Raw genomic sequence first — 72,089 nt, forward strand, 5'->3', positions numbered from 1 at the left:
TTGCACAACTCTGCTTTACTAAAATCCAATTTATGTATGCTCGAGTCAAAAGCTGGGAGCTGTAGTCACAATCGTGCATACAGGTGGGCCAAGCCATAGGGTTGTCATCTCACTGGACTAAAGCAGCAGTGGGGTTTGACAGCCCCCTGTGTGTCTGAGCAGCCTTTTTGAAGGACTGTACTGCTCATCTCCTGCCTTCTGAGCTCATATTGGTCTAATCACAGTTGGACACACTGCACCTTGACCCTGACATAGTGATGTGATTTTGGTTCTCTTTGAGCATGAAGGACAAGCACCAACCAATCTACCCCAACCCAAATCTCACTTTGGAGTTATTATTTTATACATGTGTATATACACACACATGTTTGTGTGTATTTGGGAGGTACATGGCTTACAACTAATATCTTATAGCAGGCCGCGCATGTGGTTTAGTGGCAAGTGTTCTGAATTTAGAGACAGAGGAACTGAATTAAAATCCTGACTCTAATACTTGTCTGTGTGACCTTGAGAATGTCATTCAACCTCTGTGGAACTTAGTTTTCTCATTTTAAAAATGAAGTGAGTTGGATAAGATGACCTCTAAATCCCCTTCTAGCTATAAATCTATGATACTTATTATAATGATGACATTATAATCATGTCATAAGGGAAGCAATTTGAGTTTCATTTATTAAGCAACTACCATGTGCCAGATACGAAACTGCTATTAATTCAATGTCAAAAATGAAATAATTTCTGTCCTCAAAGAGCTTACATTCTCCTGGGAGGGCTGGAGTAGTTGGAAAAGCAGTATGGTGTATTTGAAAGAGACTAACTCTGAGGATCTAAGTTCAAATTCTGAAAGGTCACCTGAATGACTCTGTACTGATCAATTCCTCTCTCTGGGCTTCAGTTTCCTTATTTGTAAAACATTGGGGTTGAAGCTTATGATTTCTAAGGTTCTGTCCAACCATATAATCATATAATCCCATTAGGTCTTTGGAGTACAATGAATAGCCCCAGACTTCATATGTAGTAGGCATTTAAAATGTTTAATTAATTAAATTGAATTCAGTAATAAATCCCCTTGGATGCAACCCAAGACGATCCAGCTTGATACTTAGTTTTCTCTTTCACTGAGTGTTATAGTGAAGCTCGAAGGTATTTATTTGTTTTGTCCTATGAATAATCAATGGGTTTTTCTTCATCACCAGCATTATAATGTACAGTGTTGTTAATTTTTCTGATGTTTTTTGGTGGTTACTATCATCACAAACATGCACACTTATAGAGGGGATAAATATGTCCACTAATATGTGCATTTCATTTCAAATTCCAAGTCCATATCTGATATCACAAATCTTTGTGGTGGTAGCTTGCAGATGAAGACACAGATTCTGGAAGCTAAACGATTTAGGGAATAAGAATAACTCATTACCAAATCCCTCCAAATCATTTTCAGCATTTCAGACCCCTTGTGAACATCTGGCTTTGTACTAACTCATCATATTCTTGATGAGAAGTCGAGGATTTTTACAGACATGAAGCAACAGACCTGGCTCCTTGGTGGGACTGACCAGAGAGCTAACTTCACTCTTTCAGTCCTAGGCACAATGGGTTTTTTAGGATGGTATACTGTATCTTATAAACCTAATCAAGACTCTTCTATGGGCAAACATTCCAGTTTCGAGTCTCACAAAAAAGAATTTCACTTTTTGTCAACAGTGTTGCATAACTTCGCCTCCCAAGTGTTGGCCCCAATGAAATTCCTGTCAGCAAAACCAGACTTGGCTTTCTTCTGCTCAGTTCTAGGCACCCAGAGAACTTTTGGGGCATCTCTAGCTACGTATACTCCCCAAACCCCACTTTCCACCTCTTCCTCATGTATTTCCTTCCCTCATTAGATTGTGAGTTCATTGAAGGGAAGGACTGTCTTGCTTTTATTCATATCTCTAGTACTTAGCACAGTGCCTGACATATAGTAAGCCCTTAATAAATTCTCTCTCTCTCTCTCTCTCTCTCTCTCTCTCTCTCTCTCTCTCTGCCTCTGTCTCTTTATCTTTCTCTCTCTGTCTCTGCTGTCTGTCCATCTTGGCTCTCAATCTCTGAAAAAAATGCATTTTTCAGGTTCAGTCTGATTTCTAGGAAACCGATGGATCCTTGAAAATGAAATAAGAGAAAGAGGTGCCTGAGCATGCTCAGTTAGCTCCTTAACATTCCACGATGTTTGCTTCCTGCCAGGTAAGTATGAAGGGCATTCCTCTAAGTCCTCAAGCCTCAATTTTCTCTTTCTTTCTTTTTTTCTTAAATTCTTTCTTTCTTTCTTTCTTTCTTTCTTTCTTTCTTTCTTTCTTTCTTTCTTTCCTTCTTCCTTCCTTCCTTCCTTCCTTCCTTCCTTCCTTCCTTCCTTCCTTCCTTCCTTTCTTTCTTTCTTTCCTTCTTTCTTTCTTTCCTTCTTTCTTTTATGTCACTACCATCCCTGAAAGGGAGGCTGGGTAAAATACCGTATTGGCAACCTCAGGAACAAGAATTACAATGAATGGCACTTGAGGGCCCATGTGGCACTTTAGACAGTGGGCCAGCCTTGAAATTACAAAGACCTTCGTTTAAGTCCTCTTTCAAATACATACTAGTTGAATGACTACCAGTAAATCACTTAACCTGTCTGTGTACCAGCCAGCTCTCTAAGACTGTAATTTGCAGATAAATCACCTACCTACAAATGAAATGAGAGTTTCAGCCACCTCCCTCCAAAATGCATTTGATTGATTTTTCTCCAGCATCCAGGATTTAGTGTATGATAATAAGTTGCATAGTTGAATAAGTTAAGAAGGTTTGACATAGTACTTTTGTAGCTGGGTACCTTTTAACAAACAATAAAATTAAAGACTGAGACAATAATTTGAAATGATTCACCTCATTACCACTACATTTGAACTTTGTAAGCAGCGAGCCCTTTTAGATTTGAGTATAACATTTTGCACTTTGAAGCAGCTGAATAGATCACTGGGCCGGGAGTCAGTAAGATCTGCGTTTCAATCCAGCTTACTCAGACACTTACTAGCCGTGTGACCTTGGGCAAGTCACTTAACTTCTATTTGTCTCAGTTTCCCTTGGCTGTAAAATGGGAATCGTAACAGCACCTACCTCCCAGGGTTTTTGGAAGAATCAAATGAGGGCTTAATATGGTTCCAGGCACAAAGTAGGCACCGTATAAATGCTTATTCCCCTCACCATCTTGTAAAGCATGTGAGGTTGGGCTCATTGGTATATTAAATGGCCATGATAGCAGCTACAGTGGGCCTAGATACCATTAACTTGCTCCCAGAACATAGGTTGCGACTATGACTTTTTTCTACATTCATTTGCATTAACTAAAAGAAGAGTTAAAAAATGGAACAAAATTGGGGGACCCTGGATCCTACACCTATTTTCTGATATTTGGGCAAACGGACCCAGATCAGTTGTGGCTTAACTTATGGAGATGAAGATTTAGGAAAAATGCTGAATAGTCAGTCATGATAAATAAGGGTAAGGTCTTTTAACAATGTGACCCAAACCCATACAGTGAATATTTGCCCAAAGGAAAAAATAAGTTTAAGGGCATTATTTTGCCCAAATGACCCAGCTCTCTGATCCTCTGCATAACTGAGTAAACTTCTGCCAGACTTAGCCAATAGTTTCTATACTTTTTTTTAAAGAACACAGCAGTACCCCAGCCAAGTCATTGTTCTGTTCTATCTGACCCTACTTGACCCCATTTGGGATTTTCTTGGCAAAGATACTGGAGTAGTTTGCCATTTCCTTCTCCAGCTCATTTTATAAATGAGGAAACTGAGGCAAACAAGGGTAAATGATTTTCCCTGGGTCACACAGCTAATAAGTATCTAAGGCTGAATTTGAACTCGAGTCTTCTTGACACCAGGCCCAGCACTCTATCCACTGTGCCACCTAGCTGCCCTCCCAGCCAAGTATTACAGCTAAATAAAAACTATGGCTGTCCAATGAATGATATGCCCAGGTATTACAATAGAGAGAGCATTTTGTCCTCTGAACTCTGCCTCTCCCCCCTCTGTCCCCATCACCCAAATGTCAACTCTGGTGAGAACTAAGCCCTGGTTTAGTAAGAGAAGCAGTAGCAGGATCTCAGAGTATTGTGCCATTGACGGCATGACTTGTCTTGGCCATACATTCTCCATACATGTGGGCATTCTACCCACTGGAATATTCCATGCACATGCCTATTCTGTGTTGCTGCTAATGTTACGCTTTGTTGGTTTGTTGTTGTTGTTGTTGTTATTGTTTTTTGTTCAGAGTTTTTTATTTTTGGTGTCAGGGTGAGCCTCAGGTGTATTGAAGGAGTATTTACTGTCCTGCCTCAGGAAAAGCCTTCATTTCTTTTTTTAATTAATTAATTTTTTTACTTTATTTTTTAGTTTCTTTTCTTTTAATTTAATTTATTGCATATTTTAAGTTTTCAGAATTGATTTTCACAGGAGTTTGACTTACAAATTTTTCCCCATTTCTACCCTCCCCTCACTCCAAGATGACATATATTCTGGTTGCCCCATTCCCCTGTCAGCCCTCCCTTCTGTCCTTCTGTCACCCCACTGTCCCCGATCCCCATTCCCTTTACTTTCTTGTAGGACAAGATAAATTTCTATGCCCCACTGCCTGTATATCTTATGTCCTAGTTGCATGCAAAAACTTTGTTTCTTGAACATCTGTTTTTAAGACTTTGAATTCCAAATTCTCTCCCCTCTTCCTTCCCCATCCACCCTCCCTACAAAGGCAAGCAATTCAATGTAGGCCACATGTGTATCATTATGGAAAACCCTTCCAAAATACTCATATTCTGAAAGACTAACTATATTTTGCTCATCCTCTCCTACCCCATTTATTCAATATGCTCCCTTGACCCTGTCCCTTTTCCAAAGTGTTTCATTTTGATTACTCCTCCTCCTATCTGCCCTCCCTTCTATCATCCCCCCACCCTTTTTATCTCCTTCCTCCTTCTTTCCTGTGAGGTAAGATGACCAATTGAGTGTGTATGTTATTCCCTCCTCAGGTCAAATCCGATGAGAGCAAGATTCACTCATTCCCCCTCACCTGTCCCCTCTTCCTTCCTACAGAACTGGTTTTTTCTTGCCACTTTTATGTGAGATAATTTACTCCATTCTATCTCTCCCTTTCTGCCTCTCTAAATATATTCCTCTCTCATCCTTTAATTTGATTTTTTTAGATATCTTCATATTCAACTCATCCTGTGCCCTCTCTCTCTCTTTCTCTCTCTCTCTGAATACATACATATATATGTATATATATATATATATATATATATATATATATATACACACACACATACACACACACACACACACACACACACACACACATATATATATATATATATATATATATATATATATATATACGTATGTATGTATGTATGTATATTCCCTTCAGCTACCCTAATACTGAGGTCTCATGAATTACACACATCATCTTTCCATGTAGGAATGTAAACAAAACGGTTCAATTTTAGTAAGTCCCTTATGATTTCTCTTTCTTGTTTACCTTTTCATGCTTCTCTTGATTCTTGTGTTTGAAAGTCAAATTTCCTCTTCAGTTATGATCTTTTCACTGAGAAAGCTTGAAATTCCTCAATTTTGTTAAAAGTCCATATTTTGTCTTGGAGCATGATACTCAGTTTTGCTGGGTAGGTGATTCTTGGTTTCAATCCTAGCTCCATTGACCTATGGAATATCATATTCCAAGCCCTGCAATGCCTTAATGTAAAAGCTGCTAGATTTTGTGTTATCCTGATTGTGTTTCCACAATACTCCAAATGTTTATTTCTGGCTGCTTGCAGTATTTTCTCCTTGAACTGGGAGCTCTGGAATTTGCCAACAATATTCCTAGGAGTTTTCTTTTTGGGATCTTTTTTCAAGAGGCAATCAGTGGATTCTTACAATTTCCATTTTATCCTCTGGCTCTAGAATATCAGGGCAGTTCTCCTTGATAATTTCTTGAAACATGATATCTAAGTTCTTTTTTTTGATCATGGCTTTCAGGTAGTCCAATAATTTTGAAATTATCTCTCCTGGATCTATTTTCCAGGTCAGTGGTTTTTCCAATGAGATATTTCACATTGTCTTCCATTTTTTTTCATTCCTTTGGTTCTGTTTTATAATATCTTGATTTCTCATAAAGTCATTAGCTTCCACTTGCTCCAATCTAATTTTTAAGGTAGTATTTTTTTCAGTGGTCTTTTGGATATCCTTTTCCATTTGGCCAATTCTGCCCTTCAAGGCATTCTTCTCCTCATTGGCTTTTTGGAGCTCTTTTACCATTTGAGTTAGTCTATTCTTAAGGTGTTATTTTCTTCAGTATTTTTTTGGGTCTCCTTTAGCCAGTCATTGACTTGTTTTTCATGGTTTTCTCACATGACTCTCATTTCCCACCAGGCAGGCCTGGGGCCAGAAGCAACTGCAGCTGTAGCTCTGTAAGCAGCCTCAGAGCTGCATCACCTTCGCTGCCCCCTGGGTGGCTGACCAAACCGCCAACTCCTTTCACTCTGTCCCAGCAGCTTTTCCCACTAACCTTCTCTGTTGTCTTTCGTGTTTGCAGGTTGAGAAGTCTGGTAACTGTCACAGCTCACTGATTCAGGGTGCTAGGGCCTGTTTCGCCTGGCTCCAGGTCTGGTTGGTCCAGGCATGGCTCATGCTGGGCTCTGTTCCTCTCCGAACTGCGATAGACCTTACCGCATGACTATCCAGGCTGTTGTGGGCTGGAGCCCTGCTTCTCTCTCCTATTTTGTGGGTTCTGCAGTTCTAGAATTTGTTCAGAGTCATTTTTATAGTTGTTTGGAAGGATCTGGTGGGGGACTCACGTAAGTCCCTGCTTTCCAGCTGCCATCTTGGCTCTGCCCCCCAAAAGCCTTTGTTTCAAACTAGTTGTGTCAATGGCTGACTAGAAAAGTAAGCTCACTGGTGGAGTCTCTTGATCTACAGTTTTACAAGTGTGGACCCAAGAATACCTTGAACCCAATATAACTATCTCCTTGGGGAATCAGACCTGTGAATAACAGTGGAAAAGAGTTCCCAGAAAGAAATTTGTATCAGAAGTGTCAAACAGGAAGCCTGCAATATTTCCAAGGGCTGGTGCATCATATTAAAATCAAGAAATACTTTTTAAAATAAATAAAAATGCAATAGAATAGAGAATAGAACATAGAACACCAAGTTAATGTGTGTGTGTGTGTGTGTGTGTGTGTGTGTGTGTGTGTGTGTGTGTTTCAGTCAGTTTGTTTGCCCACAGGGATTCTCATGTATGATTTTGGCCCTTTTATCATTTGAGTTTGAAACTGTTGCCAAAAACAGAAAGGTAACAACCCCCCACCCTGACACACAAACAGCTAAATGTTGAACATTCATACATATAGCATATTTCGAGAAAAATTAAGTAAAACAGGACACAAGGATTTGAGGAAAGGGCATTAGAAAAATCCTGTATTGCTGGCTTCCTAACAGATAAAATAAATTTAGTGCTAGTCCTTGGCATTAAACACTGAATACTTAACACACTCTTTCCGGAATTGTCTCATAGATTTAGTTAGACCCTGACCTTGACCTTGTAGAGGGTGAAGTTTGAGAGGTAGGATCCTTCTGTCTCCTCATGCCATCCATCTTTGCCTTCTCTGCCAAGGCTTCCTGAAAAGGTATTAATGAGTTATTAGGTGTTTTATGAGGTGAAGAAGGACTGTTCACCTTGGCAAGATGGTAGAAGAGAGTTGGCATATAATAAACAGTCCTTAGGCCAAAAAATACAGGGTTTTGCTGAACAAGACAAGTTGTTCTATAGCCAAATATAAACTAGGTATAGACTTAGCTTTTACTATAAATTCCCTGTCACCAACTTAACAGCAGCTATCATTTAAGTTTTCTGCTATCAGTGTATCAATAGAGATAGTTTTGCATCAATAATAAATTGTATTCTATATTTCCAATTGCCTAATGGTACCTAAATATTTTTAGCAATAAAATTTTTCATTTAAGCAATGCTATTCCTGTAGACCCTTATTGAAACACAGCTTGGGGAGAGGTACTTCTTCTTTGAGGCAAACATATTCAAGCACAGTAAGAATAGAGATCTTCCCCATCTAGGAAATCTGAGTTGTGGCAGAGAGATCCACAGCTGAAGCTCATTCAGGAAACAAAGGGGATAAGGGCAGTTCCAGTGGAAAAGGATGCTGAACTTGGGGTCATAGCATTTGATTTCTAATCTCAGCTCTGCCACTTGCTAGCTGTATGCCTTTGCACAATATCCTTTGCCTCAGTCTCATCTGTAGAAGGTGGGTATAGGATTAGAATATGTACCTTTGGGAATGAGGGGGCGGAGCCAAGATGGCAGCTGGAAAGCAGGGACTAGTGTGAGCTCCCCACCCAGTCCCTCCAAAAACCTATAAAAAATGGCTCTGAACCAATTCTAGAACTGCAGAACCCACAAAACAGCAGAGGGAAGCAGGGCTCCAACCCAGGACAGCCTGGATGGTCTCTGGGTAAGGTCTATCCCACATGGAGCTGGGAGCTAGGAGCGGAGCAGAGCCCAGTGTGAGCGGCTCGAACCAACCAGACCAGGAGCTGGGCGGAGTGGGCCCTAGTGCCCTGAATCAGTGAGCTGCGGCAGTTAAGAGACTTCTCAACCCACAATCACCAAAGACAGCAGAGAATGTTAGTGGGAAAAGCTGTGGAAGTGGAAGGAGTTCTTGGTTCTGCCACCACCCCTGGGGCAGCAGAGGCAGGGCAGCTATAGCTGCTGTTGCTTCCAGCCCCAGGCCCACCTGGTGGGAGGAATTAAGTGGTGGATCAGAGCAGGAGTGCACAGCCTGCTGAAGATCTAAGCCCAGTCCGGGTTGGGGGTTATTGGGGAAGGAGGAGTGCTGGTGTGGCAGAGCTGGAGCATCCCCCCCGCCCCCAAACGTGGAACATAGAACTCTTTAGTCTACAAGCAGTCATAGCCCACTGAAAAACTCAAGGGTCAAGTTAGTTGGCTGGGAATATGGCCAGGCAGTGAAAACACACCCAGATTCACTCTCAGACTTTGGATTCTTTCTTTGGTGACAAAGAAGACCAAAACATACAGCCTAAAGAAGTCAACAAAGTGCAAGAGCCTACACCAAAAGCCTGCAAAAAAAAACATGGACTGGTCCCAGGCCATGGAAGAGCTCAAAAAGGATTTGGAAAAGCAAGTTAGAGAAGTAGAGGAAAAATTGGGAAGAGAAATGAGAAGGATGCGAGAAAACCATGAAAAACAAGTCAATGACGTGCTAAAGGAGACCCAAAAAAGTACTGAAAAATACACTGAAGAAAACAACACCTTAAAAAATAGACTAACTCAAATGGCAAAAGAGCTCCAAAAAGCCAATGAGGAGAAGAATGCCTTGAAAGCCAGAATTAGCCAAATTGAAAAGGAGGTCCAAAAGAGCACTGAAGAAAATACCACTTTAAAAATTAGATTGGAGCAAGTGGAAGATAGTGACTTTATGAGAAATCAGGATATTATAAAACAGAACCAAAGCAATCAAAAAATGGAAGACAATGTGAAATATCTCATTGGAAAAACCACTGACCTGGAAAATAGATCCAGGAGAGATAATTTCAAAATTATTGGACTACCTGAAAGCAATGATCAAAAAAAGAGCCTAGATACCATCTTTCAAGAAATTATCAAGGAGAACTGCCCTGATATTCTAGAGCCACAGGGCAAAATAGAAATTGAAAGAATCCATAGATCACCTCCTCAAATAGATTCCAAAAAGAAATCTCCTAGGAATATTATCACCAAATTCCAGAGCTCCCAGTTCAAGGAGAAAATACTGCAAGCAGCCAGAAAGAAACAATTTGAGTACTGTGGAAACCCAATCAGAATAACCCAAGATCTGCCAGCTTCTACATTAAGAAATCGAAGGGCTTGAAATGCGATATTCCGGAGGTCAATGGAGCTAGGATTAAAACCTAGAATCACCTACCCAGCAAAACAGAGTATCATGCTCCAAGGCAAAATATGGATTTTCAATAAAATAGAGGACTTTCAAGCTTTCTCAGTGAAAAGACCAGAACTGAATAGAAAATTTGACTTTCAAACACAAGAATCAAGAGAAGCATGAAAAGGTAATCAAGAAACAGAAATTGCAAGGGACTTACTAAAGTTGAACTGTTTTGTTTACATTCCTACATAGAAAGATGTTGTGTATGATTCATGAGACCTCAATATCATAGTAGCTGAAAGAATATGTGCATATATATATTTATGTTTATGTATAAGTGAATGTGCATGTATGTATATATGTATGTGTGTATATATATATCTATATGTGTGTGTATATATGTGTGTGTGTGTGTGTGTGTGTATATATATAAAGAGAGAGAGAGTGTGGACACAGGGTGAGTTGAAGATGAAGGGAAGATGTCTAAAAGAAATAAAATCAAATTAAGGGATGAGAGAAGAATATATTGAGAGAGGGAGATAGGGAGAGATAGAATGGGGTGGATTATCTCACATAAAGGTGGCAAGAGGAAGCAGTTCTGTGGGAGGAGGGGAGAGGGCAGGTGAGGGGGGAATGAGTGAATCTTGCTCTCATCAAATTTGGCCTGAGGAGGGAATACCATACATACTCAATTGGCTATCTTACCCCACAGGAAAGAAAAGGGAAGAAGATATAAAAGGGAGGGATGATGGAGAGGAGGGCAGATGGGGGTGGAGGTAATCAAAACAAACACTTTCAAAAGGGGACAGGGTCAAGGGAGAAAATTCAATAAAGCGGGATGGGTTGGGAAGAAGCAAAATGTAGTTAGTCTTTCACAACATGAGTATTGTGGAAGGGTTATACATAATGATACACATGTGGCCTAGGTTGAACTGCTCGACTTCTTAGGGAGGGTGGGTGGGAAGGGAAGAGGGGAGAGAATTTAGAACTCAAAGTTTTAAAAACAGATGTTCAAAAACAAAAAAAAAGTTTTTGCATGCAAGTAAAAAATAAGATACACAGGCAATGAGGAGTAGAAATTTATCTTGCCCTACAAGAAAGGAAGGGGAAAGGGGATGAGAGGGGAGGGGGTGATAGAGGGGAGGGCTGAATGGGGAACAGGGCAACCAGAATATATGCCATCTTGGAGTGGGGGGGGAGGGTAGAAATGGGGAGAAAATTTGTAATTCCAACTGTTGTGAAAATCAATGCTGAAAATTAAATATGTTAAATAAATAAATTTAAATTAAAAAAAATAGACTAATCCAAATTGAAAAAGAGCTCCAAAAAGCCAATGAGGAAAGAATGCCTTAAAAGGCAGAATTAGGCAAATGGAAAAGAAGGTCCAAAAGATCACTGAAGAAAATACCACCTTAAAAATTAGAATGGAGCAAGTGAAAGCTAGTGACTTTATGATAAATCAAGAAATTATAAAACAGAACTAAAAGAATGAAAGAATAGAAGACAATGTGAAATATCTCATTGGAAAAACCACTGAGCTAGAAAATAGATCCAGGAGAGATAATTTCAAAATTATTGGACTACCTGAAAGCCATGATCAAAAAAGAGCCTAGACATCATATTTCAAGAAATTATCAATGAAAACTGCCCTGATATTCTAGAGCCAGAGGGTGAAATAGAAATTTTAAGAATCCAGTGGTTGACTCTTGAAAAAGATCCCAAAAAGAAAACTCCTAGGAATATTATAGCCAAATTCCAAAGTTCCCAGATCAAGGAGAAAATACTGCAAGCAGCCAGAAATAAACAATTGGAGTATTGTGGGAACATAATCAGGATAACACAAGATCTAGCAGCTTCTACATTAAGGGATTCAAAGGGCTTGGCACATGATATTCCAGAGGTCAAAGGAGCTAGGATTAAAAGCAAGAATCACCTACCCAGCAAAACTGAGTATCATGCTCCAAGGCAAAATATGGATTTTCAATAAAATAGAGGACTTCCAAGCTTTCTCAATGAAAAGACCAGAGCTGAACAGAAAATTTGACTTTCAAATACAAGAATCAAGAGAAGCATGAAAATGTAAACAGGAAAGAGAAACAATAAGGTACTTACTAAAGTTGAACTTTTTCTTTTTACATTCCTACATGGAAAGATAATATTTGTAACTCATGAAACCTTGCTCAGTATTAGGGTAGTTGAAGGGAATATACATATATAGAGAAAGACAAAGGGCACAGGGTGAGTTGAATATGAAGGAATGATATCTAAAAATAAATAAATAAATACAATCAAGAGTAGAGAGAGGAATATATTGGGAGAAGAAAGAGAGAGATAGAATGGGGTAAATCATCTCACTTAAAAGTGGCAAGAAAAAGCAGTTCTATTGGAAGAGAAGAGGGGGCAGGTGAAAAGGATTGAGTGAATCTTGCTCTCGTTGGATTTGACTTAAAGAGGGAATGACATACACACTCAATTGGGTGTTTTACTCTATAGGTAAGTAGGGGGGAAGGGGATAAGAGAGGAGAGATGATAGAAGGGAGGGCAGAAGCGGGGAGGTAATCAAAAGCAAACACTTTTGAAAAGGGACAGGGTCAAGGGAGAAAATTGAATAAAGCAGGAACCGTATAGGTTCGAAGGAAATATAGTTAGTCTTTTACAACATGACTGTTATGGAAATGTTTTGCATAATGATATATGTATGACCTATATTGAATTGCTTGCCTTCTCAAGGAGGGTGGGTGGGAAGCGAAGAAGGGAGAGAATTTGGAACTCAAAGTTCTAAAAAAACAATGGTCAAAAGAAGTTGTTTTTACATGCAACTGGGAAATAAGATATACAAGCAATGGGGTATAGAAATCTATCTTGCCCTACAAGAAAGTAAGGGGAAAGGGGATGGAGGAGGGGGAGTGGGGTGACTGAAGGGAGGGCAGACTGGTGAAAGGGGCTATCAGAATATATGCCATCCTGTGGTGGGGGGGAGTGTAGAAATGGGGAGAAAATTTGTAACTCAAAATCTTATGGAAATCAGCGTTGAAAACTAAAAAAAATATTAAATAATAAAACAAAATAAAAATTAAAAAAAGAATTAATAATTATGAAATATGTTGCAAAGCCCAACTAACTGGTTAGAAGGTTATTATGCTGGTCAGGTCAGAAACTGATACAGGATCTAGCCTGAAGGAATCAGCAACTAGGTACCTAGTGAGTGCACATTTATCTGTAAATTTCTCCTAGAGCATCTACCCAATAGGTTAGAGATCCTCTTTGGAAATTTTTAATATATTGTGAGTGTCACTGAAACACTTGAGCTGCCCATTTATTATCTCTCTCTCTCACCACATGATCATCTTTTTGCTCTTAAATGTTCTGGTTGTATTTTGTATCACTTCTCAGATGTAAGTCATTGTTAAAAATATTCTGCAACCTATTTTTGCCCATCACATATCTCTCTGTTGTCTTGGGAAATCATACATTTTTGGACTCTTCTTCCAGTCTGGTGTTTCATAATTTACAGCCATATAATATTACCAGAAAAAGACTCATCTGAAAGTGATAGGCATTCATTCTTCAATAAGCATTTACTAAAGGTCAACTATGTGTCAGGCTCTGTGCTGGGAATACAAACACAACGATCAAAACAGCTCCATTAGGAAACTTACACTCTATTGGGTTTTTGAAGAACATTTCAATATTCATTATGAAAATTTAGGGAAAATATTTTTTCAACATCCCTTGAGATAAATGAGGAAAACCCCCAAAGTGTTACAAAACAGCCTTTGGGAAATCACTGCTTTAAAAAATGTCTATACCAAAGTTAATTTCCTTCCAAATTCCTTTTCCTGCAACCTGCTTCTTTCCCCTTTTCTTGCTCCCGTCTTTACTCTCTCACACTTTTTTTCTTCCTTTCTCTTACATCCTTTCCTCTCTCTTCCCCTTTCCTTCTCTCTGTCCTCTCCTATGAATTACCATGATCCTCCATATAATTCTCCTCCTTTCTCCTTCTATCCCTCTCCTCTTCATATTTTTGCCTTGTGTGTCTGGAAGAAGTTAGGAAATAATGATTCTAGTTTGGCAGGGGTGAAAATGTTGGCTAGGGTATGTAGCTGAGGAAAAAAACTGATGAATGCTCACAAAGTTTCCTGCTTGCATAAATACAACTAACACTTCACCTCCTCCTTTGCCTGACTTTGGAAGGAAAAGGTGATCAGTGATCATCTCTGGTTTCCAAAGCAGTGTGGGAGAAAATATCAAATGACAAGTACTGTGTTCTATAGGCAACCAAGGCCAAAGCTAGTATTAGATCATCATATTCCAAACACTCCAGGGTATTAGGCCTAGGTTGTTTGGGATTTTATTTTCTGTTGGATAAGTACCCCTTTGTGAGCCATACACAACTTACAGGTTTACCTATCAATCTGGAGATTCCATATCAACTGTCATCAGGCAAATAAATGAAAAGGCCTCCTACTTAGATTATTCCAAAAGAGAATCACTTGCTAAGAAAAAGAAAGAATGCTTTTACTTTATAAGCAGAAACTCTGATGTTTCGTTTTACAAGACTGACTTATTTAGTGGTTCTCTGCAACTCATAGTATTGACTTTCAGAGGGTTTCTCTGTTTTCTTTTTCCTTAAAAAGTTTCTGGAAAGAAGGCATGATCCAGTGAGACAAGTGCTGGATTTAGCATTCATCTGCTACCTTGGATATTTATTGCTAATTTGAACATGGGCAAGTCATTTTCCCTACCAGGGTCTTTGTTCCTTTTTCTATAAAATGAGGAAGTTATATGACATGATCTTTAAAGACCCTTCTAATAGTAATTCCATGATCCTAATCTCTTCGTATCTAATCTTCTTTGTCTGTAAAATAGGGATCATAACGTCTGTAGCGCTTCTTAGGGTTTGGGGAAGATCATTATCAGATAATGCATGCAAAATATATTGTAAACCTTAAAGCACTGTATAAGTGCTAATTATTACTATAATCATCTTATGACATTATTTGTAGAGTTCCGAAACATTTACATGAGACAAGTCAATGTCCTAACTATAATACACAATGTTCGCATACAGAATCTAGGTGGCAGAACAGATAGGGATCTGGACTTGACATCAAGCAGATTAGGACTGAACTTTGGCCTCAGACACTTTCTAGCTGTGTGATCCTAGGCAACTCATTTAGCCTCTCTCAGTCTTATATCCTTCATCTGTCAAACAGGTATAATAGCATCTACCTCCTAAGCTTGTTTTAAGTATCAAATGAGATAACATATATGAAGAGCTTTGCAAACTTTAAGTAACTCTTTGTTTAGTGTTTGGAAGATAATTGGTGTCAAATATTTTTACTGTCTCCATCAAGTGGGCAGGTGCTTAGAGCTGCATCTCTACTATATATATGTGTATGTATGTATGTGTATACACACACACACACACACACACACACACACATATATATATATATATATATATATATATATATATATATATACATATATATTTCGGTTATAGTAAGTTGAAGGTCTTATGGTTTTGGTTTTTCCCTCTTTCCATCATAAAATTTTTAAAAGTCCATATGTTTTTCTTTTGGCCCTTCCAACTTAATTCTCAACATTTTTAGACTTTTAATTACATACAGACATCACTAACTGAAGTTTCCTATCTCTACCCACAGCAACCCACTTCCACCCCACCCCCCACTACACATATACAATATAGTCATGTGGCCTTATGAAGATGATTAAGCCACACAATTGGGACTATATCATTTTGGTCCCTGTAAAAGAGTGATGTAGAATTTATTCAGTCCCTACCAAACAGATTTCCATAAGACACAAAAAACTAAGACAGAGAGACATCCAAAACACCTACATATAATGGCATATAAGAGTGTGGTAATAATAAAAATAAGCTATATATGTACATTATCTCATTTGATGCTAGAAATATGTCTGAGATATAAAGGAATTAAGTGACTTGCCTAGGTCTCCCTAGTTATAGAGTGAGCACAGTGTTGGGAATCAGAAAGTCTATATTTAAATCTCAGTTCTGCCTGGTTAAGTCTGATATCTTCTTCAGCACTGGAACCATATATCTTCCTCTCAGCTTCTTGCTACCACTCCTTACAGCTTTACCAACTTTCACTGCCACCTTCTGCCTGGTCTTCTTAGTTTCCCAGTCTATATCACCTAATCCTATCTGTTATATAGTAGTCCTTCCTGATGGAGAAAGGAATGGCAAACCACTCCAGGATCTTTGCCAAAAAACCCCCAAATGGGCTCACAAAGAGTTGGCCACAACTGAAATGACTGGACAATAACAACAAAAATCCTCCCAGGATGTCACAAGAATATATTAATACCTGCTGCAGGGTAGGACTTCAAACAATCTAGTTATATGCCTCCCACTATAGACCTCTTTATTAACACTAATATGCTTCTTGGACTCATTCATCAATGTTTATCATACTCCTATCTCCATATATTCTCCCCACCTGATGATTCCGAACCCCTGTAGAAATCACGTACCTTATCCCCAACTATGCACTACGCTACTCCCATCCATCTCAACCATATTCCTCCATTGTCCAACTGCAGGATCTGACTGTCCTTTCCACTATGCCTTATTGGATCCTTGCTCTGTAATTGACACATTTCCTTTCATATTGAAATTTTTTTCCTTCCCCTTTCATCTTTTCTACTGTTTGAGACTTGGCTACCTCCTAATGACACTGCTTGACTAGACATCCTTTCCTACTACCCTTTCCCCAGCTCATTGGTTATGGTAGGGAATTGAAAAACTTCTTGTTCTCCATTGCCACTTCTAAACTCCACCCCCCTACTACCATCACTTACCAATCTCTCTTTCTTTGAGGTTAATGCTATTCAAATTTATTACTCAACCAAGATTCTGGTGACCTTATTCTATAGACTCTCCTTACCTCCTTCAAGGCCTTTACTCTCCTTCCTCAGTGAATTCAGTGAGTGGCTCTCTATCTCAAACTCTACATTCATACTGGGGACCTTAATTCATCAATTCAAACAATTCTGATGACCTATTCCTACATTTCATCTCAGCTACATGGAAAGAGATGGTCATGCTCTTCATTTTGTCATCATCTACTTGTTTCCCTTCCAGGTCCATGAAATTCGAAATTCCTTCCTTTGATCATAAGCTTTTATCATCTAATCATGCCTTATTCCTTAGAGGCCCTAATGGTGTTGTCTGCCCTCACTGAAATCCATTAGCTTATCCTCCAATTTTTTCGTAGGTTAACAACTCCGCACTGATTCTCCCTTCCTTTTTCTGACACTTTGATAAACCAGTTCAATTATTCTCCCTTCTTTCAACTTCTGTCCCCATTATCTTATTGATGATCAAGACTTACCAAACCCCAACTCTGGATTAATCCTACAATGTGCCTCTTTTGCTTCTATTCACATGCTACTGAATGGAACTGAAGAAAATTACAAAATTGAACTTTCTGAGCCCATTATGAATTTGTGTTCTTTTATCTGACTTGGCCTTTCAGCACAGTGAGTAATGCTACTCCTTCCTAAAATTTTTGCTATTCTCTTCTCCATACCAGCTATTCAAAACCTATGCTTCAGTCTTCAAATCTTCCAATGCAATCTCTCTCCTTACTCTTTCAGTGCTTGATCTGATATGTCACTGAAAAAGGAGTCCCCTCACTGAGAGGTTCCTCTTCTCACCAACTCTTCATCTTGTATCATTTAAACATCTTCCTTCACTATCTCCACCTTCTCCTCTGCCTCAGATGATGGCCCTTCTTCTTGCCAAGAATAACCCTTCTATGTGCACCCCTGTTTTTATCCTTTCTCATTTCCTTCAGCAGTTTGCCCTATAATCATCCTTATTTTCTCTCTAAATATTTATTCTTTCATTGTAGCCTAAAAACACAACTATATTTCCCCATTGATAAAAAAATTCATCTCATCTGACTACTTCTGCTAGCCACTGGATTATATTTCTCTCCCCTCTCCTCTTATTGGATAAACTCCTTGAAAAAGCTAGCATCATTAGGTATTGCCACTTCATTTCCTCTCTCTCTCTTCTACATCCTATGCAATCTGACTTCTGATCACATCATTCAATTGAAACTGCCTGCTCCAAAGTTACTAATGATCTAATAAATGGCAACCCTAATGTCCCCCCAAATTCTCATCCTTCTTGACCTCTCCATAGTGTTCAATACCGTTGATAAGTTCTTCCTGGATATTATTTCCTCTCCATGTTTTCATGACATTGCTCTCTCCTGGTTCCACTTCTACTGTGTATGGAATATAGCTAGATTCTAGGGACACTATTAGAGGGTTTGGGTTGTTTTCTTCTTTAATTCTACTCTTTCTTGTCCCACTGGTTGTGTTCCTCCCCACTGTTAGTCACCAGTGACCGGTTTTGTCTAATCATTTAACATCAATTAGCTTTTACAAAGGAATATTTACTTTGAACATATAGAAATAATAAAAGTACAAACACCTCCCACCCCAACCCCATAGATACATTCTCTCCTTTACCATCTGAGTTTTTGGGGAAAGCAGGCTCAGACTAAGAATAGTTTCTACAATGCATTTGTTTCTACAATTCATTTCCAAATGTAGCATCTTCCTGGGTTTTTGTCTCAGCTACCACTAGTCTGTGACATGAAGATTACTCTTTATTCTTTGGAGAATTAAGGATGGGACAGCTATAAAACCTGAAAAATACTTGACAACCTAGGCTCCTAGATAATATTGTCACCCTCCTAGCTGTCCAGAACTCACAAGGTCAGAAATTCCAGATTAATTTTGACCTAAAATGAAGAAACGAACATCATGACAGACTAATAACCAAGGCCCATATTCACAGGGTGGCATATTGGCCTTGAAGATAGGGGGCCCAAGACCTTTCTCCTTATAGCCTGGTCTCTAACTGAGTGCAGTCACTGAAGGAATATAGCTAAGAGAAAAGATCTACCGAAACACAGGGAGGAGCTGAGACTGACTAAGGCCTTTTGAAGGTCTCCTCAATTCCAGTCCTGAAACTTCACCCCATCAAAGAGGTGAGTGTTCACCACATAATTGGCAGACTAGAACAAAAAACAGAATGTCTATGTATGTTCCAAAACTTTGGAAGACATTGCCATTACATGTCATCCCAGTTATCCTGGAGGCAGGATCCCTAGCCTCTTGCTGCACAATTTGCATTCCCCGTTATCCCTTTCTGAACCCTCTTCAGTCATTTTTTGCTGGATCTTAATCCATCTAGAAGTCTGAGGAAGCTTCATTAAATGCATGTACGTTGAATAACTTTCTTAGTGTCATACAACTTTTAAATGTCAGAGGGTGGATTTTATCCTATGTCTTCCTGACTCTAAGTTCAGCACTATACATCTCTGTGGTTGTTCAGTTGTGTCCTACTCTTTATGACACTGGACAATATCATGCCAACACTGTCCATGGGGTGTCATACTAAAGTGGTTTGTCATTTCTTTCTCCACTGCATTAAGGCAAATAGATATTAACTGTCTTGCTCAGGGGCATACAACTAGTAAATGTTTTAGGCCCAATTTGAACTCGGGCATTCCCGACTCTAGCCACTGACCCAACTAGCTGACTCACTATGTATCGCTACCTTATTGTAAAAACAATAACAGCAACAATCCCCACTAACTATTTTCTAATCTCCCTTTCCCCTTTTATCTAAACTCCTTGAGAAAGCCAGGTGCTTTCTTGCCCTCTACCCCCACTTCTAAATTCTCTTCAGTCTTTCTTTCAATACCATCATTGCCAAATCTAAGGTTTGTTTTTCCCTCAATTCTCACCCTCTTTGACCTTTGTGCAGGCTTTGACACCATTGATCACTATTTCCTTCTGGATGCTCCCACCTCATGACACTGTTAATCTATAGTTCTCCTTTATGCTGTCTGACCACCCTTTCTTAACATACTTTTCTGTATCTTCATCCACTTCACACTCATTATTTGTAGGTGTCTTCCAAGGATTTCCATGGGCCTTATTCAATTTTTGACCGTATTATCTCACTTAGGATTGCATCATCTCCCATGTTTCAATGATTATCTCTAGGCTAATGATTCTTAGATCAAGATATCCAACCACACTCTCTCTTCTGAGTTACATTTACATACCACTAACAGCTTTTGCAATATATTAAACTAGATAGGCATGTCATAAGATCACAAATTTCAAACTGAAGGAAAACCTAGAGGCCACCAATTACAAGATCCTCATTTTCCATAAAGGGAAATTGAAACTGAAAGAAGTATAATGATTTAATAAAAGTCATATCACCATCAAGTATCAAAAGCAGGACTTGAACTTAGGTCTTCCTTACTCTAAGCCCAGTACTCTATTTCATGTGCCACATGGCTAGTAGAACATTTCCAAAATAGAACTCATTATCTTCTTCACCAAAACCCCAGTCCTCTCCTAAATATTCTTATTAATGTTATTAATTGATTATTAAATAAATTAATTAAATATTAATTAATCTAACCCAGGCTAGCCATTTGGCTTCATCTTTACTCCTTGCTCTCACTGATCCCAAATATCCAATCCATTGTCAAATCTTGTCAGTTCTGCCTTTATGACACCTCTTATTTATATTGCTTCCTTTCCACTTACATAGCCACCACTCTACAGGACCAAAATTGACCAACTTTCCCTTTCCTAATCCCCAATATTCTCCCTTCTCTCCTCTTGACACTGCTACCACTCTTGTGTTGGCCCTCATTTCCTCATAGCCTTATATTCCTATCACTTGCCAATTGGTCTGCCTGCCATAAGTTTCTGCACACTTAAGTCCACCCTCCACTCAAAAAAAGTGATTTTCCTAAAGCATAGGTAGGATTTCACCCCCTATTAGATAAACTCCAGTGGCCTCCTATCACCTCCAGAATCAAATGCAAAATTCTTAGTTTGGAGATCAAAGTACTTTATAACCCTTTCCCTCTCCTTTCCAAGATTCTCACATTCCACTCCCCAATAAGTCCTCTTCAATCCAGTGGTACAAAGAACATGCATTTCCTTGAGAAAGACATTTAATCTCCCAGCTGGGTATTTTCACAGAATGTTCTCATTCCTCCTCTCTACTTCCTGGCTTCCTTAAGACCTAGTTAAAAATTCAATATTCTACAGGAAGCCTTTCTCAATCTCAATTAGTATCTACCTTCCATCTGTTGATTATTTCTTATTTGTCCTTTATATAGTTTATTTGCACATAGTTGGATTTTTGTTTGTTTCTTTTTGCGTGTTGTCTCCCCAGTTAGATTGTAAGATCCTCAGGAGCCAAGGTCTTTTTGCCTTTCTTTGTATCCCTGCCACTTGCCGCAGTGCCTGGCGTAAAGTTGGGACTTAATAAATGTTATTTGCTATCTCTTCTCATATGGATAACAATTTATCCATGACATATCATATGTTTTCATGAGCTGCTATGAGCCAAAAGTAATTATCACATTGGGGTCAACCTTTGTTCCTGAGTCTCGCCACTTTTCCCTTGGTTGGTCCTTGGATGACAGAAATACTGTACTTCTTCAGAATAACGTGAGTTCCTCGAGGGTTGTGCATATTATATTTTCATCTCTCTATCCTCAGCACAAGGGGCATCCTTGCTATTCAGCATACACTTAATTTTTGATTTATGGTCACACCCCATACACAAAGTCTTTCTGGCTATGTTGGATCTCATAAAGGTTGTTTTATGCTAGAAAAGCCTACAAGAGGCATGTCAGGTCTACACCATCATGAGACAGAGAACTTTGCTGAAAGATCACTGTCATCACCATTGTCATCAATGTTAGAGGCAGCTTAAAGAGGTGGATTAAGAGTCAGCCTTGGAGTCAGAAAGGCCTAGGTTCAAGTCCTGCCTCTGACATATTATGGGTATGTAACTTTGGACAACTTTGAGACTGAAAGTTGAAGAACCATTGCCAAATTATTATTGCTAATGGGAGAGCCCTATTTGGAAGGTTTCCTGCCCCCCTTCAATGACATCACAGGTCTGGGCCAAAAGCAAACAAACAAAAATCATTCTTAATTGTTTCATCTTTAAATCAAACTCTCTACCAGTGTTTGTGGGAAGTAGGACGAAAATCATGTTGGTTGGACTACATGATTACTCAGAAGCATTCATTTTTTCTCACTTTTCTCACAGGTGGTTAATAGTAAGTTATTTTTTATTTTTCCCCTCTGGCAAATACACTTTTTGCTAAATGTGTCACCATATTTCAGCCTTGGCGAAAAGTCCTGCAATGAAGAATTGTACATCCATCTAGGAAAGCAGGTCTGTGGCAGAGGTTCAACTCTGTGTTATTAAAAGTAATCAGTCCTCTCTGTGGTGGATATGCTCATTAAGAAATATAGACATTCATTCACCACCACAAAAGAAATGTATTTTCTATGAGATCCTCAGGGAGGATGCATACTTTACTTTCTATGGAGATTTATGCTCATGATAGTTTGTGAAGGACCAGTGATTTATTATAATGAAGTCCTCTGTTTATCTACCATTTGACTCCATGGATGTTTCAAACCATTTTATCAGTTACCTGGGGCAATATGTCACCTATAATGGGTAGTCTCTTCAACCTGAATTGCCCACAGTTACACAGCATTTTTATCAAGTATCATCAAGTTCTTTTTCAGAATTAGGATTTGCAACATGACACCTCGTAAACTGTTTTTGGCATCTTTTCACTGGCAAACATCTGAACCTGACTGTAAGAGTTTATTTGTGACTATGAGTGGAAAGAGTTGAGGAATGAGCCAGAAGGCCTAGGTTCTAGGGCCTGGTTTTGCTATTGTTCCTTTCTGTCACTCAGGAAGATAACTTGCCTCTTAATTTTCTCCTTAGTCAAATGAGGTAAATTGGCTCTATTTCTTAAGTTTTATCTAACTATATGTTCGTTTGGTATGAAATTGAGGCTTCATATGAATTGACAGACATTCTTCAGGAAAGTCATGTAATCATGATAATAATTTTAGTGGAAAAGAAGTTAATCAGAACGCACATGATCATTTGTGATTATTCGATCCTCAACCACCTCCACTGAAAATACGGGAAGAAATTGTTGAAAGGGTCAGCAAATGGGTGACTGACACTTTATTATTCCCATCTTATCTATGGAACACAACTATAGAGCCGGAACTCACAAGTTCTTTCTAGTCCAACCGCTCATTATACCAAAAGGGAAACTGAGGCTCAAAGAGATTAAAGGACTACCCAAAGGTCACACAGATGCCAAGTATCAGGGCCAGGATTCATACTCATCTTCTATGGCACTCAGTTCAATGTTCTTTCCAGTGAAGTAACCCCTTTCACAGGTATCTCTTTAGTGAGCCAACAGAGTTCTATAATTGTCAGTCATAAAAGAGATATTAATAGAAGAATGATCATTTAAGAGAAATGAGGTCTTTATAGAAAGGAAAGGACAGACTATGTAGGATATGATAGGAATGATAATGAAGGACTTACCCAATATCAGTGAAGTCCTGGCTCAGATCAAAAAGCAGGCTCTGAGGCAAGGAGAACAACTTATTTTAACCTCCTACAGAAAATTTTATTTATTTAATATAATTTCTCCTAGAAGGAATTCTTTAGATCATGGCTAAAATACACCATGGAGATGTCAAAGAGTGGCAGGAACCCCCACAGAAAAATGGAAGAACCTTCTAGATGTCTCAGGGATAACTTAAACTCAACATATCTAACAACTCATTATATCTTTCCTCCCAAACCCATCCTTCCACTGAACTTTTCTATTTTGTCTAGGGTGTCCCCATTTATCTAACGCCCCAGTTTTATAACTTTGGTGTTATCCTTGACCTCTTCTCCCTCACTCCAAGCAGCTGCCAAATATTTCTGTTTCTGCCTTCAGAACCTCTCCCACATTTAACCCCTTCTGTCTACTAATGCAATTATTACCTAGTTCAATCTCTCATTAACCTTTGATTACAATGGCCTCCCAATTTGCCTAATTGGCCTCAAGTCTCTCCCTACACCAGCTTATTATCCACACAGTCACAAAAGTGATTTTCCTTAAGTGCACATCTGATCATGTTACTTCCTTGCTCGGTAAACTCTGGTGATTCCCAGTTGCCTCTAGGATAAAATATTAATTCTGACATTCAAAGTCCTATGCAAAGGGGCCAAAAGGCGATGAAATGGATAGAGCATTTAATTTGGTATTAAAAGGATCTTAGTTCTAATTCTGACCCAGGCACTTATTGGCTTTGCAACTGTCAGCATGTCACTTAACCTCTGCCTCAGTTTCTTCATCTGTAAAGTGCAGAAAACAATATAGTACTTATTTCCCAGAGTTGTTGTGAGGATCAAATGAGCAATATTTGTAAAGTCCTTAACATCGTGCTGGCACATAGTAGGCATTTAATAAATGTTTCCTACCTTCCTCCTTTTATTCCTTCCTTTTTCTTTTCTTCCTTCCTTCTTTCCTTTTTTCCTTCCTTCCTTCCAACTGCTTATTTCACAAGAATGCATTCTTTCCTCATCTCTACCATACAAATCCCTCGTTTCCTTCAAGACTCAGCTCAAGCTCCACCTTTCCTGATTCCCCCAACTCATAATGTCCTCTCTCCCTAATGACCTTGTGTTTATTTTGTATCTAACATGCATATATTTGCATATACACATGTGACCACCCTAATACATGAAGCTACTAGATAGCAGGGATAATTTTATTTTCCGTCTTGATATTCCTAGCTCCTAGCATAGTGCCTGATATGTAATAAGTGCTTAGTATATGTTTTTTGATTAATTGATTAAGGGCATAACAATTCCCCTGTATCAGCTGGGCTAGGTAGTTCAAAATACTTTGGGATTGCATCATGAAATTCTTTCAAAAGGCAGTGAGGAGGGATAGAGTCAGTTGTTCCTGGCATAACTATGTCAGAGAACAGACAGACATGAAGTAAGAGTTGTAACTGAGTAGAAACAATAAGAACTTTTTCTCAGGGTGCTTAAATCCTGACACTCTGGATTTGAGTGGGGAGGGCATAATGGACTTTTTTTCACTACTTCTCTGTCCTACCTTCTCCACATTTTATGGACGTTTATAGGCTAGACCTTGCATTAAAGTGGTACAAGCATCCCTGCTCTCTTGAGGTCTCCTGCTATGATTTTCAGTTATTCTGGTCATGTTATTGTGGTGCCCCTTTCTTTCCATCCAAAGACTCCTTGGCCTTTCTGAGAGAATACATAATTTGATTCTATGAGGGATGTATTTCCCCGTACCCTGACATCAAGGTTCCCAATAGGGGCACACTTTCCTCTATACCCTTCTTCCCATCAAGATGTGATCCCAAGTCCTTCCTCCATCTGATGTAAGCCATCCCCAGCTAAATCCACTCTGCCTCATCACTTGGCGATGTCTTCATCATCAGGGTCCCTGGGCTTCCACACCTGAGAGCTATTCTACTGTCTCTATCTCCTCTGTCATGGGTTAGGGTTCCCTGTCATTGGGCTTTTGTCTCCTGATCTGAAGCTTCTCCCCATATGGTCTCTCCTTATCCCTTACCCCTGCTCAAATAAATTGGGCCCAAGGGTCAAAATGTCTAATTATGTATCTACTATTTTGCTATGATGATGATGATATCGATAATGATGATGATGGCAAATAAGATATTACACTGGAAGGCTTATACAACTCAAAGGTTAAAGTACCCAGGGTCACACAGCTAAGCTAATGTCTTATGCCAAATTTGAACTCAGGTTTTCCTTATTCCAGGCCCAGCACTCTATCCACTGAGCTACTAACTGCCCCTTACCATACAATCCCATGTCTGAGACATAGCAGAAAGTCAAAAGCATCAGAGAATATTAACATAGGAAGAGACTGTATTCTTCCTCTCATCCAACCTCCTCTTTTTCACAAGCGAGTAATCTGAGACCCAGAAGAGTTAAATGACTTGGCCAAGACTAAACACCTGCAAAAATGTAGATGCCATGAAATTGCAATAAGTCTAAGTAGACTCTCATCATATCATTGAGTTCTCTTTCCCATGTGTTATTGGATTTGTTTTCTAGCCAACCAAGAGCATTGGCTTCAACCTGACTTCTTGAGGTTTCATGTTTATTTCTCTGTCTGCTTGTTTCACCATCACTTTGGTAAGGAGTTCAAAGTTTGGTATGCTTCCAAAGAATGATTTTTTTCATAATCTTCCCTTCCTTTTCTTCCTCCTCCTTCTTTGCCTCCTTTTCTACTCGCTCCTTAGTGCTGCCTACTTGTCTTTTCACTTGATAGGTCCTAGAATGATGGAAGACATATGCTAGATGCTCAATTAATGCTTGTGGAATGAAAGACTGAATGGACGTATGATGGTTAGAATGTGAAAAAATAGATTAAGAAACTGAACCGAAGTAATGTGTCCTGGAAAGGGATCCTTGGTATAATGCAAAACTAGCAATGGAAGGTAGCAACTAAATGCTCAATTAATGCTTGTGCAAAGAAAGAATAAATGAACACATGATGGAGAGGGGGAAACAAAGATCAAGAAACTTTGAACCAAAGTAATGTATCCTGGAAAAGGATACTTGGATGATGCAAAACTAGGAATTAAGCTTCACTGCAGAGCAAAGTCATGAACCTAACATAAGACTTTTCCCAGGGGAACCTGTAGAGTACTTGCCCTCTCAAACCCCCTGAGCCTGCTTACTAAATTAAAGGCAAGATATCTGGCTTCTGTTGGTATTATTTATTTTGCATAAGTCACAGAGGGGGAAAAAGAAACCTTATTCAGTTCAATAGAGCTATGCCTTCATAGCATTGCACAATAGGGCTGAGAAAGCACAAACATTTGATTTGTCACTCTTCACACCAGAAAGTTCGAGTATTTGGAAAATCTTCAACGGGATGACCACACCATTCAAATAAAGCAGAAAATTGTTCTCATCAGAAGACACCAATATCTATGTCTATTACTACTAACTTGTGGGAGCCATGGTTACCTGAACAATCCAGTAAGAACACCTTTACCAATGGTAGCTGGAACTGAACACTCCACTCATGATTCTGTACCAAAGTGGCAACACCCAGACAATTTTTCAGTTTGGATGGGCTCACAATTGCTCATGCAATTGATTGAGGCCCACTGCATGATGAGACCCGAAGGTCTGGAGGTTTCCAGGGAACTTTTGGAATTGATGTACACATGCTTAGTTGCTCACATGATCACATCCATTACATGTTCCAAGAAATTCAAGACTTCAACCTTTCAAAAGGCTTATTATGTTGTAGCCTTAAATTAGTATGGAAAATAGTGCTTAGTGAGTATACAGCACATGCTCTAAGGAGATATAACCCTTTACTTTCCCCAGCTCTATTGCCATCCTAAAGCATCTTCTAGAAGGTTTTCCTCAGATGGCCAGTGTCTGCTTGTTTGGAAAGTGACTTCTAAGTGCATTGATTTAGAGCTAGAAAAACAACTTAGAGATCACCTAGTCTAGCTCTCATTTTATAGATGGGGAAACCAAGACCAAGGAAGGAAAGTGATTTAATCTAGGTTACATGGACACTAAATAGAAGAGCCAAGATTTGAAGCAAAACCCTCTGATTCCAAATCCAGAGCTCTTTCCATTGTATTGTCCGGCCTCCTTTTATGAGTAACCGCTACAAAGAAAACAATGTTGATGCTATTGACAATGTCAGTCCACAGAGTTTCGCACATGAGTAGTTGAAAGGTCAACTGGAACAGAATTTCTCCAACCCTAGCTAACAATTCCACTGTGAGGGAGAAAATAAGTGCTTGGAATGTCAGTAATAAAGCTGGAGTACAGTAGAGAAATTATAAACTAATGAAAACAAATACTTAGGGAGAAAGCAAAAAATAAAATCAAATGTGCTGTCTCAGCAGAGGCACAAAGGCCCTCCCCAATCCTACTTTCCTTTACCCCTGCATCTATGGAGTTTAGTTGTGTAGCTGGAAACCAGGTATAGAGATTACAAGGGATGGTTGCTCATTATTAGATGGGCAGCAATTGAGACTAAAAGGCATAGAATCAAAGAAGTCTGGTTGGCCATTCGTGTTTATGCTTTTAAATGGGCTTGTTCAGTACAGAGCTATAGTTATGTCAATATTTTTATATGTTTATATTCACTGAGTTTGACACATTTTTTAAAAAAATGGATAACCAAGACTTGTTTCACAAGAATATAAGTTTCTTGAGGCTAGGAGCTAGTTCTCATTTTTGAATTTATATTGCTAGTACCTAGCACAGAGCCTAACACAGAATATATACTTAATAAATGTTTGCTGATTGATTGATAATAGAATAACGGAGTTTTAGAGATAGGAGGAAGCTTAGAACTATTACGTCTAACTATCTTTCTGCCACCACCATTTTAAAGATGAGGAAATGAGATAAATTAAAAGGAAGTTATTTGTCCAAGGTCACAGAGTATGAGTTAATCAATCCGAGAAACCAGGTTTTGTAAGTCCCAGGAGAGCACTCTTTCTACCATTCATTCCTTCCTCATTATTCCTTTCTTCAATACTTTAGTAAACTGTGATTTTACCATTGTGGGTACTGCTTTCACTAACACATATTGAAACCCCTCTTCACCACAGGCAGTCTTCAAAGGTTGCTGTAGCCTTAAAGTTCAGTACCCTGTGACACAGCTGATCAGATACTTAATTTTTTAGTTTAGCTAGGATGGTGTTCAGACAAAAGCCTTTTTGCACAATCTATTGCCAGCTCCATGTCTGAAATCCTTCGAAAGTGGTAGGACTTTGCAAAACTTGTGCTCTTGGCATAACTTTTGAGGGGCCAGGCTTATATTCCTACTATGATGAGGTATCAGAGGAGGATTTTAGTGTAGTTCATTGATTCTTAAGGTCAAAATGTTGACCTTAAAGAGTCATGGACAACTTGTTAAATCATATGCTTTTCCACCTTGAGGTCATCTTCATCACATTGCTGTCTCTTACCTGATTTCATTTGACCTGTCTAGTATCTTTCGAATTTATCCCCTGCTTTCACATTTTGGTCTAATTTAGACCTTTATCACCATTCACTTGGATTAATGCTGTAGCCTCTTGGTGGATCCGACTAGATCTAGGTCTTCCTTTCTCCAATCTATCCTCCACATAGCTGCCATATTGATACTCATAAAGTACAAGTTTTACCACACCATTTCCTTCTCAAGAACCTGCTATTGCTTTTTCCACATCTCTTCAACCCTTTATATGCTCTAATTTGTATGCTATTTATTTGCGTACATTTATGTCTTCCTTACTGTAGGTTCCTTAGGAGCAGCATTCTTTTGGAAATTTTTGTATCTCCAGAGACTGTGGAAATTATTTCTTATATATAGTAGTCACTTCTATAAATGGTTGCTAGGATCATAGATTCAAAGCTAGGGGCAGACTTAGAGGTTATGTTCTAGACTAACTCATTTAAACCTTGACCATCTAACTCTATTTCTGGTCTTGCTGTTGCTGTTTTCTCCAGAGGACCAAAATTCAAACCTCACCTCTGAAACATATTATATATGTGATCTTGGGCAATTCTCTCTACTTCTCTAGGTCATGGTTTCTTCAGCTGTAAAATGAGGGGTTTGGACTATTTGGCTTTTATTTAACTTCGCATTGAATTAATTTATACACTAATCAAGTTGTGGAGAAGAATTATGACCAATGGAATGAATCATGAGAAAGAAGAGACAGAACCCCCCCAAAAAAACCCCAAAAACAAAAACAAAAGAGGAGAAAAAAGGTGAGAATGTAGTGTGCCTCAATCTGCATTCAAACTTCACAGTTCTTTCTCTGGATGAAGATAGCATTCTCCATCGTGAGTCCCCTGGAGTTGTCCTTGCACCTTGCATTGCTGAGAAGAGCGAAGTCTGTCAGGGTTGGACCTCACGGAATCCATGTATCTGTGGTTGTGTACAATGTTCTCCTGGCTCTGCTCCGCTCACTCAGCATTATGTCATGTAGGTTTTTCCAGGTTGTTATGAAGTCCGTATCATCCCCATTTCTTATGGCACAATAGTATTCCACTACCTTCATATACCACAGCTTGTTCAGCCATTCCCCAGTTGATGGGCATCCCTTTGATTTCCAATTCTTGGCTACCACAAAGAGAGCCGCTATAAATATCTTTGTATATATGGGTCCCTTTCGCCCTTGTGTGATTTCTTTGGGATATAACCCTAGAAGTGGTATTGCTGGGTCAAAGGGTATGAACATTCCTATGGCTCTTTGGGCATAGTTCCAAATTACTCTCCAAAATGGCTGGATCATCTCACAACTCCACCAGCAATACAACAATGTTCCAATATTCCCACATCCTCTCCAGCATTTATCATCCTCCTGATTTGTTATTTTAGCCAATCTGACAGGAGAGATGTGGTATCTAAGAGTTCTTTTGATTTGCATTTCTCTAATCAGCAGTGATCCAGAGCATTTTTTCATATGCTTATAGATAGCTTTAATTTCTTCCTCTGAAAACTGCCTGTTCATTTCTCAATTGGGGAATGGCTTGTATTTCTATATATTTGGCTCAGTTCCTTGTATATTTTAGAAATGAGGCCTTTATCAGAGATACTAGTTGCAAAGATTTTCTCCCAATTTTCTGCTTCCCTCCTAATTTTTGTTGCATTGGCTTTTTTTGTACAAAACATTTCAATTTAACATAATCAAAATTATCCATTTTGCATTTTGTAATGCTCTCTATCTCTTGTTGTGTCATGAATTCTTTTCTTTTCCGTAAATCTGATAAGTAAACTATTCCTTGCTCTCCAAAATTATTTATAGTATCAGCTTTTACTCCTAAATCATGAACACATTTTGACTTTATTCAGGCATATGGTGTAAGATATTGGTCTATGCCCAGTTTCTGCCCTACCATTTTCTAATTCCCAGCAGTTTTTGTGAAATAGTGAATTATTAGCCCAGAAGCTGGCCTCTTTGGGTTTATCAAAGAGTAGATTGCTATAGTCGTTGACTACTGTGTCTTGTGTACTTATCCTATTCCACTGATCCACACCCCTGTTTCTTAGCCAGTACCAGGTAGTTTCGATGACTGCTGCTCTGTAGTACAGTTTAATATCTGGTATGGCTAGGCCACCTTCTCTAGCATGTCTTTTCATTAATACCCTAGATATTCTAGACCTCTTTTCTTTCCAGATGAATTTTGTTATTATCTTGTCCAGCTCAGTAAAATAATTTTTTTTGGTAGTTCGATTGGTATGGCACTGAATAGATAAATTTAGGTAAAATTGTCATTTTTATTATATTAGCTTGGCCTAACCATGAGAAACTGATATTTTTCCGTTTATTTAGATCTGCCTTTATTTGCTTGAAAAGTGTGTCATAGTTGTGTTCATATAGGCCCTGGGTTTGTCTTGGCAAATAGACTCCCAAATATTTTATAGTGTCTACAGTAACTTTGAATGGAATTTCTCTTTCTATCTCTTGCTGTTGGGCTTTGTCAGTAATGTATAGGAATGCTGAGGATTTATGTGGGTATATTTTATATCCTGCAACTTTGCTAAAGTTGTTTATTATTTCGAGTAGTTTTTTTTTTACTTGTTTCCCTAGGATTCTCTAAATAAATCATCATATCATCTGCAAAAAGTGATAATTTAGTTTCTTCTTTTCCTATTATAATTCCTTCAATTTCTTTTTCTTCTCATTGCTACAGCTAACCTTTCTAGTACCAAATTGAATAATAGGGGTGATAATGGACATCCTTGTTTCACCCCTGATCTTATTGGGAATGGATCTAGCTTATCCCCATTATGAATAATGCTTGTTGATGGTTTTAGGTAGATGCTATTTATAATTTTAAGGAAGGTTCCATTTATTCCTATGCTTTCTAGCGTTTTTAATAGGAATGGGTGTTGTACTTTGTCAAAGGCTTTTTCTGCGTCTATTGAAATGATCATATGGTTTCTGCTAGTTTTGTTGTTGATATGGTCAATTATGCTAATAGTTTTCCTAATATTGAACCAGCCTTGCATTCCTGGAATAAATCCTACCTGGTCATAGTGTATTATTCTTTTGATGAGTTGCTGCAATGTTTTTGCTAATATTTTATTTAAAATTTTTGCATCAATATTCATTAGAAAAATTGGTCTATAATTTTCTTTCTCTGTTTTGACTCTACCTGGTTTGGGTATTAGTACCATATTTGCGTCATAAAAAGAATTTGGTAGGACTCCTTCTTCACCGATTTTCCCAATTAGTCTACAAAGTATTGGAATTAGTTGTTCTTTAAATGTTTGATAGAATTCACATGTAAAACCATCTGGCCCTGGAGATTTTTCCTAGAGAGTTCATTGATGGCCTACTCAATTTCTTTTTCTGAGATGGGGTTATTTAGAAATTTTACTTCCTTTTGTGTTAACCTGGGCAGTTTATGTTTCTGTAGATATTCATCCCTATGTCTAAGGTTGTCAAATATATGGGCATACAATTGGGCAAAATAATTCCTAATTATTGTTTTGATTTCCTCTTCATTAGAGGTGAACTCACCCTTTTCATTTTTGATACTGTTAATTTGATTTTCTTCTGTGTTTTTTTAAATCAAGTTGGTCAAAGGTTTATCAATTTTATTCATTTTTTTAGAAAACCAGGTCTTTGTCTCATTTATTAATTCAATAGTTTTCTTGGTTTCAATTTTATTAATCTCTCCTTTGATTTTTAGTATTTCTAATTTGGTATTTAATTGGGGGTTTTCAATTTGCTCTTTTTTTGTAGCTTTTTCAGTTGTATGCCCAGATCATTGATCTCCTTTTTCCCTATTTTATTCATGTAAGCATTTAGGGATATAAAACTTCCCCTAAGAACTGCTTTTGCTGCATCCCATAAGTTTTGGTATGTTGTTTCATTATTGTCATTCTCTTGAATGAAGTTTTTAATTGTTTCTCTGATTTGTTCTTTGGCCCACTCATTCTTTAGAATTAGATTATTTAGTTTCCATTTAGTTTTTAGCATATTTTTCCGTGGTTCTTTATTAAAAATGATTCTTATTGCATCATGATCTGAAAAGGATGCTTTGACTACTTCTGCCTTTCTGCACTGGATTGTGAGGTTATTATGCACTAGCACATGGCCAGTTTTTGAGTATGTGCCATGTACTTTTGAGAAGAAAGTATATTCCTTTTTATCCCCATTCAGTTTTCTCCAGAGTTCTATCATATCTGCCTTTTCTAAAATTCTGTTTACCTCCTTAACTTTTTTCTTTTTTATTTTGAGGTTAGATTTATCAAGTTCAGAAAGGGGGAGGCTGAGGTCTCCCAATATTATAGTTTTGCTGTCTATTTCTTCCTGTAACTCCCTTAACCTCTCCTCTAAGAATTTGTATGCCTTACCACTTGGTGCATATACGTTAAGCAATGATATTGCTTCATTGTTTATGGTGCCTTTTAGCAGGATAAGGTCCTTCCTTATCTCTTTTAATTAAATCTATCTTTACTTTTGCTTTGTCTGAGATTAGGATTGCTACACCTGCTTTTTTTTACTTTAGCTGAGGCACAATATATTTTACTCCAGCCTTTTACCTTTACCCTATGTGTATCCCTGTGTTTCAAATGTGTTTCTTGTAAACAGCATATTGTAGGATTATGGTGTTTAATCCATTCTGCTATCTGCTTCTGTTTTGTGAGAGTGTTCATCCCCTTCATGTTCATAATCATGATTTCTACCTGTGTCTTTTTCTCCATCTTAGTTCCCCCTGTTTAGGCTTTAATTTCTCCCTTTCCCCTTCTCCTCCTCCACAAAGTTCTGCTTTTGACTGCCACCTTCCTCAGTTTACCCTCCCTCTTTATTCCCCTCCCTTATCTTACCGTTTCCCACTTGCTACTTCTCCCCTCCCTTCTGACCACCCCCCTCCCTTTTCTCCCCCCTTCCCATCCTACTCTCCGTAGGTCAAGTTAGATTTCTAAACTTATTGGGGTATGTTATTCCCTTCTTGAACTAGATCAGATGACAGTAAAGCTCAAATACTGCTCTTCTCCCTCCCTTCTTTCCCTCTACTATAATATGTTTTTGTGCCACTTCATTTGGTGTAATTTACCCTTTTCTGCTACCTCCTTACCTCTTCTCTCATAGCCCTCCCTTTATATTTCTTACTTATATTTTTTATCTTTACATCAGTTAATTTATACAGGCATTCACAACCTATGTATATCCCTTTCAATTGTCATAATAGCTGTACCATTCTCAAGACTGACGTATATATGTATATATATATATATATATATATATATAAAACATACATAAGATGATATAATCCCACATAAAGATGCAAACAACCTACCCTTATTGGTTAATAAGGTTTGTGGGGTTTTTCCCCCTGGTTACCTTTTTATGTCTCTCTTGAGTTTTGTATTTGGAGATCAAATTTTCCATTGAGTTCTGGTCTTTTCATCAGGAAGGTCTGGAATTCCCTTATTTCATTGAATGTCCATCTCCTTGCCTGAAAAAGTATGCTTAGTTTTGCTGGGTAGTTGATCCTTGGTTGTAGTCCCAGCTCTTTTGCCCTTCAGACTATTATACTCTAATTTCTCCTGTCTTTTAATGTGGAAGCTGAGAGATCCTGCTTGATCCTGACTGTAGTTCCACGATATGTGAATTTCTTCTTTTTGGCTGCTTGCAATATTTTCTCCTTGAGTTTATAGTTCTGAAATTTGGCTATAATATTTCTTGGTATTTTCAGTTTGAGATCTCTTTCCGGGGGTGATCGGTGAATTCTTTCAATGACTATTTTGCCCTCTGGTTCTAGGACCTCTGGGCAGTTGTCTTTGATAATTTCTTCGAAGACACTGTCAAGGCTCCTTTTTACATCGTGGATTTCTGGTAGACCAATAACTCTTAAATTGTCTCTCCTGGATCTATTTTCCAGGTCAGTTGTTTTCCCAATCAGGTATTTCACATTTTTTTCTATTTTTTCATTCTTAACGTTTTGCTTTACTACTTCTTGGTGCCTCATAGATTCATTAGCTTCCACTTGCTCAACTCTAATTTTTAATGAGTTAGTGATTTCATTTTGCTTTTGAGTCTCCTTTTCCAATTGGTTGATTTTAGCTCTCAGGGTGTCATTTTCTCTCTTTAGATTCTGTATTTCCGTAGCCATTTCGCCAATCTTATTCTTTAGGGACTTGATTTCATCTTCTTTTATCTCCCTAATTTGGTTTTTAAAATCCTCCTTTAGCTCTTCCAGCAATGCTTTTTGGGCTGGAGACCAGTTCACAGTAACTTTTGAGGTATCAGACACATCTATAGTGTCATTACCGTCCCCTTCCATATCGGTATTTTGATCCTGCCTGTTTCCATAAAAAAAGAATCTATTGTCCTTGGTTTTTTTTTTTTTTTTCTGTGTGTGTTCTTCTTCATGTTTGTTGGTTTGCCTTTTCCTGGCTTTACAACAAATTTCTGCCTTTGGGGCTCAGGGCTCTCTGTCCCAGCTTTCTTATTCTGGGGATTGTGAGTCCAGATTTATAGCCTCCAGTTTCCTGAGGTGTGTGGGGGGGTGTCTGGCTCCCTGGTGTCTCACTCCCTATGGGTGCTCTCCAGCACTTGCTTTTCAGCAATGGTCTCAGCTATTTGTTGTTTGAGCTGATCTCTGGCTCTTCTGCTGGCGGAGCAAGATTATGTCTGGGCTCCTGGTGTTGATCCCTGCTGATTCTGCCCCTCTGGGACTAATGAACTTCTACTATTTGACCACTGAAGCCCCACTTCTTTCTGCTGTGTTCCAGCTTTCCTTTTTTTTTTTCTGGAGGAATTCTCTGGGTGAGGGGGGGGAGGGATTAGAGCCGCTTACTTGGCCATTATGTCTCCTGGAAGCTGCATTCCATACGTTTGGGCTGCAAGCCTCAGGAGTAGGTGTTTTCCTGGCCGGTGGCATTGCACTGCCTCTCCTCGCTTCCACAGACTGCCGTCCTGTGTTGGGTGGCCTGGGGATCTCCGCCGGTTTGGGGCGCCCAGCTTTCTCCCAGCCTGTCTCCCACATGGATTTCCCGGCCGGCCGCTTCCGCTTTGGTCTGGAGCAGCTCCCCACGCCGAGCACTCTCCAAGCCTACAGATTCGTGCCTTCTGCCTTTCAGACTCTCCCGGCTCGGAAATTTGCCCCACGTAGACTGTTCATGGTTTCTGACTCTCTCAAATCTGCTCAAATTCACTTTTTTATGGGAATCTGACAGACCTTGTGAGAGAGCTCTGGTAAGACACTGCCTTCATGTGGCCATCTTAGCTCTGCCCCGACTATTTGGCTTCTAAAATCCTTTCTAGTTCTAATCTTAAGAACTTACAGTAATTAAACAAAATTATATTGGGAAATAGAAGCAACAAAAGTTTGGGGAATGATTGTCCTTAGATTTAACAGTCTAAAAGAAATAGATCTAGTTATGTTAAGACTTCAAATAAAAAGACCCTCCCAGCAAAGGCTACAATCTAGTCCCATGAAATGGTAATGTGATCCTATGATGACAGAAAAGTATTCAACAAGTTAAATCTGACCAACCTTATTAAGCACCTAGGATATGTAAGGTACTATATTAAGTTATCGATATATTGAGAAGAACAACAAAGTCCCTTCTCTTAAAATACATTAAACGAAAGAGATATGTATGTAAATAATTGGGTATATTTCTATTTTTCTATATTCTGGTGGTGAGAACCACCAGAGTGGTCTAATTTAAGATATAATGTGATATCTAATTTATGACCATTAATTTAGATTTAGGAAGAATAATTAATCAGAGATATGACAATAATTGATGATAATAAGCATTTATGTAGCACTTTAAAGTTTTCAAAATTCCTTGCAAGTGTTATCTCATTTGGGCCTCACAAAAACCCTGTGAGTAAGGTGTTCTGAGTTAGAGAATAGTTAAGTAACTCACCCTGGTTGACCTGTTAAGTGTTATAGGCACGATTTGAATTTATGTCTTTCTGACTCCAAGAGCCCAGGATTCAATTCATAGTGCTGGGCCATCTAGTCCAAATCTTTTTTACAGAAGATAAAACTGAGACCCAAGGAGGCTTAGTGAGCAGAGGGCACCCCAATGAAAGTACCTTATTCCCAAACACATTTCCAAATAATATCAAGTAATATTTGTAGCAATCTTAGGATATATAAATATAATGGTTGGAGGACTGGATGCATATTCAGAAAACCTGGTATAGAATCATCGCTTCTAGAATGGGCCTTAGAAGCTATCCAAGCCAACAATTTCATTTGATAGATGAGGAATCTTAGGCCCAGACTGGTTAAAGTTTAGCTCCTTACCCAACATCACATAGGCTCTATGGATTTGGATTTGTTAGCTTGGGTTTATTCTCTTTCTACTATGCCAATCAATACTAGTCCTAGGTCTTCCACTGTCTGTGTGACCAGGAACAATCAATTTCCTCTCTCTGAGCCTTTCAATAAAATAAGGGATTTAGACTTCAGGGACCAAACTTCAGAGGACCAAATCTAGCTTCTTCCTGTTTTTCTACACCCTAGTAATAAATGGTTTTTTTTTTACATTTTGAAATACAATGAATCTTAATTTAAAAACATGTAAAAATGTTCTTGGCTCCCTATAAGCTTCCATACATGATTTCTAAGGCCCCTTCAAGAATATGATTCTATCCCAGGTTTTCTGTACCCAAATCCAGTCCTCCATCTATTGTACCACACACACACACACACACACACACACACACACACAATATATGTGTATATATATATATATATATATATAATATATATACATATATACACACACATGTACATATATATATATATGTATGTGTATGTGTATGTGTATGTATATATACTAAGATAACTACAAATAATACTCGATATTACTCAGAAATGTGTTTTGGAATAAGGTACTGTCAGTTGGATACCCTCTGCTTGTATAGGCCATACAAAAAGAAGCAAAGCAGTACATTTGGCCATTGGCCAAAATTTATCTGATCTATGGACTAGATAGATCAATACAAGGGTACCTACAACTCCAACATCTTATGAATACTATACAACTCCTCTTTGTTGAGTTTTCTAGTGGTATGAATATGAATCCTGCTTCAGTTACTCACTACCTTGAGCCTTGAATATCTCATTTAAATTCCCTGGGACTCAGTTTCCTCATATGTAACATAAAGAGACAGAGTTAGATGGTTTTCCAACTATAACTCTATAAACCTATATATGAATAAAATTCTGTGCCAAGTAATTACTTGACCATTAGAAATAATTCGTAATTCTTTTTTCCCCTTTTTCAGCCAATCCCTGGGAAGGATAAAAGTAATTTCAAGATATTTTCATTCACAGAAAAGGAAAAGAAAAAAAAAAGGAGTAGGACCTGGAGTCTGGCTGCAGTTGCACTACATAAACACATCTCCCTTTAAATTTTAAATTCAGTCCTTCAGCAAGATGCTGCATGGTGTTCTTGGAAGCCGAAGACAAAAATTGACCAGAATTTGTGAAGAGGTAATCAACTCTTTCTCGCCTACTGAAACTGGTGAATGTGTGGAAGTGTGGCTTAGAGAACCTGTTCTTTTTGTTGGGGAACAGATGTCTGGGAGCTTTTTGGCAGGCCCCACTCTGTCAAACAGTCCAGTTTTGACAGTTAGTTGCTTGAGGGACGGATGAAATGCAAAGCATTTCTGATCAGAATATCATATTCATCTGGATGTTAATTACTGTGTCTGCCTTGGTATAAATAATTAATTATGCAAAACCCACACAGCTGCGGACAGAGTTAAGTGACTGGCTGTCAATGTCTCGCAGTTCTAGAAAGGATAAAGAGATTTGGAGAATAAGCTCTTTAACTGGTGGAGCTTGCTTTTCCTGATCAGCTGAGATAGCATTGAAATTGAGCAATATCTCTCTCTCTCTCTCTCTCTCTCTCTCTCTCTCTCTCTCTCTCTCTCTCTCTATATATATATATATATATATATATATATATATATATATATCTGTCTCTCTGTCTCTCTCTCTTTCTCTCTCTCTCTCTCACTCTCATGCTCTCATCTCCTCCCCCACCCCTATCTTCCTTTTTTTCCCCTACATAAAAAAGGCACATCCTCCAATTAAGATTGTTCAGGCCTAATAACACTATTTTTTTTTTCATAGAGATTGCTGTGGCAGGCTGAGAATCCAAAGGCACCTCAGGTTGTCCTTCTGAGTCAGACCCATGATGCTCTTTGGCTTTGTAGTCACATTCATACATCTCCCAAGCTTCATGTGTCTGAGGAAGGTAATAAATGAATCACATGGAATCCACTGTGTCCTTTTTTTTTTTTTAAATCAGGGGAGAAATGTAGATTCCAGGTTTTAGCTTGAAGATTGGTGACGATGTATTTGAATGTGGTTAATCATGGACTGTGCTTATGTTTATGCTTTCAAACCAATTATATTTCAGAATGTAGGCTAGAGTAGTTCCTGGTTCTGCTCCTTATGTCTATGTAATTGGGGAAATCATTTAACATCCCTGGACCTCAATGTTTTTGTCTGTAAGAGGAAGAAGTTGGGCCAGATCATCTCCAAGGTCTCTTCCAACTCTATATCCTATGAAATACACCTCTCTTTCTGACTTTATACCTATATTCATTGACCTAAGTGGAAAATAATAGTGCACATAAGTAGGGGGGTATAATGCAGTAGAAATTTGTCTCTCTTGTCCAACCTCCACACAGATATGAAAATGATTTTCCTCATATACAGGTTTATGTCACTTGCTTACTCAGTCAACTCCTGTGACTATTGTCTCTAAAATAAAATAGAATTTTTTTCTTTTGATTTAAAACTCTTCCAAATTTGGTCACAGCCAACTTTTCTTCCTTTATTCCATATTACTTTCCTTCCTGAATTCTATAGTTCAGCCAAACTGGCTTTCTTTCTCTTCCTCACAAATGACACTCCCTCACCCACATCTGCACCTTTCCTTTGATGGCTTCTAATACCTAGAATGCACCCTATCCTGCCACCTCTAAGAATTCCTTGTTTCCTTCAAGACTCAGATGAAGCAACACTTTCCACATAAAACACTTCCTGATTCTCCCCAACTATTCATGCTTTCCCACCCACAACTACCTTGTATTTGTTTTCTATACTTTTTTGCATATACTTACATATGTACCTATGTCTACTCTGATTTAATGAAATTTCCCTGAAGTCAAGGACCCTTTTATATCTATCTTCGTATCTTCTAGTTTAGTGTCTGGCACATAGTAGGTACTTAACAAATGCTTATTGATTGATTGATTTCAACAAACATCATACTTGTCATCAAAGTACCAATGTCCAAACTCTACCTCTGATATTTACTATCTACGTGATGTTGTATGGGCCATTTTTCTAATCTGAGTCCCACATATGAAATGAGGGGATTGGATTCTACCTCTAAGATTCTGCAATGCTGTAAATTTTCTAATACTATCTAGAAATATAAGCAAATAGTATGACTTAGACTATGACTTAGATCCCATTATAAATCCCATTATTCTAAATATTCTTTCCCAATTAATCAAGTTTATCATAACACTGTTGCCCCAGTACTAACCTCTAACAAAGTCATTAGAAGCCTTTCGCCAATATCTATGTGTAGAAATATTGATGTCACTACAGATGCCACAACAAAAAAAAGTGAATATTGTTACAGAGGAGCTCTAGGATCTCACTTTGATAAAAAAAGAATAGAAATGTGAAATGTGGTAGATCTTTTATAACCACGAAAAAGCTGTAGAGTTGTAACTAATAATTTTTTCACTTGTAGAGTGGGAGCTGCAGCAAAAAAGGCAGATCGAAACTTCATCCCTATTGAAGCTAGAGGGTCCTCAAAATGGGACCCTGTAAAGACGGCCTGTGGTTGTTCTATTATTTGGTGGTATTGGGGTAATTATTGTAGTGAGGAGAAAGCTTCCTTCCTGACCAGTGCCAGGTGAGTATGCATACGTTTAGTCAAATAACTTTGAGAAAAAAGAAGTGGAGACTAGAAAGAATTTTGACTTTTGATAGTATGCGTTCAACAAAGATCTATTTTGTCTTGTGTGTCCAGTACTGTATCAAGTTCTGGTCATGTATAGGGGAGAGTCAGTTAATCAATAAGCATTTATTAAATATTTACCATGTGCTAGAATGTTGGGGAATTCAAAGAAATGCAAAAGAAAACCCCAAAAAACAAAAACAAACAAAAAAATCCTGTCCTCACCTCAGGGAGATCACATTCTAATGAAGGAAACGAAATTTGAGATATGTAAAGAGTTCATGCAAGGTAATCTCAGAGGGTTGGCATTCACAATGGGGGTGGAGAATTATGAAGGGAGACTGGGAGAGGTCTCCTGCAGAAGACAGGATCTGAGCTGTCTTGAAGGAATCCAGGAAAGCCAGTAGGCAAGGGTGAGGGTGCAGAGCATTCCAGGTATAGGACACAGCCATTGAAAAAGTAGAGAGTTGGGGGATGGAGTGTCCTCTGCTGGGAAAAAAAAGTCAAATGTTACTAGATTATCAAGTACTAAGAGGGAAGTAAACTGTGAGAAGACTGGAAAGATAGGAAAGTACAATGTTTTAAAGGGCTTTAAATTTTAAACAGAACATTTTATATTTGATGCTAGAAGGTAATAGGGAGCCACTGGAGGGGGACTTAATGAAACATGAGTTATAGGAAGATCACATTGCCAACCAAGTGAAAGATGAATTAGAGTGGTTGGGGGTGGAGTGGGCGGTAGAGTAGAGGAAGAGACAAAGAAGAAAGGCCAACCATCAGCCTATTTCAATAATCCAGGTATGAAGTGATGGCAGTGCAACAGGTTGGTGGCTGTCCAAATGGAGAGAAGGAGATATGTGAGAGAGAGAGATTGTAAAAATAAAATGAAAAGATAGCCACAGATTAGATATGGGGAATGAGTCAGAGAAATAAGGATGACAGATCGATTTTGAGCTAGGATTTTAATTGCACTCGGTAGTACTAGGGAATTTTTGAAGAATAGAAAATGGGGGGATGCACAAAGAATGATTTATTTTTTATATTTTTGGACATCTTGAGTTTTAGATGTCTAAGATAAGCAGTCAGTGAAAAGGCAGTTGGTGATGTAAGACTGGGGCTAAGGAAAGAGATTAGAACTTAATTGATCTGGATCAGGATCTGGAAATGACCTGCATAAACATATCATTGAAAACAAGGGAGCTAAGAGCACCAAATGAGATAGTATAGAGGGAGAGGAAAAGAGGTCCCAGGATCTCTCCAGGGGAGAAACTTATGGTTAGTGGTCCTGACCTGGATAAAGAATCAGCAACAAGAGACTGAGAAGGAATGTTGGGAGAGGAAAAAAGAGAGTAGTAACTAGTAGAAAGTAATGTCATAAAAACCTATACAGGAGATACTATCTAGGAGAAGAGGTGATCAGCATTATAAGAGGCTACAAAGAGTAGAAAAAGGAAAAGGACTCAGAACAGGTTATCTGATTTGGCAATTAATACATGTAATAAAGTGTTGTTACAGAAAAACTCAAAACATGATCTCATTTTGGGGAACTTAGAATTGACTGGGGTGCAAAAAGACAAATAAGTGAAGCAACTAGAGAAAAAAAATTAAAAGGCAATAAATGATTAAAGATAACATGGTAAGATGTAAAGACCAGAGGTCATAAGTCTTTGATTTATGCTTGTAGCCCTCCAGAACATCATCATCATCATTATATCCACAACAATAATATGTGATGTTAAAATGAATGAACAAATAAAATATTTATTATTATAAGCTTATTAAGTGCTTACCATCAGGTAATAGAAAATGCATGTGGCCATTTGGAATAGTTCATCAATGTTCTCTGAGGGTATAAAACAAATATTCTGTTGAATTTGCCTGCAATGTTGAACCTTTTTTGGTTAGTCCTTGGGTCAACAATTACAGTTTTTCATTTAAGCCTTTTCTTGCAACATTCCTACTGAGAAAAGAATACTTCAGTATTTTGTTTCTAAATATTTTAAAGCTATCAAATCACACCTCATTGTGGCATGGAGGCAATGCTGAGTTCTTTCTTTCTTCTTCTTTCTTTCTCTCTCTTTCTTTCTTTCTGTCCTTCTCCTTCTCCTTCTCCTCTTCTTCTCCTTCTCCTCCTCCTCCTCCTCCTCCTCCTCCTCCTCCTCCTTCTCCTCCTCCTCCTCCTCCTCCTCCTCCTCCTCCTCCTCCTCCTTCTTCTTCTTCTTCTTCTTCTTCTTCTTCTTCTTCTTCTTCTTCTTCTTCTTCTTCTTCTTCTTCTTCTTCTTCTTCTTCTTCTTCTTCAAAATTAGTGTTAAATGACTTGCCCAGGGTCACACAGCTAGTAAGTATCTGAGGCCATATTTGAACTTGAGTCCTCCTGACTCCAGAGTAAATGGTGCTCTATCCATTGTACCACTTAGCTGCCCCATAATGCTGATCTCTTAACCATTATTCTAGTGGCCTGTTAGTTCTAGCAGACTTTATCATTCTTAAAAAAATAATTAAAATAATAACAACATCAAAGTTGCAGGATATAAAATAAATCTACATGAATCATCAACATTTCTGCATATTACCAACAAAAACTATCAGGAAGAGCTAGAAAGATAAATTCAACTGAAATAACTACAGAATATATAATATACTTGGGAGTCTACCTACCCAGATGCAAACAGGAAGTATATAAATGCACACTGCTCAGCTCCTGGCATGAGGAAGGGGTTAGAAAAGGTACCCTAAAATTTTTCTGTTTCTCCAGACCCTCTCCTGCTTACCATGACAGGTAGGGATCCCATCCTATGGTCAAAACATAAAAAGTACAAAAACTTTTGTGAAGATGAATCCACTCACCATTGGTACATGGAATATGCACACACTTATAGACAACATGAAATCCAGTAGACATGAAAGATAAATAGATCTTGTTGCAAGAGAACTCAGCAAATATCACACCCAAATAGCAGCCCTGAGTAAAATAAGTCTAGAAAATGAAGGCCAGCTTACCAAAATCAGAGCTGGATAAACATTTTTCTTGAGTGGCTGCAGAGACAGGGAGAGCTGAGAAGCTGGTGTAGATTTTGAAATTGAAACTAATGTAGTCAACAAGCTTGTAGGCTTCCCAAAAGAAGTGAATGATAGGAACATGACAACGCAATTGCTGCTTGCAGGAAAGTGTCATACCATCGTTATCAATACATATGCTCTCACTATAACAAACCCTGATGAGGTCAAAGAAAAATTTTATAAATACTGGAGACTCTCATTATCAATGTGCTAAAAGAGGTCAAGCTTCTAATTGTGGGTAATTTTAATACCAGAGTTGGCACAGACTATCAAACATGGCTGGGAATCCTTGGAAGGAATGGAGTCAGAAATATCAACAGTAATGGTCATTTAATACTGAAAATATGTGTACCTCATGACCTTTTCATCACTAACGTTGTCTTTCATTTACCTAAATCCAATAAAGTTTCATGGATGCACTCTCACAACAAACATTGGCATTTAATGAACTATGTCATTTCAAGAAGAGACAGATGTGAGAGTGATGAAGGCAATGTGTCATGCCTTGTGATGGATGTATCATAGACTTATCCTCTTCAAGTTAAATATTTTCATTCAACAAAAGTGCCAGCCCGAAGGCAAGACTACTAGCAGAAGACTTGATATCCACAGATCATAGTACTCCTACCTGTGTGAACAGTTTGTAGCTAATTTGGAGGGAAAGCTGAGCCAAAACACCACTGGCAGCAGTGGAGCAGAAAAGGAGTAAGCAGCTTTCAGATATTTGGTGTACCGCACTGGATTTACTCAGCTGGTCTGAACGCTCACAAGCATCAAGAATGCTTTGATGAAAATGATGGGGAAATTCAGAAGCTGCTAAATGAAAAAGAAGAACTCCACAAGGTTTGTTAGCAGGATAGTCCATCCATCTCTAAGAATGCGATGTTTAAATCCATAAAAAGTAAAATGTAAGAAAAGCTTAGAGAAGTACAGGATTCTTGGCACAGTAAGAAGGCAGATGAAATTAAATTTTACACTAATCATAACACTCCAAAATGCTTTTATCATACCCTGAAGGCTTTTTATGGGTCATAGACCTCTGGTGTATCTCAACTACTCATTGTTGATTGAGCCACATTGATTATTGATAAGGACATGATCCTGGAGAGATGGGATAAACATGTCCATAGTATTCTCAACAGACCATCAACAACCAATGCTGAAGTCATTGACTGTATACCTCAGGTTGAAGTCAATCCCTCTTTAGCCAAACTTCCAACTAAAGAAAAGGTTTTGAAGGCCATTAGACTCCTCTCGTGGTAAAGTGCCTGATGTTGATTCTATTCCAGCTGAGATTTATAAGGCAAGGGGTCCACTTAAAGCTTCAGAGTTACATAGCAAGAGGAGATTATCACCCCTCCCCCAACCCGAGAGTTCAAAGTTATTGTCCATATCTATAAAGGAAAAGGAAATAGGTTGTCCTATGACAATCACAGGGGTGTCTCTTTCTTAGTCATTCCCAGCAATATTCTTGCCAGAGACCTTAGTAGGCTGATCCTTCACCTGGAAGATGGTCATCTCCCTGAGAGCCAGTGTGGCTTCAGAAAGGGCTGAGGACTGGTTAATATGATGTTTGCTGCTTTGCAACTCCAGGAGAAATGCCAGGAACAGAACAGAGGTCTGTACACATTCGTTAACCTGACCAAGACCTTTTATATTGTTAGTTGTGAGGGCTTGTGGAAAATCATGGCAAAATTTGGTTGCCTGGAGAAGTTCATCATTATCATATGCCAGTTTTCTGAAGCTTGCACAGGTTCTGGATAACAGATGATACTCCTGCACCTTCCATGTCACCAATGAAGTTAAGCAGGAATGTGTGCTTGCTCCCATGCTTTTTAGTTGATGTTTTCAATGATGTTGTTGGATGCCTTCAAAGAGGACAAAAATGGCATCAAGGTTAGCTACTATACTGTCTTTAAATTGTGTAACTTGAAAAGGCCAAAAGCCAAGACTAAAGTGGAGGGAGAGTTGGTGTGCAACTTTTTGTTTTCAGATAACTGTGCACTCACTCAATGCAGCTTCTGAGGCTGAGATAGAAGAGTGTGGATTAATTCTCTGTCACTTGTGCTATTTTTGGCCCAATGGTTAACACTAAGAAAACAGGAGTTCTGTACCAGCCAGCATCATGCCATTACATGCATCCATCTGTTATAGCAAATTCAGAAAATTTGAGTGCTGTGGATTCACTTACTGTGGCACTTGTTGTTTTTGTTTGTCCTTCGTTCTGGAAGATGACCATAACATCAGGGAGGTAATGCCATGACATGAAAATGAATTGGATTTAAGAGAGAGAGTTATGTTTTGAAGATACATCTGAGAGAAGATGTCTTCCATGCACATGTTAAAATATATTAATATCTAAATAGATTATAGATTTGGTTGGTTGTTGTCCTTTGTTCTCGAAGAGGTCCAAAATGACGTCACTGTGCTTTAGTCAAGATACAAAGCATCTGACTGTGGCTGGGAAGGCCTATAGCAGCTCAGATTGCTCTACCACAGGTTGGGCACAAATTGTCCTTGTGAACATTTGGGGTAGATACTCCAAACTTGTGCGTCCTGCATTTCCTTTGAGCTGTTTCAATTCTGCTTTGCTCATAAAGCATAATACCTTCTTTGATGTGAGCATGCCATACTAAGCAGTCCTGTGCCAGTGTCTCCCAAGTCACACAATCAATTTCAAAGATCTTGAAAGAGACCTTGAGAATGTCCTTGTATCACTTCTTCTGACCACCATGTGAACGCTTGCTCTGTGAGTTCTTCATGAAGTAGTCATTTTGGCAAGCATACATTTTGCTTTCGAATAACATGCCCAGCTCAGCAGAGTTGTGTTCTCTGAAGCAGAGTTTGAATGCTTGGCAGTTAAGGTCGACCTCAATGTCTGGTACTTTATCTTGCCAGGTGATCTTCAGAATCTTCCTAAGACAATTCAAATGGAAGCAATTCAGTTTCCTGGCATGGCACTGGTAGACTGTTCAGGTTTCACAGGCATGCAACAATGAGGTCAGCACCACAGCTCTGTAGACCTTCAGTTTGGTAATCAATTTAATACCTCTTCTCTCCCATACTTTCCTTCGGAACTTCCCAAACACTGAGCTAGCTCTGGCAATGCTACAGATTTAAAGTTGTAAAGAATGTTAGAGATTTCACAATTTGATGCCATCATTTTATAAATGATGATACCAAAGCTCACTAAAGCAAAGTTCATTGACAAAGGTCATTCAGGCTATGAATAATAGAACTAGAATGTGAATCCAGTTACCCTGACTCCAAATCTAATACCATTTCCAAGATCCCATAGCAGATGGGACTACAGAGGCATCTTTGTCCCATACCCAACTTAGTATGGTATCAAATGAGGTATAAAATGGAGGCATTATTTGTTACTGTGATGAGATTTTTGCTGTGCACATTTTAACAACAAAGGGAAGTTTTCTTACTGATCGTGAGGTTTGTCAAATATCGTCCTTTACATGCTAGGGGCCTGGGACTGGTCCTATGATTTCACTGGTATAGAGAACTCCTGGGTAAAGAAATTCTAACTGCAAAAAGAGACTAGCACTTTCTCTGCAATTAATCATCTTAGAGAATAGCCTGGAATACTGAGGGGTTGACTTGCCCATCCTCATTTAACCAGTATGTATTAGAGACAAGATTTAAAACTAGCTCTTCTTGGCCCCAAGAACACTTTTCCTATTACTAGCCTCCTCCCAATGATGATAGATGGATGGTTATGAGTCATTGAATGCCATGGTCCTGTGAGAATTCAAATTACAAGGAACTCAAAGAGCAATGGTAATCAATACCATGTAGGCATTATTAGGGGATAGCATATTGCCGATAAAGAATTGCGTATAAATAATAATTTTATATAGAGAGATATAGATATAGATAGATAGATAGATGACAGATATAAATATAGATAGATACATAAGCACACATTTAGGACATTCAAAACTAGAAAAGAAGTGTTGGTTGGCCATGTATCAAGAATCTGAGAATCCATGGGATTATAACTGTAAAAGACTGTAGCTTAAGCAGGTTAAATTTCCCATTTTATAAATGAGGAAACTGAAGGACCTTTCCAAGGCTAGGAAAGAGATAGTGACTAGAACTATGGTTTCATAGGTATAGAGAATTCTCAGACAAGAAAACTCCCTCTACCAATGAAGCACCTTCCCTGCAGCTTATAATCTTAATTGTCTGAAACACTGAGTGGTCAAGTGACCACCCCAGCATCACACCAATTGTATGTTTCCATACAGATCCCTTTAAATCCAAAGCTTCCTGTTTATTCACTACTACATCATACTCTACCTCTGATACTCCCTGTCTGACCCTAGTTAAATCACTTAACTTCTTTTGGCCTCAGTTTCCTTTTCTGTAAAATGAAGGCATTGAACCAGATGGCCTCTAAATTACCAGGTCTAGATCTATGACCCCATGATAATTTCCAAGACTAAATCATTCAAATAGATCTGTGGTCTATCCCACCCACTTGGAACTTTCCTTCAGAGATGCATTTTACCACCTGCCCATCTTGCATAACTGTATCAGTAAGTTAAGTGTCACAATATCAATGGTGACCATGAATATGCCTGTATAGTTTTGTATCACAGAATATGAGACTCTCCATATAGAAGGCAGAAGAAGTAAAACATTTATTCAGACACCAGAGGATCAAATCCCAAAACCAATAACTCCAGTTCAACATAGCAACAATTGTATCCCAAAATAAGTAAGTCTATTTCATTATAACAGCAAATAACTTAAAACACAATATCACAGCACAGAGTCAAGCCATCCCATAACCTTCCACTCTGCTGGGGCCTTTCTGTAAATACTCACTTACAAATACTAGTTGTCTGCTTACCTGGGTCCTCTCCTCTCCTAGTTCTGAGAGAGCTTAACTGCTACCTTCAGAATATATATACCCTTTTTACAGCCCAAGGGCTTCACAACCCTCATGACCTAATTAATAAAAGGGTGTGGGCCTTCCTACAAACAAGCCACCCCAATCAAGTTTTCCTTAACTAGCTCCACCTGAGACCTATTAATGGGTGGGAAACATCTTTATTCATATTAACACCACCATAACTCATGCCTATATCCTTTCATTAATTCACCATAGGAAACCCATCCAAAATGCTAGAAGCCTTAGATACTTTATTTTGACATTGTATGGGTAGCGGTGGAGTAGTCTGGCTATTCGTCAGTCATCTCTCACCATTGCCATGTGACTAGTCCATATTTATTTAACATTTATGCCTGTTTTCCTCCAAAGTTCCTCATTAGTTATGTACTACAGACTGCTCACTCCCATCATGTGACTTTCAATTATCCTCAATATGATTGTAATTTTCAATTTTTTACAGACTGCTGTTACAATCTTGGTAGGTTGTAAGCGTGGAAGAGAAAGTCAGGTCTATCATATCTTAGGATTACCATTGGACTGACCATTCATTGGATTGCCCAGGATTTCAAAATAATGACAGAAGGATGCTCAGTGCACTCTTGAAAAGGTTTACAAAAAGGTTGGACCAGAATTGTAGAGGATGAAAAGGTAGGGGATGGGTTGAAATCTGCACTAAAGTACTAAGCACTAAAGTATGATGCTTTACACAATTCTGGGTGTCAGGAGTGGGGTTAAACACATGTAATGCCTTCAAGATATTTGTACAAATACCCTAGTTTAGGGTAATAAGATCAGAATATATCCAATGTAAAGGAAACATAAATCTTCAGTATTTTATTGAGTTAGCTGTACATCATTCTGAACTTAGGATTCCATATATACAAAGTACATTATGTTAAATAAGAATGACCTCATATTTACATAACATTTTGCCTTTAACAAATCCCACATACATAATTTCATTTGATCCTCTTAGAGATAGTGCAAATAAGAAGTACCCTCATTTTACAGAAAAGAAAACTAGGTTTCCAGGAAGTAAAGTGCTTATTCAGAGCCAAACAGCTGGTAGGTAATGGGATTTGGACAGAAAGCTATTTCTTTCAGCCCCAAGTCCACTACTTATTCCACTGACATGCTTCAGTTCAATTCAACAAAGATTTAATAAACACATACTACACACAAGGCACTAAGCTGGGGGCTGAGATACAAACAAAATAAAAACCAATGAACCTCTAGTAGCTTTCGTTCCACTAGGAGAATGAGTATATATGCATGTAAGCAAATACAAGCTTAACTGAGTCAGTCAACATTTATTAAGTACCTACTATGTTTCAGGCACTGTACTTAGTTCTAGGGATATTAAAAGAGGCAAAAGACAGTCCCTGCACTCAAGGAACACCCAGTCTAATGGGTGAGACAACAAGCAAACAAGTATGTACAAATAAGTGATATGTAGGATAAATAGGAAATAAATAAGAAAGGGAAAACACTAAAATCAAAAGCATTTGCAAAAGCGATCCTGTAGAAGATTAGATTTTGGTTGAGACTTAAAGGAAGCCAATGAAATTACTACATAGAAATGAGGATGGAGAGCATTCCAAGCATGGGGGAGAATGAGTGAAAATGCCTGGAGCCAAGAAATGGAGTGTCCTGTTCATGGAGCAGCCAGGAGGCCAGTGTTACAGGATCAAAAAAGGATGTAATGAGGAGTAAGGTGTAAGAAGACTAGAAAGGTAAGGGGAGGCTGGGTTATGAGGGTCTTTGAACACCAAAGAGAGGATTTTGCTTCTGATCCTGGAGGGAACAGGGAGCCACTGAAGTTTCTTGAGTAAGAGGGTAGTATGGTAAGTTCAGGAAAATCACTTTGGTGGCTGAATGTAGAATGTATTGGAATGGGAAGAAACTTGAGACAGTAGACACACCATGAGGCTACTGCAGTAATCAAGGAAAGAGGTGATGAAGGTCTATACCAGAATGTGGCAGAGTAAGAAAAGAGAAAGCAGTTTATTGGAGAGATATTACAAAGATGAAATCGATAGACTTTGGCAACAAATTGGAAATGGGGATGGGTGGGATATAGTAAGGCATTGAGGATGACAGCTAAGTTGTGAGCCTGAGGGAGTGAGAAGCTGGTGTTGCCCTTTATAGTAATATGGAAAGTGAGCAATGGAGAGGGTTTAGGGAAGGATAATGAGTTTAGTTTTGGACATGTTGAGTTTAAGATGTTTACTGGACATCCAGTTCAAGATGTCTGAAAGGCAGTTGCAGATTGGAGGTCAGCAAAGAGATTAGGGCAGCATAGGTAGGTTTGAGAATTCTCAGCATAGAGATGCTAATTAAATCCATGGGAGCTGATCACCAAGGGAATAATATAGAAGAAGGAGAGATGAAGACCCAGGACAGAGCACTGTGGGATGCCTACAGTTAGAGTGTGACATCTGGATAGGGATTCAACAAGGGAGACTGAGGAGTGGTCAGCTGAGGAGGAAGAAAGACCCCCTCAATGTAAAGGAATCACTCAAGGCTTCTTAGAGGATGTATTACATGCATTCCATGGTGTGTTTCTAAAACATTTTTAAAAAGCCTCCTCAGACCTGCCAAAACAAATTATTATCATCTAATGATTCATGTTGGCACAACTGGTACTGTGAGAAGAAGTCCAGAAAACAATGTCAAAGATTACAAAGTCCTAAGCAAGAAGCTAAATCATAGTGCACATGCTGGGTTTTCCCCCCACTAAATGAATGGAAGTGATGCAGAAGATGAAAGTAGATTTAGGAAGTGCCTAGCTGGCTAAGAAGATGCTTTATGGGAATAGAACATCTCAGGATCATGACTTTAAGTATAATTATGACAGACTACTGGCCAGGGATGGAGCCTACCTAACATGACAGATAGATAGATAGATAGATAGATAGATAGATAGATAGATAGACACATACATACATACATACATACATACATACATACATACATACATACAAAGATGGATGGATGGATGGATGAATAGAGCACTAGTTAAGAACTTACCGTGTTCCAGGTATTGTGCTAAAGCCCTCAAGATAAAGATGCATAAAACAGGATGGTCCCTGGCATCAAGGAGCTTATGTTCTAACGAAGGAAGACAACACATAAGGGAGAGCTGAAAGAGGAAGAGCTGTATGTAGGGTGACATTGTATGGAAATGATGGCCTGGAAGTAAAATGAAGGCCTGGTTCTGTGTAATATGAAGTGAAGGCTCACCTATCAGAGGTCAGGGTACAAAGGGCAGAGTCCAAAGTTCCAATGGGGGTGATGAGGAAAGATGAAGATGATGACTGATGAGTAAAAGAAAAAAACATTTATTAAGTATTTACTATGGGCAAAGCACTGTGTTAAGCTCTGGGGAGACAAATAGCAAAGTAAGGTAGTCCCTGATCTCAAGGTGCTCATATTCCAAAGGGAGAAACTAGATAAATATGTTGCAAGTCAGATAGAAATGTTCCATTATGGTACAATTGTGAATCAGATGGTAATGCCTCTTCTTTAATGCCATTGCCACTGATAAAATCACACTAGTTTCTGATATTGAATCACTTGATTTTGCCAAGGACTTGGTGATAAGAACTTTCTTTTCTGGGTCTTCAGTAACTATAGCTGTGGCACCCACAGAAGAAGTAGTCAAGCTGTATCTCCACACTGGTTTGATTCCTAGGATGATAAATGTAGGGGTTGAGCTAGAAGCTCAAGTTGGGGTTGGGAAGGGGGATTTTGTCACTCTTGAATTTTGAAGGGTTACTGGGCAAGACAGTGGCTGTTGGTCAACATAACAAATAAAAGCAGTGTCATATGGACACATTTCAGAAGTATGGATTTCTTTTTATTTTTTTAATTTAATTTAAATTTATTTAACATATTTGGTTTTCAGCATTGATTTTCACAACAGTTTGAATTACAAATTTTCTCCCCATTTCTACCCTCTCCCCCACTCCAAGATGGCATATATTCTGGTTGCATTGTTCCCCAGTCAGCCCTCCCCTCTATCACCTCCCCTCTCATCCCCTTTTCCCTTCCTTTCTTGTAGGGCAAGATAAATTTCTATGCCCCATTGCCTGTGTATCTTATTTTTTAGTTGCATGCAAAAACTTTTCTTTTTGTTGTTTTTGAACATCTGTTTTTAAAACTTTGAGTTCCAAATTCTCTTCCCTCTTCCCTTCCCACCCACCCTCCCTAAGAAGTCAAGCAATTCAACCTAGGCCACATGTGTATCATTATGTATAACCTTTCCACAATACTCATGTTGTGAAAGACTAACTACATTTTGCTCCTTCCCAACCCAATCCGCTTTATAGAATTTTCTCCCTTGACCCTGTTCCCTTTCCAAAGTGTTTGTTTTGATTACCTCTACCCCCATCTGCCCTCCCCTCCATCATTTCTTTTTATAATGCCAAACAAATGTAATAAATAGAATTTTTAATATTTATTTTTAGTTTTAGTTTACAACAGATGGTTCTACATAATTTTGAGTTCCAGATATTCTGCCCTCCCTCCCACCTCCCTCCCCAAGATGGCATGGAATCTTGTATAACTACCACGAATAACTTCGCATTGAATTAATTTATACACTAGTCAAGTTGCGGAGAAGAATTATGACCAATGGAATGAGTCATGAGAAAGAAGAAACAGAACCAAAACAAACAAACAAACAAAACGACAACCCAAAAACAAAAACAAAAGACAAGAGAAAAAGGCCAACATGAAGTGTGCCTCAATCTGTATTCAAACTTCATAGTTCTTTCTCTGGATGTAGATAGCATTCTCCATCGTGACTCCTTTGGAATTGTGCCTGCACCTTGTGTTGCTGAGAAGATCGAAGTATGTCAGGATTGGTCCTCACGGAATCCATATATCTGTGGTTGTGTACAGTGTTCTCCTGGCTCACTCATAATGCTCACTCAGCATTATGTCATGTAGGTTTTTCCAGGTTGTTATGAAGTCCGTATCATCCCCATTTCTTATGGCACAATAGTATTGCATTACCTTCATATACCACAGCTTGTTCAGCCATTCCCCAATTGATGGGCATCCCTTTGATTTCCAACTCTTGGCTACCACAAAAGAGCTGCTATAAATATCCTTGTGCATATGGGTGCTTTTCCCACTTGTGTGATTTCTTTGGGATACAACCCTAGAAGTGGTATTGCTGGGTAAAAGGGTATGAACATTCCTGTGGCCCTTTGGGCATAGTTCCAAATTACTCTCCAAAATGGCTGGATCATCTCACAACTCCACCAGCAATGCAACAATGTTCCAATTTTCCCACATCCTCTCCAGCAATTATCATCCTCCTGCTTTGTTATTTTAACCAATCTGACAGGAGAGATGTGGTATCTAAGAGTTGTTTTGATTTGCATTTCTCTAATCAGTAGTGATTTCCTCTGAAAACTGCCTGTTCGTATCCTTTGACCATTTCTCAATTGGGGAATGGCCTGTATTCCTATATATTTGGCTCAGTTCCCTGTATATTTTAGAAATGAGGCCTTATTAGAAATACTAGTTGCAAAGATTTTCTCCCAATTTTCTGCTTCCCTCCTAATTTTTGTTGCATTGGCTTTTTTTGTACAAAAACATTTCAATTTAACATAATCAAAATTATCCATTTTGCATTTTGTAATGCTCTCTATCTCTTGTTGTGTCATGAATTCTTTTCTTTTCCATAAATCTGATAAGTACACTATTCCTTGCTCTCCCAAATTACTTGTAGCATCAGCTTTTACTCCTAAATCATGAACCCATTTTGACTTTATTCTGGTACATGGTGTAAGATATTGGTCTATGCCCAGTTTCTGCCCTACCATTTTCCAATTTTCCCAACAGTTTTTGTGAAATAGTGAATTATTAGCCCAGAAGCTGGCCTCTTTGGGTTTATCGAAGACTAGATTGCTATAGTTGTTGACTTCTCTATCTTGTATTGCTATCCTATTCCACTGATCCACACCTCTGTTTCTTAGCCAGTACCAGGTAGTTTTCATGACTACTGCTCTGTAGTACAGTTTAATATCTGGTATAGCTAGGCCACCTTCTCTAGCATTTCTTTTCATTAATACAATAGATATTCTAGACCTCTTGTTTTTCCAGATGAATTTTGTTATAATTTTGTCCAGCTCTGTAAAATAATTTTTTGGTAGTTCGATTGGTATGACACTGAATAGATAGATTAATTTAGGTAAAATTGACATTTTTGTTATATTAGCTCGGCCTAACCATGAGCAACTGATATTTTTCCATTTATTCAGATTTCACTTTATTCGCATGAAAAGTGTTTCATAGTTATGTTCTTATAGGCCCTGGGTTTGTCTTGGCAAATATACTCCCATATATTTTATAGTGTCTGGAGTAACTTTGAATGGAATTTCTCTTTCTATCTCTTGCTGTTGGGCTTTGGGAGTAATGTATAGGAATGCTGAGGATTTATGTGGGTTTATTTTATATCCTGCAACTTTGCTAAAGTTGTTTATTATTTCAAGTAGTTTTTTACTTGATTCTCTAGGATTCTCTAAATAAATCATCATATCATCTGCAAAAAGTGATAATTTAGTTTCTTATTTTTCTATTCTAATTCCTTCAATTTCTTTTTCTTTTCTTATTGCTACAGCTAATGTTTCTAGTACCAAATTGAATAATAGGGGTGATAATGGACATCCTTATTTCACCCCTGATCTTATTGGGAATGCGTCTAGCTTATCCCCATTACAAATAATGCTTGTTGATGGTTTTAGGTAGATGCTATTTATAATTTTAAGGAAGGTTCCATTTATTCCTATGCTTTCTAGTGTTTTTAATAGGAATGGGTGTTGTACATTGTCAAAGGCTTTTTCTGCATCTATTGAGATGATCATATGGTTTCTGCTGGTTTTGTTGTGGATATGGTCAATTATGCTAATACTTTTCCTAATATTGAACCAGCCTTGCATTCCTGGAATAAATCCTACCTGGTCATGATGTATTATTCTTTTGATGAGTTGCTGCAATCTTTTTGCTAATATTTTATTTAAAATTTTTGCATCAATATTCATTAGAGAAATTGGTCTATAATTTTCTTTCTTTGTTTTGACTCTACCTGGTTTGGGTATTAGTACCATATTTGTGTCATAAAAAGAATTTGGTAGAACTCCTTCTTCACCAATTTTCCCAAATAGTCTACAAAGTATTGGAATTAGTTGTTCTTTAAATGTTTGATAGAATTCACATGTAAAACCATCTGGCCCTGGAGATTTTTTCCTAGGGAGTTCGTTGATGGCCTACTCAATTTCTTTTTCTGAGATGGGGTTATTAGAAATTTTACTTCTTTTCTGTTAACCTGGGAAGTTTATGTTTCTGTAGATATTCCTCCATATCTCTAAGGTTGACAAATTTATGGGCATACAATTGGGCAAAATAATTCCTAATTATTGTTTTGATTTCCTCTTCATTAGAGGTGAACTCACCCTTTTCATTTTTGATACTGGTAATTTGATTTTCTTCTGTCTTTTTTAAATCAATTTGGTCAAAGGTTTATCAATTTTATTGGTTTTTTCATAAAACCAGCTCTTTGTTTAATTTATTAATTCAATAGTTTTCTTGGTTTCAATTTTATTAATCTCTCCTTTGATTTTCAGAATTTCTAATTTGGTATTTAATTGGGGGTTTTCAATTTGCTCTTTTTCTAGATTTTTCAGTTGTATGCCCAGATTATTGATCTCCTTTTTCCCTATTTTATTCATGTAAGCATTTAGGGATATAAAACTTCCCCTAAGAACTGCTTTTGCTGCATCCCATAAGTTTTGGTATGTTGTTTCATTATTGTCATTCTCTTGAATGAAGTTTTTAATTGTTTCTCTGATTTGTTCTTTGGCCCACTCATTCTTTAGAATTAGATTATTTAGTTTCCAATTAGTTTTTAGCTTATTTTTCCATGGTTCTTTATTAAAAATGATTCTTATTGCATCATGATCTGAAAAGGATGCTTTGACTACTTCTGCCTTTCTGCACTGGATTGTGAGGTTTTTATGCCCAAGTACATGGTCAATTTTTGAGTATGTGCCATGTACTTTTGAGAAGAAAGTATATTCCTTTTTATCCCCATTCAGTTTTCTCCAGAGTTCTATCATATCTGCCTTTTCTAAAATTCTGTTTACCTCCTTAACTTTTTTCTTTTTTATTTTGAGGTTAGATTTATCCAGTTCAGAAAGGGGGAGGCTGAGGTCTCCCAATATTATAGTTTTGCTGTCTATTTCTTCCTGTGACTCCCTTAACCTATCCTCTAAGAATTTGTATGCCTTACCACTTGGTGCATATATGTTAAGCAATGATATTGCTTCATTGTTTATGGTGCCTTTTAGCAGGATAAGGTCCTTCCTTATCTCTTTTAATTAAATCTATCTTTACTTTTGCTTTGTCTGAGATTAGAATTGCTACACCTGCTTTTTTTTACTTTAGCTGAGGCACAATATATTTTACTCCAGCCTTTTACCTTTGCCCTGTGTGTATCCCCCTGTTTCAAATGTGTTTCTTGTAAACAGCATATTGTAGGATTATGGTTTTCAATCCATTCTGCTATCCGCTTCTGTTTTATGAGAGAGTTCATCCCCTTCACGTTCAGAGTTATGATTTCTGTCTGTGTCTTTTTCTCCATCCTATTTCCCCCTGTTTATGCTTTTCTTTCTCCCTTTCCCCTTCTCCTCCTCAACAAAGTTCTGCTTTTGACTGCCACCTTCCTCAGTTTACCCTCCTTCTTTATTCCCCTCCCTTTTCTTACTGTTTACCACTTGCTACTTCTCCCCTCCCTTCTGACCACCCCCTCCCTTTTTTTCTCCTCTTCCCCTCCTACTTCTTGTAGGACAAGTTAGATTTCTAAACTTATCAGGGTATGTTATACCCTTCTTGAACCAAATCAGATGACAGTGATGCTCAAATACTGCTCTTCTCCCTCCCTTCTTTCCCTCTACTATAATATGTTTTTGTGCTTCTTCATTTGGTGTAATTTACCCTTTTCTAATACCTCCTTACCTTTTCTCTCATAGCCCTTCCTTTACATCTCTTACTTATGTTTTTTTTATCTTTACATCAGTTAATTTATATAGGCATTCACAACCTATGGGTATCCCTTTCAATTGTCAGATTAGCTGTACCATTCTCAAGACTGACATATATATGTATATTTGTAATATGAATATGATGATATACTGCCACATAAAGATGCAGACAACCTGCCCTTATTGGTTAATAAGGTTTGTGGGGGTTTTCTCCCCTGGTTACCTTTTTATGTCTCTCTTGAGTTTTGTATTTGGAGATCAAATTTTCCATTGAGTTCTTGCCTTTTCATCAGGAAGGTCTGGAATTCCCTTATTTCATTGAATTTCCATCGCCTTGCCTGAAAAAGTATGCTTAGTTTTGCTGGGTAGTTGATCCTTGGTTGTAGTCCCAGCTCTTTTGCCCTTCAGAATATTATATTCTAATTTCTCCTGTCTTTTAATGTGGAAGCTGAGAGATCCTGCATGATTCTTACTGTAGTTGCACGATATTTGAATTGACTTTTTTGGCTGCTTGCAGTATTTTCTCGTTTAGTTTATAGTTCTGAAATTTGGCTATAATATTTCTTGGTGTTTTCAGTTTGGGATCTCTTTCAGGGGGTGATCGGTGAATTCTTTCAATGACTATTTGCCCTCTGGTTCTAGGACCTCTGGGCAGTTGTCTTTGATAATTTCTTCGAAGATACTGTCAAGGCTCTTTTTTTCATTGTGGATTTCCAGTAGACCAATAACTCTTAAATTGTCTCTCCTGGATCTATTTTCCAGGTCAGTTCTTTTCCCAATCAGATATTTCACATTTTTTTTTCTATTTTTTCATTCTTTACATTTTGTTTTATTACTTCTTGGTGCCTCACAGATTCATTAGCTTCCACTTGCTCAACTCTAATTTTTAATGAGTTAATGTTTTCATTTTGCTTTTGAGTCTCCTTTTCCAGTTGGTTGATTTTGCCTCTCAGGGTGTCATTTTCTCTCTCTAGATTCTGAATCTCTGCTGCCATTTCGCCAATCTTTTTTTCCATATTTTCTTTTAGCTCCCTCATTTGGTTTTTAAAATTCTCCTTTAGCTCTTCCAGCAGTGCTTTTTGGGCTGGAGACCAGTTCACATTACCTTTTGAGGTATCCGATGTATCTACAGTGTCATTGCTGTCCTCTTCCATATTGGTATTTTGATCCTGCCTGTCTCCATAAAAAGAATCTATTGTCCTCGGTTTTTTTTTGTTGTGTTCTTCTTCATGTTTGTTGGTTTGCCTTTTCCTGGATTTACAACAAATATCCGCCACTGGGGCTCAGGGCTCTCTGTCCCAGCTTTCTTATTCTGGGGATTGTGAGTCTAGACTTATAGTCTTCAGTTTCCTGAGGTGTGGGGAAGGGGTCTGGCTCCCTGACATCTCACTGCCTATGGGCGCTCTCCAGCACTGTTGCTCTTCAGCAATGGTCTCAGCTATTTGTTGTTTGAGCTGATGTCTGGCATTTCCCCTGGGGGAGCAAGTTTACATCTGGGCTCCTGGTGTTGACCCCTGCCGACTCTGCCCCTCTGGGACTAATGAACTTCTACTATTTGACCACTGAAGCCCCACTTCTTTCTCCTCTGTTCCAGCGTTCTTTTTTTCCCGAGGAATTCTGTGGGTGAGGGGGGGAGGGATTAGAGCCCTTTACCTGGCCATCATGTCTCCCGGAAACCGTGTTTCATTCCTTCAGGCTGCAAGCTTCAGGAGTAGGTGTTTCCGCTCCGGTGGCATTGTGCTGCCTCTCCTCGCTTCCACAGACTGCTGTCCTGTGTTGGGAGGCTTGGGGATCTCTGCCAGTTTCGGGCGCCCAGCTTTCTCCCAGCCTGTCTCCCATGTGGATTTCCCGGCTGACTGCTTCCACTTTGGTCTGGAGCAGCTCCCCACGTTGAGCCCTCTCCGAGCCTACAGATTCGTGCCTTCTGCCTTTCAGACTCTCCCGGCTCGGAAATTTGCCCCAGGCAGACTGCTCGCAGTTTCTGACTCTCTCAAATCTGCTCAAATTTACTTTTTTATAGGAATCTGACAGACCTTGTGAGAGAGCTCCAGTAAGATGCTGCCTTCATGCGGCCATGTTGGCTCTGCCCCAATAAATAGAATTTTTAAATAAAAATAGAGGAAGAAGGGAACAATCTAAGGATATTCACAATCTTAGACACCATAGAGATTCGATATGATAAAGAAAGAATAGCACTTGAAACACTGAAAGCTCCCAGTGACAAAACACATACACAGTGCTAAAGATGAAGCCAAAAGTAAAGTATCTTGCAAATCAGAATGCAATCATCAAGGAAAAAAATATATTGATTTTTAACAAAGAAGAGAGATTTGAGGTATTCCTCTCAAAAACCAGAACAAAACAAACAAAAAGAACTGGAGGTGAGTAGATTATTCAACTTGCAAACATCCACAAAAACAGGAAAAAGAAAAGTTGAGTACAGTTATCAAGAAAAATACTTAGTAATGAAATCACTTCATGTTTATAATTTATTGCTTTGAGAGAGAGAATAGAGGGAGAGAGTGGGGGAGAGATAGACAGAGAGGAGAAAGAGGAGGAAAGAGAAAGTTAGAGGGAGAGAGAAAAAGAGAGAGAGAGAGAGAGAGAGAGAGAGAGAGAGAACTAACCTAGGACTCATACAGGTTTAAAGCCTGCCTTTTACAACAACTGACTGTCACCCATGGCTCTTAACCTTTCAATGTCCAAGGCAACTCTCTAAGATAGTAAATTGCAGAAGATAGCTGATCTGTATTGGTAGCTGTGATTTTCTCATCTGAAACTCCCTACCATAATAAAAACACCAAATTAAAAAAAATATGCATGTACACGTGTATATATTATATGTGTGTATGTTTATACAGTAAATTATAGTAGATTTTTCTTGATGATCTTTAGGTCAATAATAAATGATAGGCAATTGAAAGCCATTGAAGAGGTTTGAACAGGAGAAGATTACTCTTCATAAGGAAGATTTATCTGGCAACAGAAGGAAGAATAAGTTTGAAAGAAGAAGATTAGAGGCAGAATCCAGTGGGTACAGCTGTTTCAAGGGCAGAGTGATTTGGAATTTATAATAAGGAAGGGATAGATGCCAGGGACTTTGCTTTTCTTGTGCCCAAACAAATTGTAAGGACACACAATGCATAGGCTGTGGGTGCCAAAGACCAACTTTGCTTACTTTATTATTTTGCCAACCCTGGTCATCAAGTGGTGTGGTCTTGGCATCCAATCATTCACAGCTTGTTTCCTGGAGTGGCTGCCCTTAGGAGTATGCTGGGCTGTCCTAATATAACCACATTCTTAGTCAACACCCCCGTCACTAACAGCCTGCATGTCCAGATGGCTGGACAAGGTTTGGGGGTGTGAGGGTAGTCATAGAATTATAGGATCATAAGATTTAGAGAAATAACAGAAGTTAAAAATCATGGAGACCAGCTCCTTCATTTTAAACATGAGAATGCTGAGCATCAGAGAGGGAAAGTGACTTATATAGCAATAACCAGGGGTTATTTTGTTTGTTTGTTTTCTGTATCTGGTGTCAAACAGGTGGCCCACTAGCTAACAACACTCTGGGAGTTCCTCAGAAGCAGATTAAAATGTAATTGGGAAATATTTAACAAAATAAATTTAAAAAATAACAAAACAAATAATATCACATTTTAAAACTAAGCCAATATGTGGCCCATAGATATTCTGATGTGTGAATTAGTGGCCCCCATTCCCACTTGAGTTTGACACCGCTAGTTTACATAATACCTTAAAGTTTGCAAAGCACGTTACATACAGTATCTCATTTGAGCCTCATAACACTATGAGGGAAATTGTACAGATGTTAGTCTCCTGATTTTATGGATAAGGAAATGGAGGCAGTGAAGAGTCATATTGTAAACTTGTCCGTGGTTACACATCTAGGGCAGCTGGTTGGCACAGTGGATGGAGTGTCTGGCCTGGAGTCAGGAAGACTCCTCTTTTTGAGTTTAAATCTGACCTTAGACATTTACTGGCTGTTTGACCCTGGGCAAGTCACTTAACTCTGTTTGCCTCAGTTTCCTCATTTGTAAAATGAGCTGGAGAAGGCAATGACAAACCACTCCAGTATCTCTGCCAAGAAAACCCCAAATGGGGCCATGAAGAGTTGGATAGAACTGAACACAACTAAACAACAACAGCAACACATATCTAGTAAGTATCTGAGGCAGACTTCAAATAGAAGTCTTTCTTATTCTAAATCTTGTACTCTCTCCACTATGTAACAGTGCCTCTCAGTAGCAAGTAAAAAGCCAGGATGTGAATGCAAATTACCAGACTCCAAAGTCAGTGCTTAGTACATCAAGCTGCCTTGGTCAGAGGCTGTCTCTGTGTACCCTCCTTAGCCACCAGCAGAGAGTGGCTTGTCCTCAACTGCATCCTTGCTGTTTTGGGGCTAGAAATACTCATTACCTGGGAGATTCTGGAAAAGTCAGTTTACAGTAACTTTGTTGTATCAATGGAAAGGGTTGGACTAAATCAGGAACTTTCTTTTTTGTTTGTCATGGACTTTTTTAGCAGTCTAGTTAACTTTCTAGTGCCTTTTTAAAGGATAAGATTTTTGAATGAATAAAACAAAAAAAATACATTGGAATAAAAGGGAAACCAATCACATTAAAATACAAATTTCAAAATATTAACGAAAAAACCCAAGTTCACAGATACCAGGTTAAAAATCCCTGGACATGGTCTTGAAAGTCCCTTCTTTTACTAAATCATAGGATCCAATGATCTAACTTTATAGCATGAAGGTATAAATAGAGTGCTAGACCTGACTTCAAACCCAGTCTCATAAACTTACTACCTGTGACCCTCACCAAGTCACTTAAGCTCTGTGTGTCCCAGTTTCATCAAGTATAAAAGGGAGATAATAAGTGGTTTCTACTTCCCAGAGTTGTTGTGAGGATCAAATAAAATAACGTTGGTAAAGCATTTAGCACAATGTCTGGTACATAGTAGGTACTTTTAAAAGACTAGTTCCTTTCCCTCTGCCCCATCTGATGCCCTTTTCTGACCCAGGGGTTACTAGCAGTCCATCTGCTCAGGGCTCTCCAACAATATTGTGCACTTCATTATAAAACCACACAGTCCCTATCAGACATGGTGGCTATGGTATCTCATTGCCTAGATAAATCCGATCTACTGAGAATCTTTACGTCTGTCCTCATTTTCTAAGGTCAGACAGAGGTGTTGACCCAGAAAGTGGCAATAAAGTAGATCAAAGAATTCTCCTCTTCTAGTTTCTTTTGTATATGAATCAATATGTTCATGTGGAAACTGTTAGAATAATTAGTATAAGGAGGATATTTCTGTGGTTCTCTGCAATTCCAGACCTAACATTTGTCTTCTGGACTTACCAAGTACTTACTATTCTGTACAGGGATTCAGTATTGATTTCTGTTCAGATGGATTATTTTGTAAGTGATTGTTGTAGATACATCCCTTTTTCAACGCCTTAACTATTTGGTTTTCTTTCTTGAGATTTTGTTTGTTTTCTTTTCCCCTATATATTGGCTTTAAGAGGCCTTGTATTATAGCCTGAAAAGTGCTTAGTCTAAGGCCTTGTTCATAATAGTCACTAAATACATGTTGGCTTTCTTGAAAGCTCAGATCAAGCTTGAGCTTTTTCTCACAAGAGGTCTTTCCTGATAACCCTCAGCTGCTATTGTTTCTCTCTTCCCCTGGGAAATTACCTTGGATTTATGATAGGATCATAGATTTAGAGCTGGAATATTCAGAGACAGGGAGCCAACATAAGATGATCGATTTAGTAAAGAAAGAAACCATAGAGGTCATTGAGTCCAACCTCTTCATCTTATAGATGAGGACACTGAGGCCTAGAGAGATTAAGTGATGTGCCTGCACAGGCAGCCAGAAAATGTTGATTGCATAGGTAGTAAGGAGCAGATCTAAGAACCCGGGACTCTGACTCCCAATCCAGTATGCACCAAACCATAATGCTTCTCTGTCTATGTGCTGCTGATTATTTTAACTAAACTGCCATATGTTACTTAAGAAGTCATGTAGTCCAACCTCATTTTACAGTTAAGGAAAAATGAGGCATGGAGGTTAAATTACTTGCAGGTTTTGAACCCAGGTTCTTTGACTCAACATCAATACTCTTGCCGCCTACACAACACTATATCTTCTTTTACTTTCCACATATTTTACTTTACTTCTAGATGTAAACATTGTTTTTTCCAATAGTGTGTTTTTAATTAAACTTGAATTTTATTTTTTCTCAATTATGTTTAAACAAAATGTTAAATATTAATTTAAAAAAATTTTGAGTTCCAAATTTTCTCCCTGCCACCCTGCCCTCCGTCCTCCTTGAGAAGCCAAGAAATTTGATATAGATTATATGTGTACAGTCATGAAAAAAATTGCCATGTTAGTTACTTTGTGAAAGAAAAAAAAGACCAAAAAAAACCCAAAACAAAAACCAGAAATAATAAAGTTTAAAAATGTGTGTTTCAATCTGCATTCAGATTCCATCAGTTTTTTTCTCTTCAGATGGATAGCGTTTTTCCTCATAAATCCTTTGGAATTGTCTTGGATCATTGGATTGCTGAGAATGGCTAAGCCATTTATTGTTGACCACCATATAATATTGCTCTAACTGTGTAAAATATTCTGTTTCTTCTCACTTCATTTTGCATCAGTCTTTCCCAGGTTTTTCTGAAAACATCCTGCTTGTCACTTCTTACAGCATAATAATATTCTATCACAATCATATACCACAACTTGTTCAGTGATTCCCTAATTGATGGGCTGTTTCCAATATCCTCAATTTCCAATTCTTTGCCACCACAAAAAGGGCCGCTATAAATATTTCTGTACATGAAAGTCCTTTTCCTTTTTCTTTGATCTCTTTGGAATCATTGTGTTTGTCCTTTGTTCTCGAAGACAGCCATGATGTCAGGGAAATGATGACATGACTTGCAGTTGACTTTGATTTGAGTGAAGGAGGGCTGTGCAAGGTCACCAGCCTCACTTTCTCCTTCTCTTTGGAATATAGACCTAGTAGTTGCATTACTAGGTCAAAGGTATGCAGTGTTTTATATAGTTATTTGTGCATAGTTCCAAACTGCTCTACAAAATGGTTGGTTCAATTCACAACTCCACTAACAGTGCATTTCCCACATATCCCCCAACATTTGTCATTTTCCTTTTCTGTCATATTGGTGAATCTAATATTGGTGGCATGTCAGAGGATTTGGGGGGGAAGTTTGTTTTGTTTTGTTTAAAACTTGCATTTCTCTAACTAAGAGTTCATTAGGACATGTTTTATATGACCATTTATCAACTGAGGAATGATTTGTAGTCATATAATTTTGACTCATTTACCTATGTATTTTAGAAATGAGGCCCCTATCAGAGAAATTTGCTGTAAATTCCCCACACCCCCTACTTTCTTGCTTTCCTTCTAATCTTTGCTGCATTGGTTTTATTTGTGCAAGCCCTTTTTAACTTCATATAATAAAAATTATCTGTTTTATATCCTGTAGTGCTCCTTATCTCTTGTATGGTAATCAACTCTTCCCTTATCGGATAGACAAAATTTTTCATGTTCTAATTTGGCTATGATATCATCCTTCATGTCTAAATCACATATCCATTTTGACCTTATCTCACTATATGGTGTGAGAAGTTGGTCTATACCTAGTTTCTATCATTTTTTTTTAGTTTTTAGTTCTCCCAGCTATTTTGTCAAATAGTGATTTCTTGTCCCCAAATCTTAGATCTTTGGGTTTGTCAAACAACAGATTACTGTGGTCATTCACCACTATGTATTGTATACCTAATCTATTCCATTGATCCACCTCTCTATTTCTTAGCAAGTGCCAGGTTGTTTTGGTGATTACTACTTTATAATACAGTTTGAGACCTGATACTGCAAAGCCACCTTTCTTCACATTTTCCCCACTGATTCCCTTGATATTCTTGACTTTTTTCTTCCAGTCAAATTTCATTTTTAGCCCTATAAAATATTTTTATAGTTTTCAACATTCACTTTTATAAGATTTTCACTTCCAATTTTTTTCTCTCTCTCCCTTCCCCCTCCCCAAGAAAGAGTTCGATCATATAAAGGCTATACATGTACAATCATATTACATATATTTCCACATTAGTCATATTGTGAAAGAAGAATCAGAACAAAAGGGAAAAACCATGAGATAGAAGAGAGAGAGAGAGAGAGAGAGAGAGAGAGAGAATAGTATACTTCAATCTGTATTCAAACTCTATATTTCTTTCTCTGGATGTGGATAGCATTTTCCATCATAAGTCTTTTATAATTTTCTTAGGTCATCATATTGCTGAGAAGAGCGAAGTCTATCAAAGTTGGTCATCATACAATGTTGCTATGACTATGTACAATGTCCTCCTGATTATGATCTCTTCACTTAGCATCAGTCTTTCCAGGTTTAACTGAAATCCACCTGCTCATCATTTCTTATACAACAATAGTTTTCCATTACATTGATATACCATAATTTGTTCAGCCATTCCCCAATTTTTGGGCATCTCCTCAACTTCCAAATCTTTGCCAAAACAAAAAGAGCTGTTTCTATAAAATAATGTTTTGGTAATTTGATTGGTATAGCACTGAATAAGTAAATTAGGTGGAATTGCTATTTTTATTGGATTGGTTTAGTCTACTCATGGACAATTAATATTTCTCCAGTTGTTTAGATCTGATTTTATTTGTGTAAAAAGGGTTTTGCAATAATGTTCATATAGTTCTAGGTTTTTCTTAGCAAGCAGACTCCCAAGTATTTTATATTGTCTACAGCTATTTTGAAAAGAATTTATCACTCTGTTTCTTCCTGCTGGACTTTGCTGGTAATACATAAAAATGCTGATGATTTATATGTGTTTATTTTATATGCTGAAATTTTGCTGATGTTAATTATTTCAAATAGTTTTTAGTTGATTCTCTAGGATTCTTGAAGCATAGCATCATATCATCTACAAAGTGATAATTTTGTTTCCTCATTGCCTACTATAATTCCTTCAATCTATTTTCTTGTCTTATTGCTATAGCTAACATTTCTAGAACAATATTGAATAATAGTGGTTAATGGGCATCTTTATTTTACCCTTAATATTATTGAGAAGGATTTTAGCTTATCCCCATTGCAGATGAAGCATGCTGATAGTTTTAGATGGATTTTAAGGAAAGCTCCATTCATTCACATGCTTTATAGTGGGCTGGTTTATTTTTCAATAGGAATAGGTGTTGTATTTTGTCAAAAGCTTTTTCTGCATCTTTTGAGATTATTATATGATTTTTTGTTGGTTTTGTTATTGATATGATCACTTATGCTTATAGTTTTCCTAACATCCTGCATTTCTGGTATAAATCCCACCTGATCTTAGCATATGATCTTTGTAATATATTACTGTAATCTCCTCACTTTGGATTTTATTTATTTTTGCATCAATATTCATTAAGGAAATGGGTCTATAGTTTTCTTTCTGTTTTTTGTTCTTCCTCCCAATAGAATATAACCTCCTTGAGGCCTGAGACAGTTTCGGTCTTGTGTTTGTATCCCCAGAATCTAACACAGTGCCTGACACATAGTAGACACTTAATAAATGCCCTCTGTTTTGCTTAAATGAACTGATTTGAACTGAATTGAATTACAGCACTGCTTTGAAAATCAGGAGGACTTGATACTAGACTGTATTTTCCATTGTCTCATTGCGTGACCTTAAGCAAGTCACTTCACCCCACCCCACACCCAATTATCCCCCTCTCTGTAAAATGAGAGGATAGGATTAAGTGAGCTCCGTTGTTCCTACTCTATCACTGTGTGTTAGCTAAAAATATTTTTGGACGACCATTTTATCTTTCCTACTACCTTCTCTTTTCTTCTTCAACAGCTGAGCTCTGCGGGCTCAGCTTTGTAGGGCATGACAAGGTAGACAGGTGGCCATTACACACAGGCTGTGCATAAAGTTCAATTACATTCAACCAATACACACTGGTGGTGCTTACCTATCTTGTCAGATGGAATACCTGGCAGTCTTGACAAAAGGATTTTCCAGTAGCAGTAAATGGAATTGTGAGTGCCTGACTAACTAAAAATCCCCTCCTAAATGGACTGTACCTGAAATCACTGAAGCTACCCTTCAGGAAGCTCTTATTAGACCCTGTGGGTTTCTTAGCTAATTCTTTGCTCTTTCAAAGAAAGATAAATTACCAATCCATGTTCCTTCCCTGGAGGCTTTCCATTTGTAATGATCATGTTGTCCCATCACCCCTGCAGCATCCTCACTCATAAATCCTCTCTGTTCCTGAAGAAAACACTTTTGGGTTACTGGGACTCAGTAAGCTTAATTATTTTCCCTTCCTTTCTAGGGAAGTAGACATAATTTCTGTGAAGTCTCATTGTTCCAATTTTAAGTGCTCTCTGCTTGCTCATACCCCAGCCCCACCCAAACTCCAACCCTTTGTTTATACCTCTTTTGTGCATTTTGGTTTCATAAGGTTTAGAGACTGTGGAGACCTCAGAGACCATCTAGTCCAATTTTCTCATTTGAAAGATGAGGATACTAAGGCCCAGAGAGAGGAAATCAACTTAGCATCATAAATTTAGAGCTAGAACAAATCTTAGAGGTCACCAAGGCCAGACTCCTCATTTTATAGGTGGGGAACCTAAGGCCTAAAGAGGTAAAATTATTTGCTCATGATCATATAGGTAGTAAGTGACAGAGTCAATACCTGAGTCCTGGTATTCAGACCCCAAATCCGGTATTCTTCCCACTATTACATTATCATTCTCTGCCTATGTGATCCTTGTCTATTATTTTAACTGGAGTGAAAATTTAAATTTTCCTCTATTAATTTTCATTTTGTTAGTTTTGTTCCACCATTTTAGGCTATCAAGGTCTATTTAGATCCTAATTCTGTCATTCACTGGATCAGCTATTCCTCCCAGACTTGACTCAAATGCATTCTCATAAGCTTGTCATCAATGTCCTCACCTAAGGTATTCATAGCAATAACGAGGACAAAACTCTGTGGCCGTTCACTAGAGACATCCCTCCAAGTTGACACCTTTCCCTAACTCCCCAGTCTCTAAGGTGGGAATTTAACCAACTTATTCTTCTAAATAGTTAATTACAGTACCCAGCATAGTGTCCTGAGCACTTTTGTCTTTTTAGTCCTTCCGTTTTGCCCAGCTATGATCATTAGAGAAGGAACCCACTCATTGGAAGAGGTGGCTCATTCACTGAACAAGTAATTAACTAAGCACCTTCTGTTTGCACAGCTCCTCTTAAGAGCAAAGGAAGACACAAAAGAATTTTAAAACCTCATCTTTTCTCTACAGGTGTGGCTCACAGTCTAGCTAGGGTAGAAGAAGGTAGGACAGTAAAAGATTTCATCACTTGTGTTGCAGGGGACAAAACCAAGTGGTGGGGGAACACATCGAGCTGCTTAGGAAAAGGCATATCCAAAGTAAGTAGGTAGAATGCTAGAGCAGGAAGAATTTTATTCCTGTACAGGCTGTTCCCCTCATTTGACAAAGGAGGAAATGGAAGCCACTAGTTAATGACAGCCAGAATGAATCCATGTCTTTGCAAACCTGGTCCTGTACTCTTTCCACTGTTCTCTGTTGGGTTATAGTTTTATGGTGAGCTAGTTATGTGACCTTGGGCAAGTTAGGTTCTCTCTATATGCTTCAGTACAAATTAGGAATGAAATAATTGTTATGAGAGATACTATTGGAGAGAAAGCATACAAACATATATGTATTATACAGAGAGACAGAGAGAGAAAGAGAGAGAGAGAGAGAGAAAGAGAGAGAGAGAGAGAGAGAGAGAGAGAGAAAGAGACTGAGAGACTGAGAGATAGAGAATGAAACAGAGACAGAAACAGAGAGACAAAGACAGAGAGACAAAGAGAAATATTGAGGAAGAGAAAGAGAAACAAAGAGAGACACTGACAGAGAAAGAGAAACAAAGGGACAGAGAGGTCTTTTGGCAGACCTTCGGAGGACTCTCAAGCTTAGGTGGCAGGAAACAGATGACGATTTATCAAGAAAGCCTGGGAAGGAATAGTCAGACAGGTAGGAGAAAAACCAGGGACAGCAGTCAGTGTCACAGAAACAAAGGAAAGAAAGAGTATCCAAGCGGAAGAGATAATAGACTATGTCTAAAGTTGCTGAGATCTCAGGTAGAGTGAGGACTGAAAACGCCAATGAATTTAGCAGTTAAGTAATCATTAATCACTTGTAAAGAAATCATTAGTTACTGGCACAGAGCAGTTTCAGTTGAGTGGTTCCATCAGAAGCCAAATGATAAAGGGTTGAGAATTGAGTAGGAGGTGAAGTGGAAACAAGCATAGATAACATTTTCTAGGGGTTTGGCAATGAAGGGAAAAAGAGATTTAGGAAGATAGCTTGATACATAATAACAATCATACTAATAATTGTAATAATACTAACTGGCATATTTCTAGCACTTTGAGGTTATAAAACACCATACATAGGTTATCTCGTTTGATCCCCATAACAAACGTGGGGCAGTAGGGGCTATTATTTTTCCATTTTATAAATGTAGAAGAGAAGTTAAGTGAGTTGTTGGGGGTCAGCAAGCTAGGCAGAGTCTGAAGCAGGATTGGAGGTCAAATCTTCCTTGCTCCAAGTCCAGTATTCTTGTCCACTATGCCCCACAACTGTCTCACATATGTGCATGCATATATACATTCAAAAACATAAACAAAGTTCAGTTTTAATTAAAATTGCCCTGAGACTTTCACAATATCCTGTATGTCTGTATGTGTGCATATGTGCATCTATCTATCTATCTATCTATCTATCTATCTATCTATCTATCCATCTATCTATCTATCCATCTATCTATCATCTCTATGAAGAGACTATGACCAAAAATAAAATATGGATCACTTATTAAGAGCAAAAGGACAACCAAAAGATAGAGCATATGTTTCATTGTTACCTATGGAAGGACATGGACAAGAGTTGTACAATATGGACAGTTATATTCTCCTACGGTATGTATCCTATGGATGGCAAACTATAGAATATTATACAGAGCATTAAATAAAAAAGTACTACTGTTATTTCATCCCAATACCATGAAAAGTTCAATATCTTCCTATTTTAAAGTAACCATCTTTTCCTTACCCTGGATTTGCCACTGATTTGATGTGTAGATGAACAAGTAACTTTCCTCTTGGTGGCTTTTTTCACATGGGCCATGGGGGATACTAATGATCTCCAGGTTTCTGCCAGCTCCAAAAGTTTATGATTCTAATGTTCTGCTCAAGGTACCTAAGCAGAATGTTACTAGGTTAAAGAAGCATTGTGCATGCACCCTAACCTATATCTGTTCTCCAGAAGTACAAGAAATAAGGGAATCACTATTAACCTGTAACTGACACCTAATTGATTTTTGACTTGTATATCAGGGCTTACAAGTCTTAATTTAAAAATGAATTTGCTGCTTTACCCATAACACCATGCATGGGCAGTTACACATTGCATGTTAAAAAAATAAATAAAACTTACATGTCACCCTCCATTTTTATTGATTTTGTTCCACAGTGTGAGGTCCATTTAAAATTTCAGGTCAGGATACTAGTGGACTTAAAAATCTAGCAATGAGAACCCTCAACATCCCTGTTGTACTACACACTTCTCAGAGTCCTCAATGGAGAGTTCTCAGACCTGAAGTCACTTTGGGGTTGTTTTAATGAGGTAGCATTTGCTAAAGCATGACAGACAGAAATAATAAGTTACCATTTATAAGGAAAACCTCAGAACTGGAGCTGGAGCAGGCAGACAGCCAACAGAAATTGTTTCGTGGATGAAATATTTCCTAAAAATAGCTCTCCCAGCTCAGCCTAATGCAATTAAAGTTAGTGATGTACATAATATGAAAACTGGGAGCTCTTTCTGCTAATAACCACTGTGTAACTGAGGCAATCCATTTCGTTAATTTAATATACACTTTCATAGTCCCCTGATAATAGATGTATAATTAAAATGATATGCTTTGATAGGCTATTCTTTCTGAAATGAAACTTTGTAAGTTCAGGTCTTGAAAAAAATATTTTTTTCTGTAATTATTATTCAGCATACATT

Source organism: Trichosurus vulpecula, chromosome 3, assembly GCF_011100635.1.
Source record: "Trichosurus vulpecula isolate mTriVul1 chromosome 3, mTriVul1.pri, whole genome shotgun sequence".
In the NCBI taxonomy this organism is placed as follows: domain Eukaryota; kingdom Metazoa; phylum Chordata; class Mammalia; order Diprotodontia; family Phalangeridae; genus Trichosurus; species Trichosurus vulpecula.